The 72,089-nt window shown below is 35.7% G+C and overlaps 1 protein-coding gene, 1 long non-coding RNA gene and 1 other non-coding gene across 4 annotated transcripts in view; 1 reads left to right on the forward strand and 2 right to left on the reverse strand.

Annotated features, from left to right (window-relative positions):
• LOC130940516 (uncharacterized) overlaps window positions 1-1,402 on the reverse strand; it is a 3,996-nt gene extending 2,594 nt beyond the window's left edge. Inside the window, exons 1-3 of one of the 2 annotated variants that reach the window (XR_009070313.1) lie at window positions 877-1,402; window positions 595-743; window positions 471-513 (exon numbers count right to left, since the gene is read on the reverse strand). This is a non-coding gene — a long non-coding RNA (uncharacterized LOC130940516). Of the gene's footprint in view, window positions 1-470; window positions 514-594 lie in introns of both variants that reach the window. The other variant, XR_009070312.1, reaches the window with a different exon arrangement.
• A 14,185-nt stretch (window positions 1,403-15,587) lies between these two features.
• LOC130942921 (small nucleolar RNA R71) lies at window positions 15,588-15,695 on the forward strand. The gene has a single exon (XR_009071466.1). It is a non-coding gene; the product is annotated as a small nucleolar RNA R71 (small nucleolar RNA).
• A 17,947-nt stretch (window positions 15,696-33,642) lies between these two features.
• LOC130941482 (uncharacterized) lies at window positions 33,643-34,996 on the reverse strand. Its single transcript, XM_057870007.1, has 2 exons — window positions 34,671-34,996; window positions 33,643-34,324 (listed from the first exon to the last, which is right to left on the reverse strand). Exons 1-2 carry the CDS (start codon window positions 34,808-34,810, stop codon window positions 33,892-33,894), a joined length of 573 nt encoding a protein of 190 aa, XP_057725990.1. The 5' UTR covers window positions 34,811-34,996; the 3' UTR covers window positions 33,643-33,891.
• Window positions 34,997-72,089: the final 37,093 nt, after the last annotated feature.

Raw genomic sequence — 72,089 nt, forward strand, 5'->3', positions numbered from 1 at the left:
AGCATTCAACTAGATATTCCAATAAACTAAAAATTCAACCAAGAAGCACATCAAAACCATACATAGCACATTCCATCTTCCTGATTCAGTATTTCAAGTTTTCAATCACATTCACTCCCTTAACCCCCTTCCAACCACACCATAAGATTATGTTACAAGAGAAAAGTGCATCAATAATATGTTCAAAGAATTTTCACTTATCAAGATTTTTTATTGATTATGCAGACTCTTCAGTTATGGATCCCTTGTAAAGAGATTATAATATATACATTACCCTAAATGATTACCAAGCCAAATTCATATATAACACTCCAATTGAAAATAAAACTTCAGCATAGTAATCATTGCCTTCAACACACATAACTAATTGCAAATCACAACTTCTTAATGAAGCCCTTCTACTAAAAATGCAAAACAGAATTAATAAAAAAATAAATAAAAACTTTGATAATAAGAGATACGAAGCTAACCATTTTTAAAAGTAATTTCCTATGCCTTGCCATGTCTTTCATCCTGCCAAAAAAAGTGATTTAAGTTTGATCACGAATTTCAAATAATACGATGAAATGATTAAGATTGAGAAAATGGAGGAACCTTGTAGAGATTGATTTTGGTGATTTCATAAGAAACTTCTTTCCAGCGAGTCTTGGTCATGTGGTATCCGATTCCCCAGTTAGGTAGGAACTGAGCGAGCTCGAACAAGTTCTTCTTTCTTCACTTTGATTTCGTAGGGCTCTGAGAAGCTGCAGAGAAAGAGATAGAAGCAGAATTCGAAGCAGAAGTGCTTAGGGTTAAGGCTCACTTTTCTCTTAGTCCGAAAGCAGACAACCTTTGGAACGTGAAGATCGTCAATTATCGCTCGAAACCAATACTCACAATTTGCGAAGAACTACGATGCTTCATTATGAGGAGGATGACCAAGTATAAGATGGTTTTATCAACACACACGAGCACTGACTTAGCACCTGTGCAACAGAAGAGACTTGACGATTTTGCGAAGGCTGTTAGGTATTGGTTTTCAATTTGGGTTGGTGATGATGAGCGCAAAATTTTTGAGGATCAACAGAGATCTAAGAAGCTATCCGTACACTTAGGCCAAAATAAGTGCACATACAACAATTGGCAACTCACAGGTCTTTCTTGTGTTCATGCCCTTGCTACCATTATCAAGAGAGGAGACCGCTCTGAAAAATATGTTCACTCCTTGCTGAAGATGGGAGCAATTAGAGCCGCATATCAGTAAGTGAGACGATAACAAGTGAGATGACGATAGTGACACATGAAGACAGAGGGCACAACGACGGGGAGATTGGAGAAGCAGCTAGGGTTTTATTATTTGGTGCTTTGGTATGAGAGAAGGAATGAGGGAGCCAAGGACATCGATGAAGAAAAAGAAACAAAAAAAATTTTCACTAAGTCCTATATAAGTGTATTTGGGGTTTTTACATTAGGCAACGCTATTAAAGCACACCCAAAACATAACAAATAAGGTACTCTTTAAAAGCGCTTTTTTTGGTTAAAAAAGTGAACCCATAGCTCTTAAGATAAGGCTACGCTTTATAAGTGATATCTATAACATTTAAAGAGACGTTTTTCAAGTGATGCCACAAATGTGTTTCCTATTCTCCTACAAAAAAAACACACAGAGAAAAACGTATCCTATTATAAGAATAGGCTACGCTTTTCAAATGTAGTCTAAAAAAAGTGTGGTTGAATGGGTATTTTTCTTGTAGTGATATTAAAATTGGACTATAAATCTTTTAATTTTTTATTTTATTTATTTTAAACTTATGAATAAAATACTTTAGTATTTAGAGTTTAGTATTGTTTGATTTAGGATTTGGTGTAGGATGTTTTAGGGTTTAAAGTTTAAAATTAGATTGATTAGAGTTTAGGATGGGATGGTTTAAGATTTATGATTAAGAAATTAGGGTTTGTGATTTTTTGTTTAGAATTTAGAGTTGGATGGTTTAAGATTTTGATTTTGATGAAATTTTATTTTTCATCATAATATATATTTTACATTATAACATTAATTTAGTTATTAATTCATTTAATAAATATTAATGAGGTAATTCATTAACGAAATTTTTCATAATTTTTTTCGGTTAATTATTAATTTATATACATAAATTTAAGGGAAAAAGACAGATACGTCTCTGACTTTTTAAACTTTTGACAAATACATCCCTGCCAAAATTTAAATACAAAAAAGTCCCTGACTTTAACAAACGAAGGACAATTTAGTCCTTCCGTCTATTTGCCTCTCATACACCTAACGGAACTGGCTGACGTGGCTGAAACGGTGTACAGGTGTCCGTTACGGTGCCACGTTGGAAGGGGAAAAAAGTTCGAAGGACAAATAAGTCCTTGACGTCATTTTACAAATAAAATTCGAAGGACAAATAGGTCCTTGAGAATTTTTTTTTCATTATACTTCTATTATGAGAATTTAGTTTATAAAATTAGGCTAATTTTTTTTGTATGGAAAAAATATTGGTATTTTTGTTGAAAATGGGAGAATGTGGTGTAATTATAGATAGGTGAATTTTTTTGTGGGAAGTCAACACATGGGGGCGTGGTGCAATACGTGGGGGGCGTGGTGAACACGTGGCATCATTCTGGCCAACATGTGGGGGGTGTGTTGAACACGTGGCAGCATCTTAGCCAACACATGGGGCGTGTTGAATAATTTTCATAATACTGTAATACACTTCAAATGTCAATATTCAACCAAAACACCAATTTTCTTTCGATATTAAAAATAATTTCTGATAAAATTATGCTTGTATTTTGAAATCTAGTTAACTTGTTTTATTCTACAATTTAAATTATTTGTATTAAAATTGTAGAAATTGGGCTTGTTATGTTTCTACTCTTTTTCTTAAATTGCATTAGTTTAGTTTTAGTGCATTTGTGTATTATATTAGAATTTGTTAAATTGCATTAGTTCAATTTTCATCATACCAGTGGCATTAGTTAGCATTAGTTCATTTATGCATCAAGTTAGCATTAGTTCATTTGTGCATCATTCATGTATTAAGTTAGCATTAGTGCATTTGTGTATTATATTAGAACTAGTATTTTTATGCATAATAACATTACGAGAATATTTTTTTTTAAATTATAGTTCACTTTGTTCTAACAGTATAAATTATGCATGACACAAAAGATTTATAAAATCAAACTACTTTTACAAAAAAGTCGTAAGTTGACAAAAGTTTTTGGTTAAGAAGACCAAGATATCTGCAGATAAAAAATTAAATAATAAGATTTTTAGTTATTATTTTTATATGAAAAAGTCTAATTTTTATTAGTAATTAATTTTAACATTCGTTATCTAACATTTAAAATAATTTAATGTGTATAATTTTATATTTAAAATATTTTAATTGTAAAAAAATATCGAATGACATATTTTGATTTGTCAAATTACTAATATAAAATATAATTATATATAGAGTAAAAATAGCAGAGAAAAATATAAAAATGGAGAGAGGTAGATGAGAGAATTTAGGAAATGAGTTTATTAATTTTGAAAAAAAAATTCTCAAGGACCTATTTGTCCATCGAACTTTATTTGTAAAATGATGTCAAGGACTTATTTGTCCTTCGAACTTTTTTCCCCTTCCAACGTGGCACCGTAACGGACACCTGTACATCGTTTTAGCCACGTCAGCCAGTTCCGTTAAGTGTATGAGAGGCAAATAGACGGAAGAACTAAATTGTCCTCCATTTGTTAAAGTCAGAGACTTTTTTGTATTTAAATTTTGTCAAGAATGTATTTGTCAAAAGTTTGAAAAGTCAGGACCTATTTGTCTTTTTCCCTAAATTTAATTATGATATAGTTAGTTATGCTAATGTAATTTACGAATTTATGTGTAGATTAGTTGTTAATGTGAAGGAAAACATTTAATTATTTATTATTTAATTTGTTATTATTTAGTTTGCTAGTAAATAATTGAAATTTTAAAAATTATTATCTTTTGGATTAGAATGATTATTATTTAAATTTTAATTTTAATTTTATGCATGTCACTTAAATTTAAAATAGTTAATGGCGCATTAGAATAAATATAAATTTAATAATGGATGATACTCACCCTTAATCAACATTCCATGATTTCATTAGTGTTATTAGGGGCATTAATTAATTAACTAATTAGTATATTAAAGTCGCTGATCTAGTACTATCACTTCCATTATATGGCGCATATAGTCCCATCATACCATAATAATCAATCACAATTCTTTCTCGTAATCTCGTATTAACATTATTAATTCTAAATTAAATATTGTCCAAATCAATTTATAACAGAACCATATTTAATTCTTGCCTCACATTATAGTTATCAGAACTGAATCGGTAATCAATCTGATCAGATTATTGATTCAACCTGTGAATAACTGATACACCTAATTAACCCGATCATAATTAAAAAATATAAAATTATATAAATAAAATTAAAATAATATCTTAACATTTAAAATATAAGTCTTTACAAATATTAATAATCTAATATCAAGTCTTAAACATAATTAATAATCTAAAGAAAACGATAATAAACTAGTTTTTAATACAAGGAGACCAATACAACTTAGAAAATTTAGCTTCCAACAACTTTTTAGTAGCAACATAATTTGCAGCATTGTCTGTCACTATGACTTTATTTGGTTATTGTCTTCAGAACATATAGACACAGACACAACTATACCAAAAGATATAGACACAGATAGACATAAATTTTTTAATGTGTTTAGCATCAGTGTACAAGACACACCAATTTAATTCAAATGTCCATTTTATCCTTATTAGTTATCTACCATCATCTTCTACCAACATTAACGCTGCCGCCACCATAGCTTTCTACCACCACCACCACTGCCACCTGCAACTTTTTAACTTCATCGCAAAATACTATCTTCAACTTTCGTTTTTTTATCAGTTCAGCAATTCAATTTTCTCATTAAAAAAAAAACTGAAATAGGTTGAAATAAATAAAAAAAAACAAAAATGAGAAGACAGATCTCAAGAATGATCCACTACTATTTTGGGCTTTCTTGATTTTTTTCGCCTTTCTTAATTAGAGAAAAAGGGGAATTAAGGTTAGATTAATTAGAGACATAGTTGGAATTTCAAAAAAAAAGAAGGGATAAAAATGTAAAATTTTGTGTCTTATAAGTTGCGTCTCAATGTCTCAGCTCAATGGAGAGACACTAAAAACATGTATTTTGTGTATACTTTTGTACCACCGTGTCCATCATAAATTTGTGTCTCAACAAACAAACGGTGGACATGTGCCACCATGTCCAGGGCTTTAGTGTCCAGAGACACCAACCAAACGCACGCTATATAAACAACATTTTCAAGACCGACAAAGTTGACAACATCCTTAAAAGGCTTAAACAATAAATCAGTAGTCTTGGAGGCATAAGAAGCATCAACAGACTTTAGGAAGATAGTTCCTTTAGGACAATAAACCAAGAAGTTAATTAAAGTGCGCCTAACACGATCAGTCCATCCATCAGCTATGATAGTACATCCAGTTTGCTTCCAAATTTTACAATATCGTTCAATCATCTTTTTCACATCCTCCACCAACTTACTCAACAAATACCCACAAACTCTACCAAAATTTGGACCTTTATATCCTGCATCCATGTTGGCAATAGCATCAATAATTGGTTGGTAATATGCTTAATTAACTGCATTAAATGGCACAGAAGCATCAACCATCCACTTTGCAATGTCCTCCTTTTCTAGCCAAGTGAAACTTAAATCGATTAATCCCACCTCCCCTAACAGGTTTGTCACAATATATACACATCATAGTAATTTTTTCTATTTTTTCCACAATTTATTTACAGTAATCCAAGCAGGATCAGTCTTTCCTCTATTATTATAAACTCTTTTAGTGGTAACATCAGGGGTAGGAGTTGCTGATGATGCTTGTTTTTGAGATGGTGGTGTTTTTGATGGTATTTTTGATGAAGAGACATTTTTAAAATTCTAGCTAAAGAAACCAAAAATACTTTCAGCAACAAAAGTTTTTAAGCAACATAGTAACTACCACCATTCCACCAAAGTTTACTGATTCAACAAACAGCAACTCTAAACAAACCAGCAACAAACAACAACAGCTCCAAAAAACACAGTAAATACAACAGCAACAACCAGCAACAACTCTACCAACACAGCAACCAGCAACAAACAACACTAAAAAACTAAATAATACAACACAACAACCACCAAATTCAAGAACAATTATAACTAAAATTTGCCAGATTCAACAACTACTCTAAAAAATCAAATGCAACAGTAATATCCACCATATTCTATAACAGTACCAACTAAAATATACTCAGGTTCAAAAACCTCTAAAAATCAAATACTAAAATATAATAGCAACTGACTCGAGGGAGCAGAGGAGCAGAGGAGCAGAGGCAGAGATGCTTCGTTGATGAACGCTTTCTACCATTTTTCATGACCACCACTACCACCCACTGAGAGTGACGATGAGGTGAGGCCGAGACTGAGAGTGACGACGAGGTGAGGCCGTGAAGGATTGCCAATTGTAGAGGTCGAACGATAGAGCGACAAGGTTGGCTGGGGGCTTTCGGCAATGACGCTGGAACTCAGACTCTTAAGAGTCTCAAATAATCAGATACCATTAGGGACAATGAGGGAAGGGGGCAATTAGCCATTAGGGTTTCACTCAACGAAGGGAGGGGGGACGAGTAACGACGCCGTTTCGACCATTTAAGAAAAAAACATTGCACCACCTGGACTGGATCAAATCAACCAGCCGGGTCACCGATTTTTTCCAAAATCCATCGGGTCGAATCGGATTCTACTGAGTTCAGTGCATGGCTGGTTCAACGAGTGGCTCAGCCTGGACAGGTGACCAGGTGACCAGATTTTCGGTCGAACTGGCCGGATCGAGCCGACTTTTATAACTATGCCTCACATGTTAGATTTATCGAATAATTTTTTTACGCACATTATTATTATTATTATTATTATTATTATTATTATTATTATTATTATTATTATTATTATTATTATTATTGGAAATATAAAATGTGAAAAAGTTATTTTGGTCCCGATGTATGGCACATGGGATTTAATTTGTAGATGAACTATTGGGTTATTACTAAAACATTTCAACCAGCCCGGTATCATTTCTATAAATTAGTCATAATGAACAAAATTAATTAGTTAAAATATTTAGCCATCACGTGTTGTGGGACTCAATATAACTTGCACAAAAGTTTCAAATTGCAGAAAATGTCTTCAATCATACTTTCTCTTTGGACACTTGTCTCACAATAATGTTGACAATAAAAATATACAGGTGTTGAAAGAAGTAGGCCTCGCCTATTTTCAAATATTAAAGGGGATGACAAATATTTTGTATAGACCTTGTGTATTAGTATTTAATAGATTCATATTCTAAAATTCAAAAAAATTAAATTAAAAAATTGATTAATTAAACCCGCATTTAATGGGATTTTAACACCTGAAATATGTAAACATATTAGAATCTACAATTTAGAAATTTAACAATAAAATTTGAATTAAAAAAGTTGAATTGAGCACAAAAATATATATAATTATTTTAGAAAAAATGTGTACCGGCATTAAAATTATTTGTACCGGCTTAAATCTGTCTGATAGTGCAAATAAAAAATTGAAAATATAGAAATAATGAGAAAAATATTCAGAATAGAAAATTAGACACTTATTTTAAAGATTTTGGCGCAAAATTGGGTCAAACGAGCCAAATATCATCAAACGGGTCCATGTTGGGTCCAAAGCCCAAGCCCACACTCATAAAACTTCTCAGACATACCAATTTCAGCTCATTTCACTTAGAGAGTGAGAAAGCAACGTTGATTGAAAAGAGAGAAAAGAGAAGAAGAAAACACTAGCTCCATACAATTTTAATCTATCATAACGTTTGCTTCGAAACTCCAATTGAAGAGCCGTTTATGGCCACGCGAAGATTATCTTCTCCTCTTTAATTCTATCTGATTAGTTTGGTGAGTAACTCGAAATCCTAGCTCCAACTTTTCATTCACATCTGGTTTCGTATTTTGAGCTTGGTGGGTATTGAGGATTTTCAGTGATTTTGATGTTATAGGAGTTCTCTAGTTTATGTTCTTGGTGGTTTTCATTATTAAATTCAATGGGTAAAGGCAAATATCCCTTTTTTTTCTCTTGGTTCATCAATTTATATGAGCCCTAGTTTTGACATTGTGCCAAATTGTATGGTATAGTGTTAGATTGAGTAATTGGAAGCTTGATTTGGTGGACTTGTGGAATCTGAGCTTGGACATTGGTGTGAGTCAATTTGAGGCTTGAAAGTTGGAAGGAAAAGCTTGACGTTTGCGACATTAAGGTATGGGTTCAAGTTTTGGATAAATACCATGTAATGTGACATGAAATCCTAGGCTAGTGGCCTTAGGATTATTGTTGAATTATTGTGGTTGATTGTTTGGTTTAGTAAAAATTATAATATGTTAGATAATTGTATGATTCAATTGGTTGTGATATTTTGAAAGTGATGGTGTTATTGATTATGATGATATTTTGATGAGAAAATTGGACCGGACGCCGTGAAAGGGTGAGAAATTTTCTATTTGGTAAGTGGAGGTAAGTGGTGTGAATTGTTATATGCTAATGAGATGATTGATTTTCGGTTGATGGTGAATTTGGATATATGAGTGTTGTGTGTGGTTGATATAAAATGGATATAGTTGATGAATGTGTTAAATAAGTTGGAAGTAGGTTCGATTTAGGCTTGGATTGGTTGAAGATTGATAAATGAGTGTTTGAAATGTGTAGAAATGATTTTGAAATGGTTTAGGCTTGAATCGAATTGAGAATTGATGAAATTGAAAGATTGTGTGAATTTGGTAAAAACATATTTTTTGCCAATTTTGACGGGCCAGAACTTGGCGCTCAAAGTTTTGATTTGGATAAAATTTATCTTAAATTAAAGCTAGTGAAAAGATCTTGAAAACCATCTAAGAATAAAGAAAAATAGATAACTGTACATAATGTTATAGAGGTTTAAATCTTGGGTTTAAAATTAAATTCTGCAAATATTGCAGAAAACTGGGGTCATGTGTACACACAACCCATGTATATGCATAAGGGGTGATGGGCAAAATTGTGATTCATACTTTTCACAACTCGAACAATTCCTAGCAATGGCTCCAAAAACTTGGTGCACAATACTATGGTTCACACACATTCTTCACAACTTCGTACAACTAACCAGCAAGTGCACTAGGTCGTCCAAGTAATAAACCTTACGTGAGTAAGGGTCGATCTCACAGAGATTGTTGGTATGAATCATGCTATGGTCATCTTATAAATCTCAGTCAGGCGGATTCTAATGATTATAATGGTTTTCAAATATAAAGATAAATAAAGCATAAATAGAGATAGAGATACTTATGTAATTCATTGGTGGGAATTCAGATAAGCGCATGAAGATACTGTGTTCCTTCTGAATCTCTGCTTTCCTACTGCTTTCATCCAATCATTCTTACTCCTTTCCATGGCAAGCTGTATGTTGGGGGATCACCATTGTCAATGGCTACCGTCCGTCCTCTCAGTGAAAATGGTCCAGGTGCGCTGTCATCGCACGGCTAATCATCTGTCGGTTCTCGATCATGCAGGAATAGGATTTACTATCCTTTTGCGTCTGTCACCACGCCCTACAGTCGCGAGTTTGAAGTTCGTCACAGTCATTCAATCCCTAAATCCTACTTGGAATACCACAGACATGGTTTAGACTTTCCGGATTCTCAAGAATGCTGCCAATGGATTCTAGCTTATACCATGAAGATTCTGATTAAGGAATCCAAGAGATATTCATTCAAGCTTACTTGCATGTAGAACGAAAGTGGTTGTCAAGCACACGTTCATCAGTGAGAATGGTGATGAGCGTCACATAATCATCACATTCATCAGGTTCTTGGGTGCGAATGGATATATTAGAATAAGAATAAGCGTGAATTGAATAGAAAACAGTAGTAATTGCATTAATACTCGAGGAACAGCAGAGCTCCACACCCTTAATCTATGGTGTGTAGAAACTCCACCGTTGAAAATACATAAGAACAAGGTCTAGGCATGGCCGAGAGGCCAGCCTCCAAAACGTGATCAAAGGATCAAAAGATAATCCAAAGATGTCTAATACAATAGTAAAAAGTTCTATTTATACTAGACTAGTTACTAGGGTTTACCGAAATAAGTCTAAGTGCAGAAATCCACTTCCGGGGCCCACTTTGGTGTGTACTTGGGCTGAGCTTGAGCTTTACACGTGCAAAAGCTTCTCTTGAGGTTAAACGCCAAGTTGTAACATATTTTTGGCGTTTAACTCTGGTTTGTGACGTGTTTCTGGCGTTTTACTCCAGAATGCAGCATGGAGCTGGCGTTGAACGCCAGTTTGCGTCATCTAAACTTGACTAAAGTATGGACTATTATATATTTCTGGAAAGCCTTGGATGTCTACTTATCAATGCAATTGAGAGCGCGCCATTTGGAGTTCTGTAGCACAAGAAAATCCATTTCGAGTGCAGAGAGATAAGAATCCAACAGCATCTGTAGTCCTTTTTCAGCCTCCTATCAGATTTTTGCTCAGGTCCCTCAATTTCAGCAAGAAAATACCTGAAATCATAGAAAAATACACAAACTCATAGTAAAGTCCAAAAATGTGAATTTTGCATAAAAACTAATAAAAACATCCCTAAAAGTAGCTAGATCCTACTGAAAACTACCTAAAAACAATGCCAAAAAGCGTATAAATTATCCTTAGATGAGCAGGACTTGTAGCTTTTTGCTTCTGAACAGTTTTGGCATCTCACTTTTTTCTTAGAAGTTTAGAATGATTGGCATCCATAGGAACTTAGAGTTCAGATAGTGTTATTGATTCTCCTAGTTAAGTATGTTGATTCTTGAACACAGCTACTTTTATGAGTCTTGGCCGTGGCCCTAAGCACTTTGTTTTCCAGTATTACCATCGGATACATAAATGCCACAGACACATGACTGGGTGAACCTTTTCAGATTGTGACTCAGCTTTGCTAAAGTCCCCAGTTAAAGGTGTCCAGAGCTCTTAAGCACACTCTTTTTGCTTTGGATCACGACTTTAACCACTCAGTCTCAAGCTTTTCACTTGAACCTTCATGACACAAGCACATGGTTAGGGACAACTTGATTTAGCCGCTTAGGCTTGGATTTTATTTCCTTGGGCCCTCCTATCCATTGATGCTCAAAGCCTTGGATGCTTTTTACCCTTGCCTTTTGGTTTTAAGGGCTATTGGCTTTTTCTGCTTGCTTTTTCTTTCTCTTTCTCTCTTTTTTTCACAAGCTTCTTCTTTTTCACTACTTTTTCTTGCTTCAAGAATCAATTTCATGATTTTTCAGATTATCAATAACATTTCTCTTTGTTCATCATTCTTTCAAGAGCCAACAATTTTAACATTCATAAACAACAAGATAAAAAATATGCACTATTTAAGCATTCATTCAGAAAACAAAAAGTATTGTCACCACATCAATCTAATTAAACTAATTTCAAGGATGAATTCGAAACTCATGTACTTCTTGTTCTTTTGTATTAAAAATATTTTTCATTTAAGAAAGGTGAAAGATTCATGGAATTATTCATAGCCTTAAGACATAGTTACTAAATACTAATGATCATGTAGTAAAGATTCAAAACATAGACAAATATATAGCATAAAACTGAAAAACAGAGAGATAAGAACAAGGAAGTTAAGGAATGAGTCTACCTTAGTGATGGTGGCGCCTTCTTCTTGAAGGACCAATGGTGTTCTTGAGCTCCTCTATGTCTCTTTCTTGCCTTTGTTGCTTCTCCCTCATAGCTCTTTGATCTTCTCTAATCTCATTGAGAATGATGGAGTGCTCTTGGTGTTCCACCCTTAATTGGTTCATGTTATGACTCAATCCTTCTAGAGAAGTGTTGAGTTGTTCCCAATAGTTGTTTGGAGGAAAATGCATCCATTGAGGCATCTCAAGAATTTCTTGATGATGAGCTTCCTCATGCGTCTCTTGAGATCCATGAATGGGCTCTCTTGTTTGCTCCATCCTCTTCTTAGTGATGGGCTTGTCCTCTTCAATGAGGATGTCTCCTTCTATGACAACTCCAGCTAAGTTGGATAGATGGCAAATGAGATGAGGAAAAGCTAGCCTTGCCAAGGTGGAGGGCTTTTCGGCTACTTTGTAGAGTTCTAGAGAGATGACTTCATGAACTTCTACTTCCTCTCCAATCATGATGCTATGGATCATGATGGCCCGATCCACAGTTACTTCGGATCGGTTGCTAGTGGGGATGATGGAGCGTTGGATGAACTCCAACCATCCTCTAGCCACAGGCTTAAGGTCTAGTCTTTTCAATTGAACCGGCTTGTCTTTTGAGTCTCTTTTCCATTGAGCTCCTTCCACACATATGTCCATGAGGATTTGGTCCAACCTTTGATCAAAGTTGACCCTTCTAGTGTAGGGGCGTACGTCTTCTTGCATCATAGGCAAGTTGAACGCCAACCTTACATTCTCCGGACTGAAATCTAAGCATTTCCCCCGAACCATTGTAAGCCAATTCTTTGGGTTTGGGTTCATGCTTTGATCATGGTTCCTAGTGATCCATGTGTTTGCATAGAACTCTTGAACCGTTAAGATTCCGACTTGTTGAATGGGATTGGAGAGAACTTCCCATCCTCTTCTTCTAATCTCTTGTCGGATCTCTGAATATTCGCCCTTTTTTGAGCTAAAAAGGGACCTCAGGGATCACCTTTTTCTTGGCCACAACTTCATAGAAGTGGTCTTGATGGGCTTTTGAGATGAATCTCTCCATCTCCCATGACTCAGAGGTGGAAGCAATTGCCTTCCCTTTCCTCTTTCTTGAGGTTTCTCTGGCCTTAGGTGCCATCAATGATTATGAAAAAATAAAAAAGCTATGCTTTTACCATACCAAACTTAGAATGTTGCTCGCCCTCGAGCAAAAGAAGAAAGAATAGAAGAAGAAGAAGAAGATATGGAGGAGAGGGAGAGAGGAGTGGGTTTCGGCCAAGGGGGAAAAGAGAGGGTAGTGTTGTGTGAAAATGAAGAAGGATGGATGGGTTTATATAGTGAAGGGAGAGGAGTTTGGGTTCGGTCATTTAGGGTGGGTTTGAGTGGGAAAGAGATTTTGAATTTGAAGGTAGGTGGGGTTTATGGGGAAGAGTGGATGGATGTGATTGGTGAAGGGGTAATGGAGAAGAGAGATTGAGGTGATTGGTGAAGGGTATAGTGTTATTGGATTATGTGAAGAAGAAAGAAGTGGGGTAGGTGGGGATCCTGTGAGGTCCACAGATCCTGAGGTGATCCTATGGGGTCCACAGATCTTGAGGTGTCAAGGATTTCTCATCCCTACCTCTTTTAGGCGTGTAAAACACCCTCTGTATGCAATTCTGGCATTTAACGCCAGACTGATGCTTGTTTCTGGCGTTAAACGCCCAAATGTATCCTGTTTCTGGCGTTTAACGCCAGCCTGATGCTTGTTTCTGGCGTTAAACGCCCAAATGTAGCCTGTTTCTGGCGTTTAACGCCAGCCTGATGCTTGTTTCTGGCGTTAAACGCCAGACAGAAACTTGTTTCTGGCGTTTAAATGCCAGACAGCTCTTCCTCCAGGGTGTGCTTTTTCTTCTACTGTTTTTTATTCTATTTTTAATTTTTGCAATTGTTTTGTGACTCCATATGATCATAAACCTAATAAAACATAAAAGAATAATAGAAATATAGATAAATAAAAATTGGGTTGCCTCCCAATAAGCGCTTCTTTAATGTCAATAGCTTGATAGTGAGCTCTCATGGAGCTTCACAGATGTTCAGAGAATTGTTGGGACCTCCCAACACCAAACTTAGAGTTTGAATGTGGGGGTTCAACACCAAACTTAGAGTTTGGTTATGGCCTCCCAACACCAAACTTAGAGTTTGATTGTGGGGGTTTTGTTTGATTCTGTATTGAGAGAAGCTTTTCATGCTTCCTCTCCATGGTTGTAGAGGAAGATCCTTGAGCTTTAAACACAAGGTAGTCCCCATTCAATTGAAGGACTAGCTCTCCTCTGTCAACATCAATCACAGCTCCTACTGTGGCTAGGAAGGGTCTTCTGAGGATGATGCATTCATCCTCATCCTTCCCAGTGTCTGGGATTATGAAATCAGCAGGGATGTAAAGGCCTTTAACCTTCACTAACACGTTCTCTACCAATCCATAAGCTTGTTTTATTGACTTGTCTGCCATCTCTAATGAGATTCTTACAGCTTGTACCTCAAAGATCCCCAGTTTCTCCATTACAGAGAGTGGCATAAGATTTATACCTGACCCCAGGTCACACAGAGTCTTCTCAAAGGTCATGGTGTCTATGGTACATGGTATTAAGAATTTACCAGGATCTTATTTCTTTTGAGGTAAAGTTTGCTGAACCCATATTTTTAGTTCACTAATGAGCAAGGGAGGTTCATCTTCCCAAGTCTCATTACCAAACAACTTGGTATTCAGCTTCATGATGGCTCCTAGATATTGAGAAACTTGCTCTTCAGTTATATCTTCATCCTCTTCAGAGGAAGAATAGTTCTCAGAGCTCATGAATGGCAGAAAGAAGTTTAATGGAATTTCTATGATCTTTATATGAGCCTCAGATTCCTTTAGGTCCTCAATAGGGAACTCCTTTCTGTCTGGAGGGCGTCCCATGAGGTCTTCCTCATTGGGATTCACGTCCTCCCCTTCCTCTTTGGATTCGACCATTTTGATTATATCAATGGCCTTGCACTCTCTTTTTGGATTCTCTTCTGTATTGCTTGGGAGAGTACTAGGAGGAGTTTCAGTGATTTTCTTACTCAGCTGACCCACTTGTGCCTCCAAGTTTCTAATGGAGGACCTTGTTTCATTCATGAAACTTAAAGTGGCCTTAGATAGATCAGAGACTATGTTTGCTAAGATAGAGGGGCTCTACTCAGAATTCTCTGTATGTTGCTGAGAAGATGATGGAAAAGGCTTGCTATTGCTAAACCTGTTTCTTCCACCATTATTAAAGCCTTGTTGGGACTTTTGTTGATCCTTCCATGAGAAATTTGGATGATTTCTCCATGAGAAATTATAGGTGTTTCTATAGGGTTCACCCATGTAATTCACCTTTGCCATTGCAGGGTTCTCAGAATCATAAGCTTCTTCTTCAGAAGATGCTTCTTTAGTACTGTTGGATGCATTTTGCAATCCATTCAGACTCTGAGATATCATATTGACTTGTTGGATCAATATTTTGTTCTGGGCCAGTATGGCATTCAGAGCATCAATTTCAAGAGCTCCTTTCTTCTGAGGCATCCCATTACTCACAGGATTCCTCTCAGAGGTGTACATGAATTGGTTATTTGCAACCATGTCAATGAATTCTTGAGCTTCTGTAGGCGTTTTCTTTAGGTGAATGGATCCACCTGCAGAATGGTCCAGTGACATCTTAGAGAACTCAGATAGACCATCATAGAATATATCCAAAATGGTCCACTCTGAAAGCATGTCAGAAGGACACTTTTTGGTCAACTGCTTGTATCTTTTCCAAGCTTCATAGAAGAATTCACCATCTTTTTGCCTGAAGGTCTAAACATCCACTCTAAGCTTGCTCAGCTTTTGAGGAGGAAAGAACTTGGCCAAGAAGGCCGTGACCAGCTTATCCCAAGAGTCCAGGCTATCTTTAGGTTGTGAGTCCAACCATGTTCTAGCTCTGTCTCTTACAGCAAAAGGAAAAAGCATAAGCATGTAGACCTCGGGATCAACCCCATTAGTCTTAACAGTATCACATATCTGCAAGAATTCAGTTAAGAATTGAAAAGGATCTTCTGACGAAAGTCCATGAAACTTGCAATTCTATTGCATCAGAGAAACTAATTGAGGCTTTAACTCAAAATTATTTGCTCTAATGGCAGGGATTGAGATGCTTCTTCCATGGAAGTTATAATTTGGTGCAGTAAAGTCACCAAGCATCTTCCTTGCATTATTATTGGGTTCGGCCATGTCTCCTTCGTTTTCGAGATTCTCTGTAAGGTTTTTTCTGAATTGTTGTGCTTTAGCTTTTCTTAGCTTCTTCTTCAGAGTCCTTTAAGGTTCAGGATCTGTTTCAACAAGAATGTCTTTGTCCTTGCTCCTGCTCATATGAAAAAGAAGATAACAGAAAAGAAGAGGAATCCTCTATGTCATAGTATAGAGATTCCTTTATGTGAGTAGAAGAAGAAAAGAATAGAAGAAGGAGAAGAGAAAAATTCGAACACAGAGGAGAAGAGACGGTTCGAATTTTAAGATGAAGAGAAGTGTTAGTAATTAAATAAATAAATAGAAGAAGATGAGAGGGAGAGAATTTCAAAAATTATTTTTGAAAAATGGTTAGTGATTTTCGAAAATTAAGAGAAGAAATAAAATTAAAATTAAAATTTGAAACAATTAGTTAATTAAAAAGAATTTTGAAAAAGAGGAAGGTGATTTTCGAAAATTAGATAGAGAAAAGTAGTTAGGTGGTTTTGAAAAAGATAAGAAATAGTAAAACAAACAAATCAATTAGTTAGTTGAAAAAGATTTGAAAATCTATTTTGAAAAGATAAGAAGTTAGAAAAGATTTTGAAATTGGTTTTGAAAAAGATATGATTTAAAAAAGATATGTTTGAAAAGATATGATTGAAATTTATTTTGAAAAAGAAATTTAGAAAGATTTGATTTTTAAAAGTAAAATTGATTACTTGACTAACAAGAAACTAAAAGATATGATTCTAGAATTTAAAGATTGAACCTTTCTTAACAAGAAAGTAACAAACTTCAAATTTTTGAATCAATCACATTAATTGCTAGTAAAGTTTTCGAAATTTTGAAATGAAATTAAGAAAAAGATTTTGAAAATTAATTTTTTAAAATTTTCCAAAAATAATAAGAAAAATGAACAAGATTTGATTTTTGAAAAAGATTTTGAAAAGATAGGATTTTTAAAATTGAAATCTTGACTTGACTAACAAGAAACAACTTATTTTAAAAAATTTTGACTAAGTCAACCCAAAGATTTCGAAATTTATGAGAAAAATAAGGGAAAGATATTTTTTGATTTTTTTTTGAATTTTTAATGATGAGAGAGAAAAACACAAAAATGACTCACAACATGAAAATTATGAATCAAAACACATGATGCATGCAAGAACACTATGAATGTCAAGATGAACACCAAGAACACTTTGAAGATCAAGATGAACATCAAGACTTATTTTTGAAAAATTTTCAAGACAAGAAAAATATGCAAGACACCAAACTTAGAAATTTTTCATGATTAGACACTATGAATGCAAAAATACATATGAAAAACAACAAAAGACACAAAACAAGAAAATATGAAGATCAAACAAGAAGACTTACCAAGAACAACTTGAAGATCATGAAGAATGCAATGTATGAATTTTTCGAAAAATGCATAAATTTTAAAAACATGCAATTGACACCAAACTTAAAAATTGACTCAAAACTCAAACAAGAAACACAAAATTTTTTTTATTTATGATTTTATAAAAAATTTTTTTTTTTTTGAAAACAATTTTTAGAAAAAAAATGAAAAAGGAAGAAAAAATTTTTTTTTTTGAAAACTTTTTGAAAATAAAATAAAAATTACCTAATCTGAGCAACAAGATGAACCGTCAGTTGTCCAAACTCAAACAATCCCCGACAACAGCGCCAAAAACTTGATGGGCAAAATTGTGATTCATACTTTTCACAACTCGAACAATTCCTAGCAATGGCTCCAAAAACTTGGTGCACAATACTATGGTTCACACACATTCTTCACAACTTCGCACAACTAACCAGCAAGTGCACTAGGTCGTCCAAGTAATAAACCTTACGTGAGTAAGGGTGATCTTACGGAGATTGTTGGTATGAAGCATGCTGTGGTTATCTTATAAATCTCAATCAGGCGGATTCTAATGATTATAATGGTTTTCGAATATAAAGATAAATAAAGCATAAAATAGAGATAGAGATACTTATGTAATTCATTGGTGGGAATTTCAGATAAGCGCATGAAGATACTGTGTTCCTTCTGAATCTCTGCTTTCCTACTGCTTTCATCCAATCATTCTTACTTCTTTCCATGGTAAGCTGTATGTTGGGGGATCACCGTTGTCAATGGCTACCGTTCGTCCTCTCAGTGAAAATGTTCCAGGTGCGCTGTCACCGCACGGCTAATCATCTGTCGGTTCTCGATCATGCAGGAATAGGATTTACTATCCTTTTGCGTCTGTCACCACGCCCTACAGTCACGAGTTTGAAGCTCGTTACAGTCATTCAATCCTTGAATCCTACTCGGAATACCACAGACAAGGTTTAGACTTTCTGGATTCTCAAGAATTCTGCCAATGGATTCTAGCTTATACCACGAAGATTCTGATTAAGGAATCCAAGAGATATTCATTCAAGCTTACTTGCATGTAGAACAAAAGTTGTTGTCAGGCACACGTTCATAAGGGAGAATGGTGATGAGCGTCACATAATCATCACATTCATCAGGTTCTTAAGTGCGAATGGATATCTTAGAATAAGAATAAGCATGTATTGAATAGAAAATAGTAGTAATTGCATTAACACTCCAGGAACAGCAGAGCTCCACACCCTTAATCTATGGTGTGTAGAAACTCCACCGTTGAAAATACATAAGAACAAGGTCTAGGCATGGCCGAGAGGCTAGCCTCCAAAATGTGATCAAAGGATCAAAAGATAATCCAAAGATGTCTAATACAATAGTAAAAAGTTCTATTTATACTAGACTAGTTACTAGGATTTACAGAAATAAGTCTAAGTGCAGAAATCCACTTCCAGGGCCCACTTTGGTATGTGCTTGGGCTGAGCTTGAGCTTTACACGTACAGAGGCTTCTCTTGAGGTTAAACGCCAAGTTGTATCATGTTTTTGGCGTTTAACTCTGGTTTGTGACGTGTTTCTGGCGTTTTACTCCAGAATGCAGCATGGAGCTGGCGTTGAATGCCAGTTTGCGTTGTCTAAACTCGAATAAAGTATAAACTATTATATATTGCTGGAAAGCCCTGGATGTATACTTTCCAACGCAATTGAGAGCGCACCATTTGAAGTTCTGTAGCCCCAGAAAATTCATTTCGAGTGCAGGGAGGTCAGAATCCAACAGCATCTGTAGTCCTTTTTCAGCCTCTTATCAGATTTTTGCTTAGGTCCCTTAATTTCAGCCAGAAAATGCCTGAAATCACAGAAAAATACCCAAACTCATAGTAAATTTCAGAAATGTGAATTTTACATAAAAACTAATAAAAACATCCCTAAAAGTAGCTAGATCCTACTGAAAACTACCTAAAAATATTACCAAAAAGCGTATAAATTATCCGCTAATCAAGGGGCATTACAGAATTGAAAGAGCTTCATGTGCATACCATACGTACGCACAAAAGCCAAGTCACGCATACGAATAACTTGCATTCCAGAATTGAATTGTTTTTGTGCGCATTGGGCTCGTGCGTACGCACGAGACATGTATACGCATGACTGTCCTGTTTTCAGGAAAATATTGATTTTGACTGTTTTAGCCTATCCAACCATCTCTTTTACTTTTGTAACCCCTATAATGAGTATAAAGACAGTGGATTAGAGGGTAGAAAGTGTTGGACAGAAAATTATTAAGTCGAAATAGGATTGGAAGAAATTAAAGGGATAAGTTGATATGATTGGGTGATGGAGATAAGTTTGATTGATATGATACCTCCCTGGGTAGATGCAGTGGTTCACCCCACTGGCTCCGGGATGAGATTGGAACTTTCTGGGTAGATGCAGTGGTTCACCCCACTTGCTACGGGTTGAGTTTTGAGACTTTGTTGACCTCTGTCGCAAGATGTGGCCGGACACTTGGACCTTCCCAAATAATTCTTCCAAGAGAAGTGAATACCTCTTTGGGATACGCGCATCGAGGAACTATCCAGGGTTCGCTATCAGACATGTCAGGTTTGACTGTATAACCGACAGATGAGTTCATTAGACATAGGGCATACATGCATCATTTGCATTTGTGTGTATTGATTGGGTGTGTATCTTGTATTTAGTTTGTCTTGTTGAATAATTGTTTCTATATGCTATTTGAGCTAATTGCTTTATCTATTCTCTCTATTTGTGTATTCTTTGTATTATTTTGTATGTGTTTGAACAACTAAGAGATCCCTTATATTGATGGTAATGACACTGAAAGTTGTTCCTGATGTGGTGATTGGAGGTTTGAGATAGTTTAGAATCCCTTAGGTAAGTTGTCATTTTCTGGTTTAGTGAGAACTCTAGCCTTAGATCAATGATACGTGTAAAGGAACTCTCTAAGCAATCTTAATCTTACACATCTCATTGATCCAAAACCCTAAGACCCTAGACCTTCATCCTCGGTTTCCTCCTTTGAGTTCCTGTTTCTCTGTCGGGGTACATTGTGCATCTTGATGGACGGATGGTGTAAAAGGTTGCAGTGACACCAACGACAAACATGGAAAAGAAGAAAGGATTTCTTTGGTTACTCAAAACGCCAGTGCATGTCGAGCAGAATCGAGAGCTGGTCCAGATGAAGCGCTGGGGCTGGCGACAGAATAAAATAGGTGAAGGTGTCCGACTTTCATTGACATTTTCTATTCCGAACAATCCATCAGAACCATATTGGTATCATCATCGTGTTTTCTATGATTTGTTTTTGTTTTAAATAAATGATAATTTACTCATTTTTATACCGTGATATATTAGTAGACGAAGATGTATAAGAAATCAATTGAGTATGTTAAATTGTGATCGATTTTTTAATTTTTTTCACCAACTGGGTGATTTTATTTCTTTGTGAGTATGTTCAGATAATAAAAGAGACATGGGATTCAAGTGGGAAGCATCCAAGAGATTATACCCTTTACACAGGGGCTCCCGAGACAGCATACTTGATGGTGCAAAAGTAGAAAAATGATGCATTTACTTTTAGCTTTGATTTTAATAAGTAAGAGAGAAGTCTTTTAGTCTCAATATCATTTTCTTGATTAGTCGCCATTATTGTACATGTATATACTTTTAAAAACCTTCTATTGTTCAATTCCTATCTCTATTTGTAGATGTTATATATTCTCATCACCCAATAACTAAATGATATAGATAGTTCTTAGCAAGAATTAGTATACCTCCTAATAAAAAATACATGTTATATATATATATATATATATATATATATATATATATATATATATATATATATATATATATATATATATATATATATATATATATATATATATATAAAAGTTCATGAGTAAGTTTGTACACAATACAATAGTCCTTTAATGCATAACAGCATTATCATTAGGTTCATGTACGGTAGTGTGAGTATTTATTATATTTACGTGTCTTTTATTGGTATAGATTGGATAACTTCAATCTAAATCCAAGCTTCACAAAAAGAGATGCTTCCAACAAAAATTTTGGAAAAAAAAGTAGTTGTATCAAAAGAAAGTGAATAAAAAATCATGTTGATGAAAGGCGAAGAATTCTAAAGTAAAGAGTCAAATATAATAAGCAAAGCCAGAGGATAATAGACAATGGTAATGTTGTTTTTTGTTTTAATTACTATTTAAAAAAATTAAATTAAATGTTGTGGTATTTTTTTTCTTTTTCTTTCATTGTTTTTAAGGTGTTCATTTTATTTGGCCTAACAAATATAGTTTCCATATTAACTAACTAATTCAAATTTCATGCTCAAAGTTCTTTTTATATAGATGTTGTGATTTACTACTTTTATTGTTTCCATTAGTTCCATTAATATCAATAATGAAATTTTGTTTTTTTTTTATGCTTTATTTATAGGGTTGTTTTGTGCAAGTGTTTGTTTTTTACTATCAACATGCCATTTTATTATTTGAAGGTGCTCTTCTAAATTGCATTTATTTTTTATTTGAAAATTTTTGCCCTTCTTCTTGAGATACTCTTTTATTTTACATTTTTTATTAGTTACTTTTTGTAAATTGTGTATTATTTTTTTTCTTATTATTTGTTTTAATAGAATTTGCAGCTTACGAGTCCTCTTTCAATGCTCTCATTATCCTTCAACACAAATCTCGTATAGTTAAGATATCACTTTATTAGCTCAAGACACTATTTGCTTTGTTTTTTTTTCTTTTATTTGACATTGCATATCTGAGTTTAATGTGCTGATCTTGAGTTGTTGTCAAGTTATGTTCTTTACTTTTCATGTGAGTTGTTGCTCTTTCAAAAGTTTTCTTTTTTTTTTTTTTTTTTGCAACCAATATGCGTATATAAAGTTTGATTAATAATTATGTGCACACTATTAAATTATTTCACTCTCTAAATGCCCATAACAAGATTCTACACCAATCCTAATTCATATAATTAATAATTAGCAATTAATACTTAATATTAGTTTATTTGGGCCAGCTTATAACTTTTATGCATGAACCTTGCAATTCTAATCCCTGCATTGAATAGGTCTGATGTTGATGAAGAGCTTTGAATGTGCTCGCTAAAGGTAATTTTAAAGCTACTTTATTGATAAGTTATTGTGTTTTAGTTCCAATTTGATGGTGTTAAATATTAGTTCTTTGTATATGCCTAATTTGATACTTGGATATTAAGAATACGGTGTTTCTAATCATAAGTTTTAATTTTAGGAAGAATTTCAACTTGCACTCTCCAGGAATAAAAAGCAAGCAAAATCTGTCTGCGGATGAGATTTGTAACGTTGATCTAATCATCTATCTATAGTTTGAAAGTGTTTAATGTTAGCATTGTTTCATGTTTAAATCTCCTGCTAATGCATGATCACTTTTGTTTCTCCTTTGAAAATTTTTTTATCTATTTGATCTTAAAAAAATGATATTATTGAGTTTGGAAATTTTTGACAGTTGGGTGTATTTCACTCAGATGCGTCCATTGAAAACAAGATAAAATATAAGATAGAACCCTTATGTAATAAGGATTCATATTCAAATCTCATATCTTCTTTTTTTTTCCCTTAAGAATCTTATGCATGATTTATTATATCGAACTAGATAAATGGGTTATATTCAATTATTTATCATTGTATTAAGTTACATATAGTAAGGGTAGTAGAATGGGCGTTAAACGCTCAGTCTAGCACCATTCTGGGCGTTTAACGCCAGAAAAGGGCACCAGACTGGCGTTTAACGTCAAAAAAGGGCAACAAGTGGCATTCAACGCCAGAAAGGGAAGAAAAGCTGGCGTTAAACGCCAGAAATGGGCAGTAATCTGACATTTAACGCCAGGATTAGCACTCAGGGGGCGTTTATTCACCAGAATGGTGCAGGGATGAGAAATTCTTGACACCTCAGGATCTGTGGACCCCACAGGAACCCCACCTACCTCACCATCTAAATTCAAATATTTTCCCTCCCAAACCCAACCCCTAATACACGAACCCTACCCTCTCTTTCCACTCCTATATAAACCCCTCATCCATCCTTCAAATTCACAAATCAAACACACCTCTTCTCCCCCTTGGCCGAACCTCTCACACCTCTCCATCTCCTCCACTTCTTCTTCTTCTCCGTCCTTCTTACTTCTCTTGCTCGAGGACGAGCAAACATTTTAAGTTTGGTGTTGGAAAAAGCGTTGCTTTTTCTTTTCAATAACCATTAATGGCACCTAAGGCCAGAAAAACCTCTAGAAAGAGGAAAGAGAAGGCAATTGCTTCCACTTTCGAGTCATGGGAGATGGAAAGATTCATCTCAAAATCCCATCACTAGAAAAAGGATAGAGCAAATAAGAGAGTCCATTCATGGACCTCAACAAGAGCATGAGGAAGTCCCTCATCAAGAAATTCCTGAGATGCCTCAAGGTTTCCTCCACAAAACTATTGGGAGCAACTCAACACCTCTTTGGGAGATTTGAGTTTCAATATGGAGCAACTAAGGATGGAGCACCAAGAGCACTCCGTTATTCTCCATGAAATTAGAGAGGATCAAATAGCCATGAGGGAAGAGCAACAAAGGTAAGGAAGAGATATAAAGGAGCTCAAGCACTCCATAGGATCTTCAAGAAGGAGAACTAGCCGCCATCACTAAGGTGGACCAGTTCTTTAATTTCCTTGTTATTATTCTTCTGTTTTTCAATTTTTATGCTTTATGTGTTATCTATGTTTGTGTCTTCATTACATGATCATTAGTGTCTAATATCTATGCCTTAAAGCTATGAACAATCCCATGAATCCTTCACCTTTCTTAAATGAAAAATGTTCCTAATTACAAAAGAACAAGAAGTACATGAATTTCAAATTTTATCTTGAAATTAGTTTAATTATTTTGATGTGGTGGCAATACTTTTTGTTTTCTGAATGAATACTTGAATAGTGCATATTTTTTATAGTGAAGTTTATTGAATGTTAAAATTGTTGACTCTTGAAAGAATGATGAACAAAGAGAAATGTTATTGATAATCTAAAAATTCATGAAATTGATTCTTGAAGCAAGAAAAAGCAGTGAAAAACACAAGCTTGCGAAAAAAATAGGCAAAAAAAATAAAGAAGAAGAAAAAGCAAGAAGAAAAAGCCAATAGCCCTTTAAACCAAAAGGCAAGGGTAAAGAGGATCCAAGGCTTTGAGCATTAATGGATAGGAGGGCCCAAAGGAATAAAATAATGGCCTAAGCGGCTAAATCAAGCTGTCCTTAACCATGTGCTTGTGTCATGAAGGTCCAAGTGAAAAGCTTGAGACTGAGTGGTTAAAGTCATGATCCAAAGCAAAAAGAGTGTACTTAAGAACTCTGGGCACCTCTAACTGGGAACTTTAGCAAAGCTGAGTCACAATTTGAAAAGGTTCACTCAGTTATGTGTCTGTGGCATTTATGTATCCGGTGGTAACACTGAAAAACAAAGAGCTTAGGGTCACGGCCAAGACTCAAAAAGTAGCTGTGTTCAAGAATTAACATACTGGACTAGGAGAATCAATAACACTATCTAAAATTCTGAGTTCCTATAGATGCCAATCATTCTGAATTTCAAAGGATAAAGTTAGATGCCAAAACTATTCAGAAGCAAAAAGCTACTAGCCCCGCTCATCTACTTGGGACTAAGTTTCATTGATATTGTGAGATTCAATGTATATTACCTTCTTTTTATTCTATTTTGTTTTCCGTTGCTTGGGGACAAGCAACAATTTAAGTTTGGTGTTGTGATGAGCGAATAATTTATACGCTTTTGGCATTGTTTTTAGGATGTTTTTAGTATGATTTAGTTAGTTTTTAGTATATAATTATTAGTTTTTATGCAAAAATCACATTTCTGGACTTTACTATGAGTTTGTGTGTTTTTCTGTGATTTCAGGTATTTTCTGGCTGAAATTGAGGGACCTAAGCGAAAATCTAATTCAGAGGCTGAAAAAGGACTGAAGATGCTGTTAGATTCTGACCTCCCTGCACTCGAAGTAGATTTTCTGGAGCTACAGAAGCCCAATTGACGCACTCTCAATTGCGTTGGAAAGTAGACATCTTGGGTTTTCCATCAATGTATAATAGTTCATATTTTGCCTGAGATTTGATGGCCTAAATTGGCGTCAAAACGCCGGTCAGAGACCCTTTTCTGGCGTTAAACGCCAGAACTGGCGTAAAAGCTAGAGTTAAACGCCCAAACTGGCACCAGAGCAGGCGTTTAACTCCAAGAGAAGCCTATGCACATGAAAGCTTCAATGCTCAGCCCAAGCACACACCAAGTGGGCCCCGGAAGTGGATTTCTGCATCATTTACTTATTTTTGTAAACCCTAGGTTACTAGTTCACTATAAATAGGACCTTTTACTATTGTATTTTCATCTTTTGATCATCTTTGATCTTGGGATCAGGTCTTTGAACCCTTTTTCGATTGTTTCATGTTATTTGGGAGGCATGGCCATTCGGACATGTCTAGACCTTGTTCTTATGTATTTTCAACGGTGGAGTTTCTACACATCATAGATTAAGATGTGGAGCTCTACTGTTCGCCATGAATTAATGTAAAGTACTATTGTTCTTCTATTCAATTCACGCTTATTCTTGTTCTGAGATATTCACTCGTACTTCAACCTGATGGATGTGATGATCCGTGACACTCATCATCATCATCCCTTATGAACGCGTGCCTGACAACCACTTCCGTTCTATCTACGAGAGCTTGGGTGTGTATCTCGTGGCCCCCTGGTTCACGACGCATGGTTGCCTCTCCTGACGATAGAATCTTCCATTTTGTGAGATCAGAGTCTTCGTGGTATAAGCTAGAATCAATTGGCAGCATTCTTGAGATCCGAAAAGTCTAAACCTTGTCTATGGTATTCCGAGTAGGATTTGGGATGGGATGACTGTGACGAACTTCAAACTCGCGAGTGTTGGGCGCAGTAACAGTGTGCAAAAGGATCAACGTATCTTATTCCGACATGATCGAGAACCGACAGATGATTAGCCATGCGGGAAATCGTAGAGGACCATTTTCACTGAGAGGATGGATGGTAGCCATTGACAACGGTGATCCACCTACATATAGCTTGCCATGGAAAGGAGTATGAATGATTGGATGAAGCCAGTAGAAAAGCAGAGATTCAGGAGGAACAAAGCATCTCCATACGCTTATCTGAAATTCCCACCAATGAATTACATAAGTATCTCTATCTTATTTTACGTCTTATTCATCTTTTAATTATTAAAACCCCATAACCATTTGAATCTGCCTAACTGAGATTTACAAGGTGACCATAGCTTGCTTCAAGCCGATAATCTCCGTGGGATCGACCCTTACTCATGTAAGGTATTACTTGGACGACCCAATGCACTTGCTGGTCAGCTGCGCAGAGTTGTGAGAAAAGTGTGAGCTCACGATTTCCTGTACCAGAATCCATGAGACACTTCTCATTCACATAATTTTAGGTTTTAGATGTAGTTTTCTAGAGAGAGAGGCTCCTCTCTCTAGGTTTTAGGATTCCTAGTTTTATGCTTTTGAATTAGATATTGACAGAGTTACTACCTCCATTAAAGTCTTTATCATTCTAGTTTGTTTCCTATTCCTTTACTCTTCTTATTTTCCTGTTTACTTTATTTAGAGTTATATGGATACCTTCGATTTTGGAATTAATTAATGCAAAGATACTTTTCTATTTAATTTCATTATTTCTTGATTATTTTCAATTGAGTCCAATTATCATGTCTTCTTTCTACTCCCTTTACATGTATGCAAAATTGGCATCCATGTCAATGGAGTAGGCCTCCAACTTGACTTTGGAGTTAGATTAATATTTGGAGACCCTTGAGTTGGAAGACTCAAGAGTTAAATTGTAATTGGGAATTGTTGGCTGGCTCTCTAGTCATTAACGCTAATCCTTCCTAAGGGAGAGGATTAGGACTTGTGAATTGGAGTTAGCTCAACTACTTGACTTTCCTTCATTCGTTGAGGGTTAACTAAGTAGAAACAACAACCTATTATTATTAATCTTGGAAAATCCAACAAGGATAGAACTTTTGATTAATCTTCTCCTAGCCAAGGCCTTTTATTTCAATTGCATAAAACCTCTTGTTAATTTTCCTTACTTTAAATTATAATTAATTATTTTATCATTCCTCACTCTAAAAATTCTCAGAAAAACCCATAACCAATAGTAACACACTTTCCTGTGATTCCTTGAGAGACGAGCCGAGGTTTGAATACTTCAGTTATTATTTTTATTGGGTTTGTTACTTGTGACAACCAAATTTTTGTATGAAAGGATTTTAGTTGGTTTAGAAGCTATACTTGCATAATTTCATAATTCCTCTCATCCTCCCAACTCAAACACAACCTATGGTGTCTATTGAAGGCTTCGGCATATTCGTTACCAATAACAGAGACAAGAATAAGAACGGATAAATCTACCCAAGTCAAATCGGATGGGACCTTAGAAGACAAGCTATGAACTACGGAAAGAGACATAAAAAAGCTATACCTACAATACAACAAAACAAAAATTCATCACCACAAGTCAAGACAAATGATCAGGAGGTTGGGCCATCTCTTCCCGACGCAACAAATAAGCAATACAAATATTTATAAATTCACAAGAGGTCAGATCAGTTCCAACCAAGAACGTCATAAAATCTTCCAACACAAAACAGCTATACTATTTCTCTAATATATTGAAATGATGCCATCTTCCATAAAGAAATGGCACCGTTTGGGGGCTAACACGGGATAGAGCCCCAGAATTCCAGCAACAAACAGAGGCGAACAAAAATTCAAAAGAAAAGAAGCGAATTTCATAATGCAAATCAAAAATCAAAGTGGCAAAACAAAAACAAAAGTAGCAGCACATCACCCAGGATATATAGAAGGGTTCAAAGGATTAAAAGAACCAACCTTGAAGGAGCGTAAAGTTAAAAGGGTGCACAACAGCAAGACATGTACAATCCAAAGTCCCCAATACACGAACGAAAATTCAAGATAAAGAAACCTTGAATAAAGAACAATGGTCACAAAGAAAGCTTGAAAGAAAGAGCAACTACTGAAGATGGAAAGAGAGATAGTAAATGAAGCGGTTTAGAGAAACAAAAAAATAATAAAAAGGAAGAAAAAAAAAGAATATTTATAAGAAAACATGGGAAAAAAAGTAAAACTATGCCCCTTGTTAATGACGTGCACGGATCCCTAGGAAATGGCAATGTAACTGGTAGGCAAAATTGTGATCTCTTATAATGGCATTCAACTTGGTGTGCACATTTACTAACTCAGCACTTTCTTCACAACCTCGCACAACTAACCAGCAAGTGCACTGGGTCGTCCAAGTAATAAACCTTACGTCAGTAAGGGTCGATCCCACGGAGATTGTTGGTATGAAGCAAGCTATGGTCATCTTTATAAATCTCAGTCAGGCGGATAATAATTGGTTATGGAGTTTTCGAATAATAATAATAAATAAATAGAAAATAAAGATAGAAATACTTATGTAGATCATCGATGGGAATTTCAGATAGGCGTATGAAGATGCTGTGCTCCTTCTGAATCTCTACTTTCCTACTGCCTTCATCCAATCCTTCTTACTCCTTTCCATGGCAAGCTGTATGTAGGGCATCACCGTTGTCAATGGCTACATCACATCCTCTCAGTGAAAAAGGTCCAAATGCTCTGTCACGGCACGGCTAATCATCTGTCGGTTCTCGATCATGTTGGAATAGAATCCCTTGATTCTTTTGCGTTTGTCATCACGCCCAACAATCGCGAGTTTAAAGCTCGTCACAGTTATTCAATATCGGAATCCTACTCGGAATACCACAGACAAGGTTTAGACTTTCCGGATTCTCATGAATGCCGCCATCAATTCTAGCTTATACCACGAAGACTATGATCTCACGGAATGGAAGGCTCGGTTGTCAGGCGAGGGCAACCATGCGTCGTGCATCAGGAATCCAAGAGATACACGCTCTAGCTTTCGCTTGTAGAACGAAAGTGGTTGTCAGGCACGCGTTCATAGGGACGGATGATGATGAGTGTCACGGATCATCACATCCATCAGATTGAAGTACGAGTAGTATCTTAGAACAGAAATAAGATTGAATTTTTGAATAAAAGATAGTAGTAATTGCATTAAAACTCGAGGTACATCAGAACTCCACACTCTTAATCTATGATGTGTAGAAACTCCACCGTTGAAAATACATAAGTGATGAAGGTTCAGGCATGGCCGAATGGCCAGCCTCCAAAACGTGATCACAGGATCAAAAATACATTCCAGGATCCAGGATCGGTCAAAAGACACTAAATACAATAGTAAAATGTCCTATTTATACTCAACTAGCTACTAGGGTTTACAGAAGTAAGTAATTGATGCAGAAATCCACTTCCGGGGCCCACTTGGTGTGTGCTTGGGCTGAGCTTGAGCTTTACACGTGCAGAGGCTTCTTTTGGAATTGAACGCCAAGTTGTAACGTGTTTTTGGCGTTCAACTCTGGTTCGTGACGTGTTTCTGGCGTTTGACTCCAGAATGCAGCATGGAACTGGCATTGAGCGCCAGTTTACGTCATCTAATCACGAATAAAGTATAGACTATTATATATTGCTGGAAAGTTCTGGATGTCTACTTTCCAACGCCGTTGAGAGCGCGCCATTTGAAGTTTTGTAGCTCCAGAAAATCCATTTCGAATGCAGGGAGGTTAGAATCCAACAGCATCAGTAGTCCTTTGTCAGCCTCCTTATCAGAGTTTTGCTCAGGTCCCTCAATTTCAGCCAAAAATTACCTGAAATTACAGAAAAACACACAAACTCATAGTAAAGTCCAGAAATGTGAATTTAGCATAAAAACTAATGAAAACATCCCTAAAAGTAGCTAGATTATACTAAAAACTATCTAAAAATAATGCCAAAAAGCGTATAAATTATCCGCTCATCAATAACGCACACCCTGCCATCAAGTGGCACAATGTCTCAACAAATTTTGAAAACATGTTGAGTATCTGACTCTCGAAGGCGGTATACCCGACGTGGAAAATTGAAGCCACAGATGCTCGAGCCCGACCTCAAATAGAGGCACTGTTCATACTCTAGCCCAGAATAAAGCCAGACCCAGAAAGAATAAGAGTCCACCCAGTAAAGGTAGCCTCTTCTACTCCTGCTTGACCTCATAGAGGTTGGGCACGAAAAAGATAGTTCAACCATATTTATCTGAATAAGTAACTACCTCCTAAGATATCTTCAGCTTATTTAGAAGAAAAATCTCAACAACTTTCCTATTAAGAGGGAATGACCATCCACCATCAAGGATGAAACTACTCTAAAAAGATAGTTATCTTTTCTACTATAAGTACACTGATACCCTAATGCATGAGCATCTTGGTAGCTACTTTAGTGCTTTTTCATTAAATAAATCATGAATCTTACTTATTAATCAAATATTTTTGTGGATAATTCTCAAATTAGAATTTCATGCAAAGAATCATTAAACATTAGTAATTTTTGTGTTAATTCATGATTATTAGAATCAAGCTGTGATGCACTTGTGTTTAATGATTTTTGTAGGAGAAAGAAATTGATAAAGAATAGGGTGTCACATTTAAGATTTTTTCAAGGAAAATGAGATAATAAATTAGCACAAAAAGAATAAGCAAAGGAAGGGTGGCATTTAGGAAGGAATTTAAAAATTGTATGGAAGAGGCGTGTGAACTCAAGTGTGGATGGTGAGTGTGTGGCGTGTGTGTGCGCTGAAGTGTGGGAGAAGTGGCACGCCAAGCCACAACTCCAGGGAATCTCCAAAATGGGCATGGGAGTGGCGTGTCTCTAGCCACATGCCTTCGTGCTCAATTTTCTTCAAAGTTGACATGTGAGTTGGCGTGTCTAGGAAGTGGCACGCTGGGCCATTTCTGCCAGGCTGACCTTTCCTCACTCGAACAAAGATAATTGGAGCTATAAATGTCCAAATGTAGTGCTTCTAATGGCATTAGAAAGCTGACTTCTAGAGCTTTTCAACGATATATAATAGTTTATAGTGGACACTGACTTAGATACCCTTAGATACACACCTTGGAGGGGAGTCTTCGGACTCTCTTCTCACTTTCTCCCTCTCTTCCATTTCCTCTCATACCCATTTTGTAATTCTTTAGTTATGAGTTTCTAATTCTTTTCATTGAGAGAAAAAGCTCTATTATATTTCAATGGATCAAATGTAATTTACTCTTCATCTTCGATTCATCTTTCAATTGCTTCTTTAGAAAGAATCTTCGTTCTTTACCTTAAGGATTCAAATGTCTTGGGAAAGAATTTGAATCCAACTTGATTTTATGAGAACTTAGAAAAGGGATCGTAGAATTGAGCTTGAAGATATTTCTCCTAATTCTTGTGAATTTGGGTTTGGTATTGATATGCGACATATAATCAATCTATAGCTTGATTCATGAAATTGTGTGGCTCTAAATCAGATACTAATCTTCATCTCTTCTCATAAGCAATTAGATCAAGGAATTGGCAATGATCACATTAAGAGAGATTGAATTACCAAGATATTGGAGTTCAATTACTTATTATTTGTCAAGAGATCAATAATTGCATGATTGAAGAGGAGATGAAAGCTATTGATCCTGAGAATACAACATCTCTTGATCCCAATGTTCTTTCCATTCTTAATTCTTGTCATTTACTTACCAGTCATTTAATTCATGCAATTTAATTTTTAGTTATTTACATTTTCGTCATTTACTTTCTTGTCATTTTATAGCTTTCATTTACTTCTTTATTAAGTCATTTAAATTACTTATTGCTCATCATCCCAATATGAATTGTCTACCTAAAATATTCAATTAATCATTGATTGCTTAATCTATTAATACTCGTGGGAATGATAACCCACTCACAGTGATATTATTTGATGCGATTCGGTGCACTTGCCGGTAGTTATGCGGGAATTTCCTATCACGCCCTCAAGTATATTCAGACCCAATCTACTAAAAAACCCGCTAAAACTCTTCCCAACTTTGATATCGGAGTCTCTTCCAGGTACACCTCTCACCTTCTCACCTCCTCACGAGAAATTTAGACAGCAGCACCTTAACATTAAAGAAAGTTGGTAAAAGAAATCTAGACTCCACATCTTGATCCAATAAATAACTTAATTTCAGGTAACCATCAGAATAATAAATAACTTCAATGTGGGTTGTCTAGCACTCAAATAAAAAATTTGATTCCTCTAATTTTTTTTAATTTAATTGGTTGTTTCATGTTTGTTTTTTGTGTTAAAAAAAAGGTAAATTAGTTAAAAGATCCTTGTGTATGAAGGGCCAACTAAGGCCCACCACCTCAAAGCGTGTGTGATATTGCGTAGAAACTTCTAGCAAACTTGAGAAACGCTCTCCTTTTAGACTTTTTTGCTTTACAACAATGACGTGTCTCTATCATTCATGACTTACTCAAGACTTTATAACAATCTAGTATCACTTGCTTCATCACCGATATCATTCACATTATAATGCAGGATAAATGAATAAAAGACAGTTTCCAACCATTTTTCGGGATGACACATGACTCTTTTATTGATATTGATTATTGACTTAACTAAATATTTATTTTTGTAAAATACTTGATTTCAATTGTAATTCCTATATTTTTTTAATTTTAATCTATTAAAATTTTTAAAATTTCTATTTTAATATTTACCATTATTTTATTCTATTGAATATTAACATAACATCTTAGATGATAGTACGACACGTCTTAGCATGTCAATATTTCAAGTAAATGTGTTTACTTCATTTTTGGCAACTTTGGATAGAGACTTCTTTCTTGAAAATCAAATTCTCCAAATATGTAAAACAATTCGCTCCATCTATTGGATGCGGCACTTCACCAGATTGATTACATAAAACTCTAAATCTGAGAGTCAGTTAAATGAAAAAATAGATTGAATATATGTAAAACTGAAATTTGAAATCTATAAAGTTCTTGAAAAAATTATTAATGAAAACAAAACAAATCTATAGAGTATTGTCCAAACTGCATTATTCAGTATTCAATTGGCATACTAAATCCTGAATTTCATCCCAGTTCCCAGGTTCTAATCTTTTGAGGAGAAAGTGGGGCTGCAATGGCTCATTCATTATTTCACTTTTGATTTATATACATTGTTTGGGAAATTTTGGAAAATAAAAATAAAAACCTATAATCGACATCATTTTTTTTATGTACTCCTCCTTTTCAAAAGTATCTATTCTTTCGACTTTTACTACATGGATACTCAATGTATTAAAGTTCGAAAATGGAACGATATTTTCTAAATAAAAAATATAAAAACTTTTTATTTTGATTAAGTTTTGTTTGCTTAACTCAACTTGAAACCTCATCCAAAAGCTTGTACCTTCTGACCTTATTCCTAAAGACCTGTTTGGTGGCGCCACCATTTCTAACCGCCGCTATTACCCCTTCTGACTTGGTCCTCCTCAGCCTTTCCTCCAAGGCACGGTTGGTCACGATTCTCTTCCGTGTCGGTGTCATAACCGACGGTGAAGGCGATGGTGGTGGTGGTGATCTTGATGACTGATGATCTGACGGAGACTTTGGTTTCTTAATCATTGGTTTCTGAATTTGGAGCTTCTTGATGAGCTTCTTGTTCTTGTTTCCCTCGTCGTTGTTCCTGTGATGAGAAGATGAAGAGTTTGACGAATTCGGTGACTTCTCTTTTGTGCTCTCCTCTTTCTGACTCAAACACCAATTGCACGTTTCACACGCCTCATCTTTCGGGTACAAATTGCTGCAATATCTGAACAATTTCAAGAAGCAAAAAAAAAAAAAATTAGAATGGGATCCTCCTTCAAAATGAATATCACGTTTTGATTCAAAATATTACGGTATTAAATTTACCCAATTGTTTTAAAGAAATCTCAACAATCCCAGAAATACTAGAGTTTCAGTTATTTTCAGGTAATTCAATAATACCAATATTCCAGTGATTTTAGTCAATAATTTTAATTATAAAATCTATATATAATTAAAATCAACGTCTAAAATTACTAAAACACTCGTATTAGTGGAATACCTAACAGTCTAACACTCTTCCTAAATCACAACACAAAATTGAAAGTGGAAGAATTGTGTATGTTGGGTACCTGTGTTGAGATCTGAATTGGCAGACTTTGCAGTGAAAAAGCTGGTCAGAGAAGCCAAGATCCCCGCACATGCAACACTCTGTATTGTTGTTGAGTTGTTCTGAAGCAGCAGTTTCATTACTTGCTTTGCTTGTTGTCATGCTTGTTATGCTGTTATGATATTTTAGACATAGAAGGAAGAGAGATTTAATTGAATTGATACATGCCACGCGAAGGCACAAGATAAGAAGAAGAGAAGAAAGGGGGGCGAAGAGACCTACAACTACAAATTGTATTTGTAACAAAACCAGGTTCAGAAAACTGGCAGCTTATAAGAATGGTGCCTTTTTAATTGCGTCCATTCATTTCATATAAATAAATATTCAATTAAATAAACAGATGGATTTTTTTATTTTTTTATTTTTTTGGAGTTTCCGTGTCGCCGTGTGGGTGACGTTTGCTGTGTATATATAAGTACAGAAAATTTCGTGTTGATGTGGGAAAGGGATATTACCAATAATAATTGAGCAGGCTTGTGAAGGGAATGGCAAGGCAGAGAGGGACATTCTTTTCAACTTAGTTAATTTTTTCAAAAAGGAAAAAGAAAATTGTAATTAGTTATTAATTTAACAAATATACGAAAATAAAAAATATTGAGCTTTCTCGGATTTTACAGAGGAAAAAGTGAAATCGCTAAGTGCAATTCTTTTTTTTAAATTAAAAGAAAATTAAAATTGCTAGTAGAAAACTTTTTTTTCTTAAAAAGTAAAAGTGAAATTGTTACGGGAGATTTTTGTTTTTTATTTAAATTAAAAAATAAAACCGTTAAGTAAGATTTTTGTTTTTTTAAGTGAAATTACAAAAGTGAAATTGTTAGGTGCAATTACTTTAATTTTTAAATAATAAAATAAAATTGTTAAAAGTATTTCTGTATTGCACCACACTCTTATAAAATTCTAAAATGCACCGTTTTTTAGTAAAATACTATATCTACTATCATAAAAAAAATAATTTGAGTATTAATTTATCAATTGGTCTAATTTGCCACCCATGATATTTTAAACAAGAAAAAAAATTGCAATGGATTATTAATACATGTGGATAACTTTTTACAGGTACTACATACATGTGGATAACTAGAATAGATATCTGGGCCTTTTCGTAGTTATTCACAAATTAAGAAAGGCTACATTTCATTATGTTAAAGATAAAGTTGCTAAGAAGTTACAGCAGTGAAAAATATCACTATTGTCGGCCAGCACAAGAAAAGTTCTCATAAAAGTAGTGGCGACTGCTATACCTATATACACTCTCGCCTGTTTTAAACTTCCAGATAATTTAATTGAAGAAATTCATATAATGATTATGCAGTTTTGGTGGGAACAACAAAGATTAGAAAAGAAGATGTAATGGGTGAGCTGGAATATCATATGCAGACCTAAGAATCAAGGCGATTTGAATTTTAGGGATCTTAGAGCTTTCAACATAGCTATGCTAGGTAAGGAGGGTTAGAGGTTACTGACCAAACACAATTCTCTAATACACAGAGTTTATAAGCGTAAATATTTCAGATACTCAAATTTTCTAAGAGCTAAAATTGGAGTAGATCCTTCTTGGGGATGGAGAAGTCTTTTGGAGGGCGGAAAAGGGGTGAAAAAAGGTTTATTTTGGAAGATAGGGATGGAAAATAAGGTTTAGTTGTTGGAAGACAGATGGATAAAGAATTTTTTTCCGCTGAGCACACTCATTCAGGATTCCAACAACATACAAGCACAGTGGGTAGAGCAACTTATGATAGATCATAGAGCATGGAATCAACAAACAATCACAGAACAGTTCAACCAGAAATAGCACATGCAATCTTACATATAGAGATATAGGAAGAAGAAGACATACCGACCTGGATTCTGGAGAAAAGAGGTAATTATTCAGTGGCATCTGGATATAGGGTTGCAGATCAATTTTATCATCCGCTGCTTGAACATCTACGGAAACAGTGTCGCATGAAAACATTGTGGAATTCAATTTGGGACTTAAAAATCCAGCCAAAAATTAAAGTTTTTTCGTGACAAATTATGTACCACAACCAGTGAACCAAAGACTCCATGGAAGAATACCTAGAGTTTTCCCAACCTGCCTAAGATGCGGCCAACATGAAGAATCAACAAAACACTACCTCTTGCTTTGTGTGCAGTCAACAGCAGTATGGCAGAGCTCCGGAATTCAAATTTCGTGTATACCTGACGACGTCGAGATGTGAAAGTGCTGGATTAAGCTCATGGAGGAGTTGAAGAAGAGAAGAGATGGAAAAAAAGCAAATATGGTTAGCTTAATTCCCACCTCATGTGGCAACTTTGGAAGGCACGGAATTCATTAATATTCAAAGGAGAGTCCTCAAACCATTAGCAGCTTCTGCATGCTGCTCGAAAACAAGAGGAGGAGTGCTCGACAATTTTGAGAAGATAAACTAAAGATTTCTTTTAGTGTTTCTCATTTTCCTTTTCTTACAAGTGGTATCCTGATGTCTTATTTGTGGAATCCCATCTTTAATCATGTATGGTGATCCATAGTGGTCTTCAAGAATCAGGAAGCTTCTGGGGTCTAGCATCTTCTTGAGTAGCTTCTTATGAATCAGGGCACTGCATTCTTTAGTCAAGACCATAGTTTCATCTCCTTTCCGGGACTTCTTCTCAGAGAGTATTTTTTTCATAAAGGCCATATAGGGAGGCATCTTCTCCAACACCTCAGCAAAAGGAATATTGATGTGCATCTTTTTGAAGATTTCCAAGAATTGAGTTAGTTGCTCATCCTTGGTCTCCTTTTGAGGTTTCTGAGGGGGTTGTACTTCAGGATCTTGTGCCACCACTAGAGCGTGTAACAATATGCTTCCAGCCTCTTTTTGAGCCTTTCCTTCCTTCAAATCCTCAGCAGCATCCACCTCCTTAGGATTGGCCTCTTTGGCCATGATAAGGGCCTTGCACTCTTCTCTTAGATTCACTTCTGTGTTGCTGGGAAGAGTGTTAAGAGGCCTCTAAGGTATCCTCTTACTCAACTGACCCATTTGTACTTTCAAGTTCGAATTAAAGCTCATGTCTCTTGTATGAAGCTGTGAGTGGTCTTGGAAAGTTCTGAGACTATTGTGGCTAAGTCAGAAGTGTCTTGGCTCTGAGGGTGTCTTTATTGCTACTGAGAGGGTTGGAACTGCCGGTTGTAAAACCTATTCTGATTGGTTCGACCTGGCTATTATTGAAGCTCTGTTGAGACCTATGTGGCTGCTCTTTCCACCCAAAGTTAGGGTGATTCCTCCATGCCTGATTGAATGTATTCGAATATGGGTCATTGTTGGGATTTCTGGAGGAGTTACCAATGTAATTTACTTGCTCAGTGGTGGGTTGAGCATAACCATAAGCGTCCCCTTGGTTGTAGCTCCCAGTCATGTCATAAGATACCTCTTGAGTGTTGATAGCTGAGACTTGCATCCCTGTTAAATATTGAGAGATCATGCTAATCTGCTGGGACATGATCTTGTTCTGAGCCAAAATAGCATCCAGTGTGTCTACCTCCATGACTCCTTTCTTCAGAGTAGTCCTAGTGTTCACAAGGTTCCTCTCAAAAGTGTAAAGATATTGGTTGCTGGCAACCATCTCAATAAGCTCATTCGCCTCTTCAGGCATCTTCTTCATGTGTAATGACCACCTGCAGAGTTGTCCATTGACATCTTGGTCTTTTCAGAGAGGCCATCATAAAATATTTGCAGCCTGGTCCATTCAGAAAATATGTCAGGAGGGCACCTCCTTATCATCAGCTTGTATCTCTCCTATGCCTCATAGAGGGACTCTCTATCTTTCTGCCTAAAGCTTTGGACATCCACCCTAAGCTTAGTAAGCTTCTGAGGTAGAAAACATTTGATCAGAAATTCAGTGACCACCTTGTCCAACATGTCCAGGCTCTCTTTGGGCTGAGAGTCAAGCCACTGCTTCACTCTATCCCTCACAGCAAACGGGAAGAGCATGAGCTTGTAGATCTCAGAGTTCACTCTATTCGTCTTTACAGTGTCACAAATCTGTAGAAAGTTAGAGATGAATAAATTGGGGCACTCCTGCGATAGTCCATGAAACTAGCAATTCTGTTGCACCAGAGTGATCAACTGCGGCTTCAGCTCAAAATTATTTGCACCATTGGTAGGTACAACTATACTACGCCCATAAAAGTCAGGAGTGGGTGCAGTATATGAGCTAAGCATCCTCCTTGCTTGCTCATCAATTTTCCTATTTCCACCATTAGCATCCATGGTGGGCTCTTCAGCTTCCTTCTCAAAAGTTTCCTTAAGATTCTCTCCAGTTTTGTAAGCTTTAACTTGTTGCAAACGCCGCCTTAAGGTCCTCTCAGGTTTAGAATCAAAGTTGAGAAGGGGTTCTTTATCCCTCTTCCTGCTCATAAACAAAAAAGAAACAAAGAAAAGTGAGAGTCTTTATGTCAGAGTATAGAGAGCTTTCGATGAGATATCCTATAAAGATATAAGAAATAAAATAAATTAAAGCAATCAAATAAACTAAAAGAAATCCAAAAAAATAGGAAACAAAAATTAAAGTAAGGTAAAGATATCTAAAAAATTTCAAAACTATAAAGGAGAAAAACTAAAGGGACACCAAACTTAAAATCAGAAATTAAAGGAAAATAAATAAAATAAAATTCAAAAATAAGGAGAAAATAAACAAAATTCAAATTCAAAAATTAAAAGAAAAAGTAAATAAACAAAACTAATGAAAATACCTAATCTAAACAACTAGACAACTAGTAGTTGTCAATCACAAACAATCCCTGGTAACGGCGCCAAAACTTTGGTGCGCAAACTGAAAATTTCGCACAGCTGATGAGCGGATAATTTATACGCTTTTTGGCATTATTTTTAGGTAGTTTTTAGTAGGATCTAGCTAATTTTTAGTATATTTTTATTAGTTTTTAAGAAAAATTCACATTTCTGGACTTTACTATGAGTTTGTGTGTTTTTTCTGTGATTTCAGGTATTTTCTGGCTGAAATTGAGGGACCTGAGCAAAAATCTGATTCAGAGGCTGAAAAAGGACTACAGATGCTGTTGGATTCTGACATCTCTGCACTCGAAATGGATTTTCTGGAGCTACAGAAGCCCAATTGGCACGCTCTCAATTGAGTTGGAAAGTAGATATCCTGAGATTTCCAGCAACATATAATAGTTCATACCTTTCTTGAGTTTTGACGACGCAAACTGGCGTTCAAACGCTAACTTCCTGCCCTATTCTGGCGTTAAACGCCAGAAACAGGATAAAAGCTGGAGTTAAATGCCCAAACTGGCATAAAAGCTGGCGTTTAACTCCAAAAAAAGTCTCTACACATGAAAGTTTCAATGCTCAGCCCAAGCACACACCAAGTGGGCCCGGAAGGGGATTTCTGCATCATTTACTTATTTTTGTAATCCTAGTAACTAGTTTAGTATAAATAGGACTTTTTACTATTGTACTGTCATCTTTGGATCATCTTTTGATCTTTTGATCACTTTTGGGAGGCTGGCTATTCGGCCATGCATAGACCTTGTTCTTATGTATTTTCAACGGTGGAGTTTCTACACACCATAGATTAAGGTGTGGAGCTCTGTTGTTCCTCGAGTATTAATGCAAAGTACTATTATTCTTCTATTCAATTCAAGCTTGTTCTTATTCCAAGATATTCATTCACACACAAGAACATGATGAATGTGATGATCAAGTGACACTCATCACCATTCTCACTTATGAATGCGTGCCTGACAAACACTTCCGTTCTACATGAAAACAAGCTTGAATGCATATCTCTTGGGTCCCTAATCAACGATTCACATTGTTTTCCCTCTGACAATGGGGCATATGAATCTGAGATTGGAATCTTCGTGGTATAGGCTAGAATCAATTGGCAGCATTCCTGATATCCGGAAAGTCTAAACCTTGTCTGTGGTATTCGGAGTATGATCTGGGAAGGGATGACTGTGACGCGCTTCAAACTCGCGACTGTGGGGCGCAATGACAGTGCGCAAAAGGATCATTGGATCTTATTCCGACACGATCGAGAACCGACAGCTGATTAGCCATGCGGTAGCTGTGCCTAGTATTTTTCATCCGAGACAAGAAATCGGACAGTTGATTAGCTGTACAGAAACCGTAGAGGACCATTTTTACTGAGAAGACGGGAGGTAGCCATTGACAACGGTGATCCCCAACATACAGCTTATCATGGAAAGGAGTATGAATGATTGAATAAAGATAGTGGGAAAATAGAGATTCAGAAGGAATAACGCATCTCCATACGCTTATCTGAAGTTCTCACCAATGAATTGTATAAGTGTCTTTATCTTTATTTTATGTTTATTTATCTTTTAATTATCAAAGCTTCATAACCATTTGAATCTGCCTAACTGGGATTTACAAGATGACCATAGCTTACTTCAAGCTGACAATCTCCGTGGGATCTACCCTTACTCACGTAAGGTATTACTTGGACGACCCAGTGCACTTGCTGGTCAGCTGCACGGAGTTGTGAAAAGTGTGAATCACGATTTTGTGTACCAAGTTTTTGGTGCCGTTGTCGGGGATTGTTCGAGTTTGGACAACTGACGATTCATCTTGTTGCTCAGATTAGGTAACTTTCTTTTCGTTTTATTTTCAAAAAAAAAAATCTTTCAAAACTTTCCTTCTGTTTTCGAAAAATTCTTCAAAATTTTTAAGAATGAATTCTATACTTTCAGATGATACTTTCATCATCACAAGAGCCTTTTTTATTCCCATCAATTTGGCTGTTGTATGTGATGTCTTGTTGAAGCTTGGCTAGCAATATCTAATCTTTTTAGACTGAAGCTTTAGACTAACATTGCATGTTTCCTGAAATTCCTATTAATTTTTTTTTTGAATTTCTTATTTTCTTTTTCCTAAATAATTCTCGAAAAAAAATAAAATAAAAATTTTAATAAAATCATAAAAACCAAAAAAATACTTTGTGTTTCTTGTTTGAGTCTAGTGTCAATTTTTAAGTTTGGTGTCAATTGCATGTTTTAATTTTTCTAAAAAATAATTTCGAAAATTCATGCATTGCACTCTTCATGATCTTGAAGTTGTTCTTAATGAGTCTCCTTGTTTGATCTTCATATTTTCTAGTTTTATGTCTTTTTTTTTTCATATGCATTTTTGAATTCATAGTGTCTAAATATGAAAAATCTCTAAGTTTGGTGTCTTGCATGTTTTTCTTTTCTTGAAAATTTTTCAAAAATAAGTTCTTGATGTTCATCATGATCTTCAAAGTGTTCTTGGTGTTCATCTTGACATTCATAATGTTCTTGCATGCATCATTTGTTTTAATCCAAAATTTTTATGTGTTGAGTCATTTTGTGGTTTTTAACTTTCCTCATTAAATTCAAAAAAATCAAAAAATATATTTTCCTTATTTCACTCACAAATTTTGAAATTTTGGGTTGACTTAGTCAAAAAATTTTAAAACTTAGTTGTTTCTTGTTAGTCAAGTCAAAATTTCAATTTAAAAATTCTATCTTTTCAAATCTTTTTCAAAAATCAAATCTTTTTCATTTTTCTTCTTAAATATTTTCGAAAATTTTAAAAATTAATTTTCAAAATCTTTTTCTGATTTTTATTTCATATTTTCGAAAACCTTGCTAACAATTAAGGATTTGATTCAAAAAAATTTTAAGTTTGTTACTTTCTTGTTAAGAAAGGTTCAATCTTTAAATTCTAGAATCATATCTTTTGGTTTCTTGTTAGTCAAATCATCAATTTTAATTTTAAAAATCAAATCTTTTTAATCTCTTTTTCAATCATATCTTTTCAAACATATCTTTTTCAATCAAATCTTTTTCAAATCATATCTTTTTCAAATTTTAATTTCAAAATCTTTTTCTAACTTCTTATCTTTTCAAAACATACTATTTCTTATCTTTTTCAAAATTACCTAACTACTTTTTCACTTCTCAATTTTCAAAAACCACTAACAACTTTTTCAAAAAAAATTTTAATTAACTAATTGTTTTAAATTCTAATTTTATTTTATTTCTTTTTTATTTAATTTTCGAATTTCTCTTCTCTCTCATTTCTTTCTATTTATTTATTTATTTATTTACTAACACTTCTCTCCTTCTTAAAATTTAAACCCTCTCTTCCTCTCTGTGTTCGAATTCTCTTTATTTTCTCTCTACCACATTCATCTCTTCTTCTCTTCTTCTACTCACATAAAAAAAATCTCTATACTGTGACATAGAGGATTCTTCTTCTTTTCTGTTCTCTTCTTTTTCATATGAGCAGGAGCAAGGACAAGAACATTCTTGTTGAAGCTGACCCTAAACCTGAAAGGACTCTGAGGAAGAAGCTAAGAGAAGCTAAAGCACAACAATCCAGAGAAAACCTTACAATAACAATGCAAGGAAGGTGCTTGGTGATTTTACTACACCAACTTCCAACTTCCATGGAAGAAGCATCTCAATCCCTGCCATTGGAGCAAACAATATTGAGCTGAAGCCTCAATTAGTTTCTCTGATGCAATAGAATTGCAAATTCTATGGACTTTCATCAGAAGATCCTTTTCAGTTCTTAACTGAATTCTTGCTGATTTGTGATACTGTTAAGACTAATGGAGTTGATCCCGAGGCATACAAGCTTATGCTTTTTCCTTTTGCTGTAAGAGACAGAGCTAGAATATGGTTGGACTCTCAACCTAGAGATAGCTTGAACTCTTGGGATAAGCTGGTCACGGCTTTCTTAGCCAAATTCTTTCCTCCTCAAAAGCTGAGCAAGCTTAGAGTGGATGTTCAAATCTTCAGGCAGAAAGAAGGTGAATCCCTCTATGAAGCTTGGGAAAGATACAAGCAACTGACCAAAAAGTGTCCTTTTGACATGCTCTCAGAATGGACCATCCTGGATATATTCTATGATGGTCTGTCTGAGTTGTCTAAGATGTCATTGGACCATTCTGCAGGTAGATCTATTCACCTGAAGAAAATGCCTGCAGAAGCTCAGGAACTTATTGAAATGGTTACAAATAACCAGTTCATGTACACCTCTGAAAGGAATCCTGTGAATAATTAGACGCCTCAGAAGAAAGGAGTTCTTGAAATTGATGCTCTGAATGCCATATTGGCTCAGAATAAAATGTTGACTTAGCAAGTCAATATGATTTTTCAGAGTCTGAATGGATTGCAAGTTGCATCCAACAGTACTAAAGAAGCATCTTCTGAAGAAGAAGCTTATCCTGAGAAACCTGCAATGGCAGAGGTGAATTACATGGGTGAAGCCTATGGAAACACCTATAATCTGTCACGGAGAAATCATCCAAATTTCTCATGGAAGGATCAACAAAAGCCTCAACAAGGCTTTAACAATAATAATGGTAGAAGAAACAGGTTTAGCAATGGCAAGCCTTTTCCATTATCCTCTCAGTAACAAACAGAGAATTCTGAACAGAATCCATCTAGCTTAGCAAATATAGTCTCTGATCTATCTAAGGCCATTCTCAGTTTCATGAATGAAACAAGGTCCTCCATCAGAAATTTGGAGGCACAAGTGGGTCAGCTGAGTAAAAGGGTTACTGAAACTCCTTATAGCACTCTCCCAAGTAATACAGAAGAGAATCCCAAAAGAGAGTGCAAGGCCATAACTGTGACCAACATGGCCAAACCTGGAGAGAATGAAAAGGAAGTGATTCCCAGTGAGGAAGACCTCAGGGAACGTCCACTGGCCATTAAGAAGTATCCAAATGAGGAACCAAAGGAATCTGAGGCTCATACAAAGACCATAGAGATTCCATTGAACTTTCTATTACCATTCATGAGCTCTGATGACTATTCATCTTCTGAAGAAGATGAAGACATTGCTGAAGGGCAAGTTGCTTAGTATTTAGGAGCAATCATGAAACTGAATGCCAAGTTATTTGGTAATGAGACTTGGGAGGATGAACCTCCATTACTCATTAATGAATTGAATACCTAGATTCAGCAAACTTTACCTCAAAAGAAACAGGATCCTGGTAAATTCTTAATACCCTGTACCATAGGCACCATGACCTTTGAGAAGGCTTTGTGTGACCTAGGGTCAGGTATTAACCTCATGCCACTCTCTGTAATGGAGAAACTAGGAATCTTTGAGGTACAAGCTTCAAGAATTTCACTAGAGATGGTAGACAAATCAATGAAACAGGCTTATGGACTAGTAGATGACGTGCTAGTGAAGGTTGAAGGCCTTTACATCCCTGCTGATTTCATAATCCTAGACACTGGGAAGGATAAGGATGAATCCATCATCCTTGCCAGACCTTTCCTAGCCACAGCAAAAGTTGTGATTGATATTGACAGAGGAGAGTTGGTCCTTCAATTGAATGAAGACTACCTTGTATTCAAGACTCAAGGTTCTCCTTCTGTACACATGGAGAAGAAGCATGAAAAGCTTCTCCCAATACAGAGTCAAACAGAGCCCCCACATTCAAACTCTAAGTTTGGTGTTGGGAGGCCACAACCAAACTCTAAGTTTGGTGTTGAGAGGCTACAAACAAACTCTAAGTTTGGTGTTGAGAGGCCACAACCATGCCCTGATTATCTGTGAGGCTCCATGAGAGCCCACTGTCAAGCTATTGACATTAAAGAAGCGCTTATTGGGAGGCAACCCAATTTTTATTTATCTATGTTAAATTTCCATTTTCCACTATTATTTTATGTTTTCTTTACGTTGATGATCATGTGGAGTCACAAAAACAACTGCAATAATCAAAGCAAATTCAAAAGCAGCATTAAAAATAGCACACCCTAAAGGAAGAATTTACTGGCGTTTAAACGCCAGTAAGGGTAGCTGGATGGGCGTTAAACGCCCAGTCTGGCACCATTCTGGGCGTTTAACGCCAGAAATGGGTACCAGACTGGAGTTTAACGCCAGAAATGGGCACCAGACTGGCGTTTAACACCAGAACAGGGCACCAAGTTGGCGTTAAATGCCAGGAAAGGTATAAAAGCTGGCGTTTAACGCCAGAAACAGGCAGCAGTCTGGCGTTAAACGCCAGAATTGCATTCTAAGGACATTTTGCATGCCTAAATGGTGCAAGAATGAAAAATCCTTGACACTTCAGGATCTGTATACCCCACAGGATCCCCACCTACCTCACCTCTCTCTCTCCCCCTTACACATCTCTATAACACTCTACCCAAAACACAACTCACCTATCAAATCTTATACACTTCCCTATATTCTTTTTACCAATTACCTCCATCCCTCTTCCCCAAAAACCCCACATACCTCACTTTTCAAATTCAAACACTTTTTCCTCCCAAACCCAACCCCAAATACACGAACCTACCTCTTCCCCCCACTCCTATATAAACCCATCATCCCTCCTTCAATTTCATACATCACAAACACTAGTTCTACCCATTGGCCGAACCACATTCCACCCTCCATCTCCTCTATTTTCTTCTTCTTCCCCTTCTTTCCCTTCTTTTCTTCTTCTTTTGCTCGAGGACGAGCAAACCTTTTTAAGTTTGGTGTGGTAAAAGCATTATTTTTTGTTTTTTTATAACCATTTATGGCACCTAAGGCCGGAGAAACCTCTAGAAAGAGGAAAAGAAAGGCAAAAGCTTCCACCTCTTAGTCATGGGAGATGGAGAGATTCATCTCAAAGGTCTATCAAGACCACTTCTATGAAGTTGTGGCCAAGAAAAAGGTGATCCCTGAGGTCCCTTTCATGCTCAAAAGGAATGAGTATCTGGAGATCTGACATGAGATCCGAAGAAGAGGTTGGAAAGTTCTCACCAACCCCATTCAACAAGTCAGAATCTTAATGGTTCAATAATTTTATGCCAATGCATGGATCACTAGGAACCATGATCAAAGTATGAACCCGAATACAAAGAATTGGCTTACAATGGTTCGGGGAATATACTTAGATTTCAGTCCGAAAAATGTAAGGTTGGCATTCAACTTGCCAATGATGCAAGAAAACGCACGCTCCTACACTAGAAAGGTCAACTTTGATCAAAGGTTGGACCAAGTCCTCATGGACATATGTGTGGAAGGAGCTCAATGAAAAAGAGACTCAAGAGGCAAGCCGGTTCAATTGAGAAGACCGGACCTTAAGCCTGTGGCTAGAGGATGGTTGGAGTACATCCAACACTCTATCATTCCTACTAGCAACTGATCCAAAGTAACTGTGGATCAGGCCATCATGATCCATAGTATCATGATTTGGGAGGAAGTGGAATTTCATAAGATCATACCTCTAGAAATCTACAAGGTGGCTGACAAGTCCTCCACTTTGGCAAGGTTAGCCTTTCCTCATCTCCTTTGTCACCTATGCAATTTAGCTGGAATTGTCATAGAGGAAGACATCCTCATTGAAGAGGACAAGCCCATCACTAAAAAGAGGATGGAGAAAATAAGAGAGCCCACTCATGGACCTCAACAAGAGCATGAGGAAATTCCTCATGAAATCCCTGGGATGCCTCAAGGGATGCACTTTCCTCCACACAACTATTGGGAGCAACTCAACACCTCTTTGGAAGGCTTAAGTTACAACATGGACCAACTAAGGGTGGAGCACCAAGAGCACTCTATCATTTTCCATGAAATTAGAGAGGATCAAATAGCCATGAGGGAAGAGCAACAAAGGCAAGAAAGAGACATAGAGTAGCTCAGACATTCCATTGGATCTTCAAGAGGAAGAACTAGCCGCCATCACTAAGGTGGACCCATTCTTTGATTTTCTTGTTCTTATCTTTCTATTTTTCGAATTTCATGCTTTATGTGTTATCCATGTTTGTGTCTTCATTACATGATCATTAGTGTCTAGTGTCTATGTCTTAAAGCTATGAATAATTCTATGAATCATTCACCTCTCTTAAATGAAAAATGTGCCTAATTACAAAAGAACAAGAAGTACTTGAATTTCAAATTCTATCTTACAATTAGTTTAATTATTTTGATGTGGTGGCAATACTTTTTGTTTTCTGAATGAATGCTTGAACCATGCATATTTTTTATAGTGAAGTTTATGAATGTTAAAATTTTTGGCTCTTGAAAGAATGATGAACAAAGAGAAATGTTATTGGTAATTTGAAAAATAATGAAATTGATTCTTGAAGCAAGAAAAAGCAGTGAAAAAAATGGCGAAAAAAAAGAAAAAGAAAGAAAAAGAAAAAGCAAGCAGAAAAAGCCAATAGCCCTTTAAACCAAGGCAAAAGGCAAGGGTAAGAGGGATCCAAGGCTTTGAGCATTAATGGATAGGAGGGCCTAAAGGAATAAAATCATAGCCTAAGCGGCTAAATCAAGCTGTCCCTAACCATGTGCTTGTGGCATGAAGGTCCAAGTGAAGAGCTTGAGACTGAGTAGTTAAAGTCGTGATCCAAAGCAAAAAGAGTGTGCTTAAGAACTCTGGACACCTCTAATTGGGGACTTTAGCAAAGCTAAGTCACAATCTGAAAAGGTTCACCCAGTTATATGTCTGTGGTATTTATGTATCCGGTGGTAATACTGGAAAACAAAGTGCTTAGGGCCACGGCCAAGACTCATAAAGTAGCTGTGTTCAAGAATTAACATACTGAACTAGGAGAATCAATAACACTATCTAAATTCTGAGTTCCTATAGATGCTAATCATTCTGAATTTCAAAAGATAAAGTGAGATGCCAAAACTGTTCAGAAGCAAAAAGCTACTAGCCCCGCTCATCTAATTGGGACTAAGTTTCATTGATATTGTGGAATTCATTGTATATTCTCTTCTTTTTATTCTATTTTGTTTTCAGTTGCTTGGGGACAAGCAACAATTTAAGTTTGGTGTTGTGATGAGTGGATAATTTATACGCTTTTTGGCATTATTTTTAGGTAGTTTTTAGTAAGATCTAGCTACTTTTTAGTATATTTTTATTAGTTTTTAAGCAAAATTTACATTTCTGGACTTTACTATGAGTTTGTGTATTTTTTTGTGATTTCAAGTATTTTCTGGCTGAAATTGAGGGATCTGGGCAAAAATCTGATTCAGAGGCTGAAAAAGGACTACAGATGCTGTTGGATTCTGACCTCCCTGCACTTGAATGGATTTTCTGGAGCTACAGAAGCCCAATTGGCACATTCTCAATTGCGTTGGAAAGTAGACATCTTGTGATTTCCAGCAATATATAATAGTCCATACTTTGCCCGAGTTTTGACAACGTAAACTGGCGTTCAAATGCCAATTTCCTGCCCTATTCTGGCGTTAAACGCCAGAAACAAGATAAAAGTTGGAGTTAAACACCCAAACTGGCATAAAAACTGGCGTTTAACTCCAAGAAAAGTCTCTACACATGAAAGCTTAAATGCTCAGTCCAAGCACACACCAAGTGGGCCTGGAAGTGGATTTCTGCATTATTTACTTATTTTTGTAATCCTAGTAACTAATTTAGTATAAATAGGACTTTTTACTATTGTACTGACATCTTTGGATCATCTTTTGATCTTTTGATCACTTTTGGGAGGCTGGCCATTCGGCCATGCCTAGACATTGTTCTTATTTATTTTCAACGGTGGAGTTTCTACACACCATAGATTAAGGTGTGGAGCTCTGCTGTTCCTCGAGTATTAATGCAAAGTTCTATTGTTCTTCTATTCAATTCAAGCTTGTTCTTATTTCAAGATATTCATTCGCACACAAGAACATGATGAATGTGATGATCAAGTGACACTCATCACCATTCTCACTTATGAACGCGTACCAGACAAACACTTCTGTTCTACATGAAAACAAGCTTGAATGCATATCTCTTGGGTCCCTAATCAACGATTCACATTGTTTTCCCTCTGACAATGGGGCATATGAATCTGAGATTGGAATCTTCGTGGTATAGGCTAGAATCAATTGGCAGCATTCCTGATATCCGGAAAGTCTAAACCTTGTCTGTGGTATTCGGAGTATGATCTGGGAAGGGATGACTGTGACGCGCTTCAAACTCGCGACTGTGGGGCGCAATGACAGTGCGCAAAAGGATCATTGGATCTTATTCCGACACGATCGAGAATCGACAGCTGATTAGCCATGCGGTAGCTGTGCCTAGTATTTTTCATCCGAGACAAGAAATCTGACAGTTGATTAGCTGTACAGAAACCGTAGAGGACCATTTTTACTGAGAAGACGGGAGGTAGCCATTGACAACGGTGATCCCCAACATACAGCTTGCTATGGAAAGGAGTATGAATGATTGAATGAAGACAGTAGGAAAGCAGAGATTCAGAAGGAATAATGCATCTCCAAACGCTTATCTGAAATTCCCACCAATGAATTCCATAAGTATCTCTATCTTTATTTTATGTTTATTTATCTTTTAATTATCAAAGCTTCATAACCATTTGAATCTGTCTGACTGAGATTTACAAGATGACTATAGCTTGCTTCAAGCCGACAATCTCTGTGGGATCGACCCTTACTCACGTAAGGTATTACTTGGACGACCCAGTGCACTTGCTGGTCAGCTGCACCGAGTTGTGAAAAGTCAAAAGTGTGAATCACGATTTCGTGTACCAATAGCTTAACCGGCAAGTACACCGGGTCATCCAAGTAATACCTCAGGTGAGTGAGGGTCGACCCCATGAGGATTGTCAGATTGAGCAAGCAATGGTTATCAAGTTGGACTTAGTTAGGCGAATAGCAAATGTAATACCCGGTCTAACCGAAATTAATTAAATAATAAGTTAAATAGGAGCGAATATGGTTGAAAGATTTGGCAATTGGAATTTGATGATTTAAATATAATATTTGGATTCAGTGAATTTTTTCGAGTCGGAAAACATAGTTTTTTGCGTAAAAGCGCGCAGTGGAATTTTGACCGGCAGTACCGGCTAAGACCTGTCTGGTACTGCAGCTAAGAAAATTGATTATGAGTAAATAGGATTAAGAAATGAGGAATTATAATTAGGAGAGGTAGAAATATTTGAAGTGCGATTTAGAGCGCTAATCTTAAAGGTTTTGGTCCAAAATTGGGCCAACGGACAAAAATAAGTGAAACGGGTCTAAGTGGGCCCAAGACCCAACATATATAAATATTAGTTATGAGCATTTCAGCTCATTTTACTCTAAAAGGAAGGGTTGGGGCGCTGAAATTGAGAAGAGATAAGAGAAGAGAGAAAACCTAACTCTCTTTGATCTTCAAACCACCATAACTTGAGCTACGGAGCTCCGATTGACAAGCCGTTTGCAATCACGCGTCGCTCTTCTCATCCTCTACAATTCTAAGTTTTGTGGTGAGTATTTCATTCATCTCTGCCCAGTGTTCGAAATTCCCCACTGTTACATGTTTTTGGGTAGTTAGTGTTGAAATCTTGTGATTTTGGGTGTTTAGGGATACTCCAACATGGATTCCAAGTGGGTTCTATCCCTACTTCATATGGGCTGAGGTAAGAAGTGCTCAAACCCTTGTAATTTTTCATTTTTATGAGCCCTAGGTTGATGTATGTATGTGATATTGGTTATGTTAGTGTATTTGATGATCTTGGTGCACAATTGGGAGATTGGTGTTGCTTGAGGAGCTTTAGTGAGGCTTGGGGCTAAGGTTGGTGGAGACTTCTAAAGAAGAAGCTCAATTGATTTGGCTACAAGAGGTACGGTTTAAGTTTCATTTAAGTACCGTGTGATGTGATGAGAATTCCTAGGCTAGATGCCCCTAGGATTAAGTTTGGATTGTGTAAATGGTTGGTGCTAATATGCATAGTTGGTATGTAATATGAATTAATGATTGGGTTGAGAATTGTGTGGCCTTGTATGCTTGGTGTATTGAAAATTTGATGTATTGGGTAATGAGTATTGATTTGTGGTTTATGCATTTAAATTATGAAATTGGGCCGGAGGCCATAAATTTTGGGCCGGAGGCCGGAAAGAGGTAAGGAAGGTAAGTTGATGTGTGCATTGTATGATGACACAAGTGATTGGATGAATTTCAGATAATGAATGTGTGAATGATTGGGTTGGTTATTGAATATTAAGGTTTGAGGAGTTGAAGTGTGGAATTTGGTAATTTTGGATGAAATTATGTAGATGAGGTATGTTTGGTTTTGGTTGAGAAATATTATGTGGTCATATATGTGATTATGATTATTGATGTCTTGATGGCTGACGCGTACGCATCGTCTAGCTGTGTTTTAATCCGCGCGTCCACGTGTAGGACGCATACGCGTCGATGAGCTTTGTGGCCATCCACGCGTGCGCGTGGAGTACGCGTACGCGTGGACCTGTTTTCATCCCAAAGTTGATTTTTGAGTTTTAAAAACTAAATCTCATACTTCTAAGCCTCCGATCTCACCCCTTATGTATTAAATCATTATGGTATGCCTAGTAAAGAGGAAGGAGCTAGGGGATGTGGTAACTTGCGAATGAAGCAAGGGGAAAAGTTGTGATCAATGATGATCAAAGATGATTATATGAGATATGGAGGATGACGGTAGAAGTACCGTGTATGCCATGAGCCGAAGGGCTATATTTATTGATAAATAGCTGGTTCTTGATTGAACCATGAGTCGGATGGCTGAGTTATTGCCGGGTTACGGCAAAGCCATTATTGATTATGGCTGAGTATAAATGCATATATGATTAATGAATGAATGTGTTAAATGGATAATAATGGAAAATGTTGAAATGTGATGTGTGAACCCGGGTAGTAGGCAGTGGCGTTGTCCACTTGCTCCGGGTATGAGAATGTTTATGATAAATGAGTTTAATTTTGGAGTTTTGAATGAACGTATTTGTGATACCTGGGTAGTAGTAAGGGGTGGTGGTTCATCCCGCTTGCTCCAGGTTAATGTTTGAGATTTGATAACAATGATGATTGCTTTTAAACTGAACGAATGTATGTTTTGAGATCCTGGACAGTAGCAAGGGTTGTGGTTCGTCCCACTTGCTTCAGGTCAGAGATTGTGATGCCTGGGTAGTAGCGGCAGTAGTGGTGAATCCACTCGCTCCAGGTTGACCTTTTAAACACCCGCCTGGGTAGTAGCCGCAGTAGTGGTTATTCCACTGGGTCTGAGTTGAGCGGGTAGTAGCAAGGGGGTTGTAGCTCAAGCATACTTGCTTCGCAAGGGGTGTTTCTGTCCAATGGTTAGCTACCAGGACATGTCGGGTTGGCTATATAACCGACAGATGATATCATCAGCCATAGGGCAGGCATACATTATTTGCATATGTTTGAATTATTTGGGTTTGCCTATTTGTTTTGGATTTCTACATCATATATGCTATGTTACCTGATTATGTGCTACTTGTTCTACTTGTACCTTATTTGTGTATTACTTGCCTGTATTGCTTGTGTTTGTACAACTGAGAGGCCTCTCATGCTGGTGTCGGTGGATGTTGGGGGCTGTTCTTGATGAGATGATTTGATGATACGATTGCATGATGATGATGATCATTGAATAAGATAATTTGAGCTCCCTGGAAAGACGCAGTGATATGGTTTCACTAGCTCCAGGTGAGGGTATGATGTATTGATACAAAATTACTGAGGTAGAACAACTGGTGATGGTTTTGCTTATGATTCTGAGTCTGATTCGTGGAAGAGTCAGCGAGTTGGGAAACATGTGTAACATGAACTAGATTTAGTATCCCCTTATGACAGTTGCCTATTCATGGATTAGTGAGAATCTAGGCTGGATATTTGGTGAAGAAGTTTAGGATGCTTAGTGAGTTTTTATTGCAGTGCATTGTATTTATTTGGCACTTTTACCGTACTGGGAATCCATGGGCCCGGGGTTCTCATTCCGTATATATCTCTTGTTTTTCAGATACAGGTCCAGGTGCTCAGAAGTGAGCTGTGGTTCGTCTGAGAGACGGCGAAGATCTTTATTTTCTCTACTTTGTGTTTTGCTTAGAATCTCTCCACCTTTGTTTTGAAAGAATTATATTATGTATTGAACTCTTTTGAACTTGCCTATAGAGGCTCTTACGTTTCCTTTGGGAGAAATTAGGATATACTATTGTCAACTACTTTCATACTGTACCCTAGCCGGCCTAAACTTCGCGGGTCGCGACTAGTGGCTGTTTACTTATGTTATATATATCTATCTGTTATCTATCTCTTAATCTCCTTTATGCCTTGTCCGTATATCGCTTTCGGCTTCACGGTTTATCTTTTTATTTTCAAAACGTGAGTGATACGTCTTCGCGATTTTATTTCTACTCTTTTCAGGCTTCTCGATTAATACTCCTTTTGAGATTACCTATATCTATATATTAAAAAAAATCCACCTGAGAGTCGTACCACCATAGTATCATTGACTTATGACTCGAGCATAATGATTTGTATATTAGGGTGTTACAGCAAAGGGTTTTGAAGGTTGCAATTCACATAGAACAATAAATAAGCAAATAAGAAGTTGGTGTGAAAACAGTGTGAGAAAATAGTTAAGACTTCGGAGATGATTATCTTTCCAGATTAAAATTTCTTACCAACTATTTTAACAATGCATGATTCATTCCATGGCAAACTGTAATTAACTAAACCCTAATCCCTTAGTGATTTAGTTTCCTCTAACATTCATTGACTGCCACTACTGTGGTCACTCAATTCCAATAATTAGAGAGTTAAGTACAAAACTAGTTTATGGCCACGAAAACCTTAATTACCCAAAGCTAACAGGATTATATGTCACATATTCCAATTAGTTAGTGTAATTAGCATTTTAGGAGGTATTTGGTGTCAAGTTGTAGTTCAAGTGAGATAACTTTCCCGAGAATCACAAGAACTCATGTCGAATAAGGGCCATACTCCCGTTCCACCCAAATTCATAACATTTAGAATGAAGACAATCCTTATAATTGAATCAAAATATTAGTTAAAATAGAAGAATAATAATCTCAATCCATAGAAATAAACAGAGCTCCTAACCTTAACCAAGAGGTTTAATTGCTCATGACTTACAGAGAAAATAGGGTTCTGGAAACGTGCAAAAGGGAAGATATCCAAATCCTAACTGATCTTTTCTCTTTTATACTACCCTAATTTGATACAGATATAAAATAAAATAATATCCTAAGACTAAAAGATATTGTTTGTAAATAAAAATTACAAAAGAAAATAAAATATAACTAATAAATGCTAAATCCACTTGAGAAGCCCAAAGAGTGAAAATTCGGACTGCTACTGGTGTTAAATGCCACTTTAGGCGTTTAACGCCCTAAGTGGCGTAGCCTTATGCACGCTGATGTCCCTTGCTGGTGCTAAACGATAGTTGGGCATTTAGCGCCCAGGGGGTGCTGCTAGTTTTGTTCTTTTCTGCTCCAAATTCCACTAAATTGCTCCAAATTTCACCTAAAATCATAAAAACACTAAAACAACTCAAAGTAGCGTTCAAAGGAAATTTTTGCACTAAAATTAAGTAAAACTAAATAAAATCTAACTAAAAACAACTAGAAAATGATAAGAAAAATGGTACAAGTTACTCACGCATCAGTTTGACTCTCAACTAATCATATGATATTTGGTTTAGGTTATTTCTTTCAGAGATGATAGTAGCTTTGGTTTCCCACTCTTGGTAAGGTTTCTCAGTATTTTTCTCACTAGCACTTGTTTAAAGTGAGTCATTTCTATAGCATCCAAGCTATTGATGATGACTGAGAATCTTTCGAACATTTCATTGATAGTTTCTCCTTCCTTCATTGTCAACATCTCATATTCTTTTCTTAGCATATTGATCCTTGTTTTCTTCACTTATTCAGTGCCTTCATAAGTGACTTCGAGTTTATCCCAAATCTCTTTTGCTGTTTTGCACCTTGATACCTTCCAGTACTTCTCAAAATAATTGAGAAGTGCATCATATTAGTTGTCTTCACGTTCAGCTCTACCTTTTTCTTGTCTTCATCGTTCCATTTAGCTTCTTCTTTAGTAGTCACAACTCCTTTAGCACTTGTTTTAGCTAAAACTTGTGGACCATTCATGATAATCTTCTAGATACTATAATCAACAAATTGTACAAATATCCACATTCTTTCTTTTCAGTAGTTGTAGTTCTTGACATTGAAAAAGGGAGGTCTGTTGTTGGGCTGATCCTCAGTGAGTGTGTAAGCCAAGACGTTCAAACCCATGTTGTTGGCCAGTATCTTTGCTTCAAGCTGTAGCTTGATTTCTTAAGACCAAACTTTGATACCAATTGAAGGTTTATCAATGGTCTAGAGAAGGGTGTTGAATCTATAGCCTCTTTTTTAAACTTGGTCACTTTAGTTTCAAACTGGATTTGGAACTGATTTGCTGTTGAGTCTGTTAAGTTGATATTTCAATAGATAATTTTATTTTATCTCTTCTCTAATGATCAGGAACAAAAAAAACTCTTTATTTTTTGTTGCTGTGACTTCTGTGGAACAGATAAAGTAAGAGATAATTTTATTTTGTCTCATTTCGTTAGAAAACAGAAGAAGAGTAGAGAAGAGAAGAGAGAATGACACAGCTATGTATCCTAGTTCAGCCACCATGTACAATGTGACCTACATCTAGTCTTCACGACATCAGTGGTAGATATTCACTATCTTTCACAAATGTTACAATCACCAATTTCCTAGGATTCTACCTAATCCTATCTGGGATAAACCAAGCTTCTACCAAGCTTAATTTGGCTTGGTTCACCCCTAGAATTTCAACCACTAAGTGCTTACCCAACTTAGTAAGGAAATCCTCTCAAGATCATGAATACAAAACAGAAATACATACAAAAGAGTTTGACATAATTTTTTGACTTTTTAGGATAACTCTCTTTGTCTTTTCTCTCAATGGCTTTTACTTATACCTCATTTAATGCCTTTTTCCATTGAAAAGAAACAAAAAAAAAAGATGAATATTGAAGAACAGAAAATTTAATGTGAAACCATAAAGGAGAAGAGGATTAAGCTTGAAAATTATGAGAATCCAAATAGTATGCACTCTCCTTGCTTCAATTTCTGGTCGGTTACCCTTTTTAAAGAAGAGTAAAGCTTCCAAAACTTGAACTATGTTGAACACCTTTAACTTATTCTTTTTCCCTAAATATCAAAGCAGTAACGCAAAGAAGAGATGGGACAGCAGCCGCAGTAACTAGAGTTGGCATGCATCCTTACCCAACTACTTCTCTTTCTTCTTTTTTCATTTGGCTTCAAGGATCTGAGCCATTTATCAATTCTTTGGTTTCAATTTTTGTTCTTGACCATTGATTTGTAGCAATGATTCACAACCTCTATTTTTTTTTTATCTTACCCAATGATGCATGCAAGAGGAAGACATCTCCAACAAGCTATAATGAAAGCACAAAAATAGAAATGTTGTTCTAATTTTACCTTTGATTTGATTTTTATTTTTGTGTTCTAGTTTCTGACTTCTTTTCTTCTTTCTTTTTTATTGCTTAATTTTGTTAAATACCTTTTTTTTTGCTTCAGCACCAAGCTGAACATTCCTTTTTTGCTTTGAGTAATTTATTTCTTCCTTAATTTAGAGATTAATCACGTGGATTGCAAATTTAAGAGAGTAGGGAGTTCGGTTGCTTGACTTTGGGACAAAAGAGAAAGTGTTGCTTTGATTTGTGATTATAGACAATATTTTTGGACAACCAAAGAGAAAGTGTTGCTTTGATTTGTGATTATAGACAATATTTTTGGACAACCAAAGAATGAAATGAATGCTTTTGATTTTGGGCCTGTTTTATTTTTAGACTTGTTTTGAGCAATATTTTTTTGCAAAATAAACTCACACATCACAAATAATTTTGGACTTTTAACTCAAGACTATAATCTAGTCATCATCAAATTATTATTTTTTTTTTCAAATTCAACAATTATATTTTTTATTTTTTAATAAAAATTACTTTTTTAAAATATATTTTTTATTATGACTTTTTTTAATAACAATAAAATCGTAATTATAATAATTATAGTATTAGTTGTAGTGATTTGAGAATAAAAATGTTAAAATAATAATAATAAAAAATATTTAAAAAATTAATTATAACCAAAAAATAAAATAAAATAAAATAAAATATTTAAAATATTTAAAATATATTTTAAATGTCAGAAATAGAGTTATACCTTGATTAAAATATTAGACAAATAATACTTCACCTTATACTATGTAAAGTTGTCTTATAATTTTAGATTAAATTAATAAAAGGTGTGAATTAAGAAAATATATGAAACAATTGTGTTAGTGAAATAATATTTCTCTTTTTTATAATAGAAGATGGTACAAAATGAAAGAAATACACATTAAGCAACACAGTGCATTAAAGCAGTAATAGATATTATTTTTTTTATTGGTAACTAATCTTGAGTGCAAGTCTTGGATATTAAATAAAAAAAATTCTATCGTGTTGATTCATTTTTTCAGCACATTATACTGATTTTGAGTGTCAATAAGGGAGAACGACACGTGAGCGTAATTGTGGTATTGAAACGGAGCAGGGAAAGAATTCCATTTCGCGTGTAAAAATTATTAATTTATTACGTGGTAATTTTTTTGGCAATTATTTATTATGTAGTAATTAATTGTGTAATTAGGTGTTGGGTTTAATGGGCCATTGAATTATAGGTTGGTAGGAACTCTTTTTGAAATTCAAGATTTATTCAAAAATAGAACTCGTTGGAATTTTTTTTCACTGAACATTAGATTTTCAATAATGAATGTTGTATGATGAAGAAAATTATTGATGTTGTATTGACTCATTATTAAAATGAAGTTATACTATACCAAAAAAACAAAAAGATAGAATTATAAAAATTAGTAAAAAAAATTGATGGAAATTATGAGGGAGTAAAAATTATTATTTTAATAAAAAATTTTAAGAAATTATAAATTTATATTTTAATTTGTAAAAGGCATACATTAATTTGATATTTAGTAAAATTAAATTAATTTGATAAAATTATTAAAATAATTTAATGAATAAATTTATTGAATATTCTGTATAATTTTTTACACAAATAATAAATTAATTTATGTTTTTATGATTAAAATTTTTTATTTCGAACAAGTTGATAGGAGCTCTCTCTTTTTTTTCGCCCATGTCATCATACGGGGCGAAAAAAAAGAAAGAGAGGGATGGGAGTAAAAAAATTTTAATAATAAAAACATAAATTAATTTATTATTTGTGTAAAAAATTATACAGAATATTCAATAAATTTATTCATTAAATTATTTTAATAATTTTATCAAATTAATTTAATTTTACTAAATATCAAATTAATGTATACCTTTTACAAATTAAAATATAAATTTATAATTTCTTAAAATTTTTTATTAAAATAATAATTTTTACTCCCTCATAATTTCCATCAATTTTTTTTACTAATTTTTATAATTCTATTTTTTTTTTGGTCTAGTATAACTTCATTTTAATAATGGGTCAATACAATACTAATGATTCCCTTCATACAACATTCATTATTAAAAACCCAATGTTCAGTGAAAAAAAAAATCCCAACGAGTTCTATTTTTGGACAAATCTTGAATTTTTAAAAAAAGCTTTTACCAACCTAAAGTTCAATGCTCATTAACCTAACACCTAATTACATAATTAATTATCATATAATAAATTAATAATTTTTATACGCGGAACGGGACTGTTTTCTTGTTACGTTTCAATGCCACAATCACATTCACGTTTCGTTCTCTCTTATTGACACTCAAAATCAGCATAATATGCTGAAAAGGTGAATTAGCACGATAGAATTTTCATTAAATAATTAGTAATATTCTCTATATAATTGTTTGTGATACCAAACAGAAAAAAAAAATAAAATGACAAATAAATTTTTAAAGATTTATATTTTAAATTAATAATTTTTTTTAAAATATTAATTAAATTTTTTATAATAGCAGTTAATTAGATATAATCAAATTAGTTTAAATTAAGATTTTTTACTCTAATTATAAGAGTTAATTTAAAAATAATTTATCTATATTTATTATTTTAAAAACTTTATTAGTATTTTGTTGAAAAATTAATATATCCAAAATGTAGATTTTTAAAAATTTATTTATTATTTTATTCAAAATTAAAAAAAAAACTAACTCTATGCGGAGCGAATCTCATAAATTAATAACCATCAAATTTCCAGGATGATAGCTCCTTTTCACTGTTCAGTTTCTGGGTATGAAGTCAAAGATTTGTGATATTGATTTCACCAAATAGATGGCAGTTGGGAACAGATTCTTGTACATGTGACTCTGAAGTTCATCAATGCAAGGACGGACGCGTGGCTTATGATCAATTCATTTTTTATTTTGGCCACAACCACCATAACTAGTGGGTAGGCACTACGCAATCTACGTATAGCAGTTGTACTGGTTAGTTTTTAAACTTTTTATTATGGTTTGGGAAGAACCGGTCCGTCGAACCAAGAACCAGCAGTGTATGCAATTCAAGCTACACCGGAAAGAGATGGTTTAAAAAGTTGGTATTGAACTGAAAAATCATTCGCGAATCGTTGTTTGAATCGAACCGACAACCAGGTGATTTTTGACAAACCATGAAACTCAAAGAAACAAAGAAGGAAAGAAATCCTGAAATCTCAACTAGTTAATTAGTTTTTTTGTCTCCCACTCCGAGCCATCGTCTTCCACTACTCCAGCTGCCATCATCCTCCTCTACTCCAGTCGTACATTTAAAGCTTGGGTAAATTCTTAGTTGCAATTGTCCCCTTTTAAAGTTTGGGTAAATTCTTCACATTAGTTGTGGATGTGATTTCAAAATATTTCATCCTTTTAGTGAGTATTGGTTGGTTGAAACATTCAACCACGCACGCACTGATCAAGGTGTCATTCTCTTTCCATATGTTATCTTGCTTATGGTTTTTTAATTTTATCATCCCTGAAGTTAATAACATCTAATTCATGAAGGTAGCTTATAAAAGCTTTTTTTTTTTAAAAGTCAGCTTTTTAAAAAAGCTGCCGTACATATATTTGATAAAATCAAATTAAAAATAACTTTTTGATAAATACAAATATTATATAATTTTTAAAAATTGTATTTTTATAAGATTATTTATAAAGTTCTTGTTCATAGAATGTAATTTATTATGAACCAAATCATTAGTAATAAGCCAATAATCAAAGCATTTTTATTAAAGGTCGTTTAATTAGTGATAATGTTCTTATTACACATGAATATATGTATTTTTTGAAAAATAAGAGGTTTGGTAAGTGGGATATGGCTTTGAAACTCAACATGAGTAAAACGTATGATAAGATGGAATAGAGTTTTTGTGGAAAATTATGAAGCAACTAGATTTTTGTCACAAGTGAATTAATTGGATACAGAAATGTGTTACTACTATCTCATATTCTGTTACTATAAATAAACAACCTACAAGTTTTTTCAAACTTACAAGAGGACTCCGACAAAAAGATCCTCTTTAACCCTATCTATTTATTGTTTAGGGTTTAGGGTTTAGGGTTTAACCCTATCTATTTATTGTTTATGCAGAGTGTCTCCCATCTGCTCCACAGAGAAGAATAGAATAACGATATTATTGAACTCAGATTGAATAGTAACTGTCCTAAAATTAACCACTTTGAGGCATGTCATAATATTATGCAGATTTTACAATAGTACAAGTGTTGGTAGGCAAGAAGTAAACTTAAATAAATTGGCAATTTTTTATAGCCAAAATATCCCTCCAACCGAAAGAGAAAATTTGGTTCATATTCTGTAGGTTCTAAATGTTGACATGTAAGATAGATATCTGGGCGTACTACAGTCCAGAAATTAAAAAAAAATCAACATTTGCCTATGTTAAAGATAAAGTTATGTAAAAGTTACAGCATTGGATCTCTTAGTGAGTGGCTAGAAAGTGCTTATCAAGTCAGTGGAAGCTACAATTTTAATTTATACTTAGGGTGTTTTAAGATACCTGAAACATTTCTAGACAATGAAATTAAAAAATTATTAATGAATTTTTAGTGGAGTGAAAAGCAAGGAAAAAAGAAGCAACATTGGATCAAATAGAATACTTTATGTAAAGCTAAAAATTATAGAAGACTGAGATATAAAGATCTCAAGACATTTAACTTAGCTATATTGAAAAAACAAGGGTGTCATTTAACCTAACTATCTTTTCTTACAGGCAGGCAGTGGTTACAATCACTCATGGGGATGGAGGAGTTTGTTGAAAGGAAGAAAAATAACAGAAAGGGATGTGATGATAAATTGGAAGAGCATCTATGGTTAAAATTTAGGAATGATCATGGGTTGATTCACATGGGTGGTGGACGAAATTGTGATCACCAAAAAGTTAGTCTCTTTGTATTTGTATGAAATCAAAAATACCCCAAAGAGATCATGGTGTAATGAATTGGGATCTTAATAATCCTTGGTAATGGCACGTGTGATCACAACTCCATTCAACTAACCAGCAAGTGCACTGGGTCGTCCAAGTAATACCTTACGTGAGTAAGGGTCGATCCCACGGAGATTGTTGGTATGAAGCAAGCTATGGTCATCTTGTAGATCTCAGTTAAGTGGAATCATAGGGTCAAATGTAATAAAATTGGATAAAAACAGAAAATAAAGTAGGATAGAAATACTTATGTAAATCAATAGTGAAAATTTCAGATAGGCGTATGGAGATGTTGTGCTCCTCTTGAATCTCTACTTTCTTATTACATTCATCCAATCCTTCTTACTCCTTTCCATGGCAAGCTGTATGTAGGGCATCACCGTTGTCAATGGCTGCATCCCATCCTCTCAGTGAAAACGTTCCTATGCTCTGTCACAGCACGGCTAATCATCTGTCGGTTCTCAATCAGGTTGGAATAGAATCCCTTGATTCTTTTGCGTTTGTCATCACGCCCAGCCTTCAGGAGTTTGAAGCTCGTCACAGTCATTCAATCCCAGAATCCTACTCGGAATACCATAGACAAGGTTTAGACTTTCCGGATCCTCATGAATGCCGCCATCTATCTAGCTTATACCACGAAGATTCTGTTAGGGAATCTAAGAGATATGCGCCCGGCCTAAGGTAGAACGGAAGTGGTTGTCAGTCACGCGCGTTCATAGGTGAGAATGATGATGAGTGTCACGGATCATCACATTCATCAAAGTGTTGTGCAACGTATATCTTGGAATAAGAATAAAAGAGAATTGAATAGAAAGTAATAATAATTGTATTGAAACTTGAGGTACAGCAGAGCTCCACGCCCTTAATCTATGGTGTGCGGAAACTCCACCGTTGAAAATACATAAGTGAAAGGTTCAGGCATGGCCGAATGGCCAGCCCCCAAAACGTGATCACAGGATTCAAAATACAATCCAGGATGAGATTATGATAGTAAAAAGTTCTATTTATAATAAACTAGCTCCTAGGGTTTACATGAGTAAGTAATTGATGCATAAATCCACTTCCGGGGCCCACTTGGTGTATGCTTGGGCTGAGCTTGATCTATCCACGAGCTGAGGCTTTTATTGGAGTTGAACTCCAAGTTATAACGTGTTTTGGGCGTTCAACTCCGGATCATGACGTGTTTCTGGCGTTTAACTCCAGACAGCAACATGTACTTGGCGTTCAACGCCAAGTTACGTCGTCAATTTCCGAATAAAGTATGGACTATTATATATTGCTGGAAAGCCCTGGATGTCTACTTTCCAACGCCGTTGAGAGCGCGCCAATTGGATTTCTGTAGCTCCAGAAAATCCATTTTGAGTGCAGGGAGGTCAGATTCCAACAGCATCAGCAGTCCTTTTGTCAGCCTCTTTCAGAGTTTTGCTCAAATCCCTCAATTTCAGCCAGAATTTACCTGAAATCACAGAAAAACACACAAACTCATAGTAAAGTCCAGAAAAAAAATTCGAAAATTATAAAAAAAAATGAAAAGATGTGATTTTTGAAAAAGATTTTGAAAAGATAAGATTTTTAAAATTGAAAATTTGACTTAACTCATAAGAAACAACTAATTTTAAAAATTTTTGACTTGGTCAACTCAAATTTTCGAAAATTTGGAGAAAAATAAGGAAAAAATATTTTTTTATTTTTTATTTTTTTGAATTTTTAATGATGAGAGAGAAAAACACAAAAATGACCCAAAACATGAAAATTTTGGATCAAAATACAAGATGCATGCAAGAACACTATGAATGTCAAGATGAACACCAAGAACACTTTGAAGATCATGATGAACATCAAGAACACAATTTTGAAAAAATTTTTGATGCAAAGAAAACATGCAAGACACCAAACTTAGAAATCTTTAATGTATGGACTCTAACAAACGAAAAATGCATATGAAAAACAACAAACAACACAAAACAAAAAAAACATCAAGATCAAACAAGAGGACTTATCAAGAACAACTTGAAGATCATGAAGAACACTATGAATGCATGGGATTTTCGAAAAAATGCAAGAAAAATTTTTTAAAGCATGTAATTGACACCAAACTTAAAAATTGACTCAAGACTCAAACAAGAAACACAAAATAATTTTTTATTTTTATGATTTTATGAAATTTTTTTTGAATTTTTATTAATTTTTTCGAAAATAAAGTTTAGAAAAACGAAAAATAAAAGAAAAATTTTGAAAAAGATTTTTGAAAAGAAAATTACCTAATCTGAGCAACAAGATGAACCGTCAGTTGTCCATACTCGAACAATCCCCGGCAACGGCGCCAAAAACTTGGTGGACGAAATTGTGATCCATGTTCTAACTATTTTGAGATGAAGTCTTTATTATGGCACTGGTTGAATCCACAACTCCGTTCAACTAACCAGCAAGTGTACTGGGTCGTCCAAGTAATAAACCTTATGTGAGTAAGGGTCGATCCCAAAGAGATTGTTGGTATGAAGCAAGCTATGGTCACCTTGTAAATCTCAGTTAGGCAGATTAAAATTGGTTTATAGATTTTCGAATATTAATAATAAGAAAATAGATGATATATAATAAAAGGGATAGAACACTTATGCAGATTCATTGGTGGGAATTTCAGATAAGCATATGGAGGTACTGTATGGCTCAAGGACGCCTGCTTTCCCATTGCTTCAACTCAATTCTTCTTACTCCTCTCCATGGCAAGCTGTATGTAGGGCATCACCGTTGTCAGTGGCTACATCCCATCCTCTCAGTGAAAATGGTCCTCTGCGGCTGTCACTCGCATGGCTAATCATCTGTCGGTTCTCAATCAGGTTGGAATAGAATCCATTGATTCTTTTGCGCTTGTCATCACGCCCAGCCTTCAGGAGTTTGAAGCTCGTCACAGTCATTCAATCCCAGAATCCTACTCGGAATACCATAGACAAGGTTTAGACTTTCCGGATCCTCATGAATGCCGCCATCTATCTAACTTATACCACGAAGATTCTGTTGGGGAATCTAAGAGATACGCATTCAAGCTCTGTTGCATGTAGAACGGAAGTGGTTGTCAATCACGCGCGTTCATAAGTGAGAATGATGATGAGGGTTATTTAATCATCACATTCATCATGTTCTTGGGTGCGAATGAATATCTTGGAATAAGAATAAGAGAGAATTGAATAAAAAAAAATAGAACTGCATTAGTACTTGAGGTACAGCAGAGCTCCACACCCTTAATCTATGGTGTGCAGAAACTCCACCGTTGAAAATACATAAGTGAAAGGTTCAGGCATGGCCGAATGGCCAGCCCCCATGATCTGAGAACTATGCGTCCCAAGATGTCAAATACATTAGTTAAATGTTCTATTTATAATAAACTAGCTCCTAGGGTTTACATGAGTAAGTAATTGATGCATAAATCCACTTCCGGGGCCCACTTGGTGTATGTTTGGGCTGAGCTTGATCAATCCACGAGCTGAGGCTTCTCTTGGAGTTGAACTCCGAGTTATGACGTGTTTTGGGCGTTCAACTCCGGATCATGACGTTTTTCTGGCGTTTAACTCCAGACAGCAGCATGAACTTGGCGTTCAACGCCAAGTTACGTCGTCAATTTCCGAATAAAGTATGGACTATTATATATTGCTGGAAAGCCTTGGATGTCTACTTTCCAACGCCGTTGAGAGCGCGCCATTTGGAGTTCTGTAGCTCCAGAAAATCCATTTCGAGTGCAGGGAGGTCAGATTCCAACAGCATCAGCAGTCCTTTTGTCAGCCTTTTTCAGAGTTTTGCTCAAGTCCCTCAATTTCAGCCAGAAATTACCTGAAATCACAGAAAAACACACAAACTCATAGTAAAGTCCAGAAATGTGAATTTAACATAAAAACTAATGAAAACATCCCTAAAAGTAGCTTGAACTTACTAAAAACTACCTAAAAACAATGCCAAAAAGCGTATAAATTATCCGCTCATCAATGGGTCACTTACTCTCAGAAAAAACTAGATGATTAATCTTAATCTAAGTCGGATTTCACAACTCATTATAGAAATTAGAATCTAGAATGAAGAGTTCATTTCAAATAATCTTTTACCAAATATTACACAAAAAATCCTCCAAATAAGAATTAAAGATATAGACCAACATATGAAGTAGAGAAAACAAGGGGCATACATTGTTCATTTGGGCTACGAGATAGGTTTCTCCTTCTTTCATCCACTTATTGAAACACTACCAAATTTCTTTCAAGACGAATTGGTGTGAAGATCAATTTGGAGACTCAAATTTCCAGCCAAAGTAAAGATCTTCATGGAAAGCTATACATGCTGATCTCCCGATGCGTTAAAGCTTGAACAGACAAATTTCATCAATACCTAGTATTTTTGTTCTATGTGGAGTGATGAAAGAAACAGTGGCGCACTGCTTGCTTGGTTGCACACATTCAAGAGAAATCTAAAGCCAAGCAGGTTTGAAGGTGACAGCTTCGATTATGACCGAAGAAGAAGAAAACATATTTAAAAATTAGTAGAAAGATATAAGGGAGAAGATGAATAATCAAAGCACAAAAGAAAAAAGCTTATCTGTCATGCTGATATGGAGAATCTAGAATGCTCGTAATCGGTAGATCTTTGACAATAATAGAACTCATCCGAGGAAATTGTTCAAAGAGGTTTTCACCATGAATGAAGAGTTCCATCTTAAGACATCTGCAACCTAATCTCTCTACTTTCCTAATTCAATCTCTACTAGTTTTCGATACCTTTCTTTAATTTTGATGATATTTCTTTTGGGTGTTGATAGAAGGTAATTTGCGTGTCGGTAAAGAATTTCACAAATAAAATCTCGTTGCAAGTATAGTTCTAAACCAACAAATAATTCCTCAATCAAAAATTTATTTGTCACAAGTACAAACCCCAATAAAAATAAATCGAAGTATTTAAACCTCGGGTCATCTCTCAAGGAATTGCAAGGAAGTGTGCTTAATTATTGGTTATGAGTTGTATGTTTTGGGGTTTGAATAAGGGACAAGAAATATAAATAACAAGAAAGTAAATGAAACTCAAATGATAAAAAGGTCTTGGCAAGGGTTGATGGTTAAGGATCTCTATCCTTATTACTAACCACAATATGATAATTGTAAGGATCAATCCCATTAAGTCATCCTCCTTCAAGTGAAGGAAAGTCAAATGAACTTTATCAATCCTAGTCCATAAGTCCTAACCATTTCACTAATTGACTTTGTGAGAGCTAGTGTCAATGGATCCCAATTATCAATCACTTGGACATTAGTAGCTCAAGGGTTCCCAAGTTTCCATCCCAAGCCAAGAACACAAAAATCTACTCTAACATCCTTCCAAGCATTTTGTCAAACACTTGGAAGGCATAAAGTAAAAGCAAGATAAAATTGCAAGAAAAGATAAAATCAAACAACTACCAATTGCAAGGAAATAACAATAACAAAGTAATTAAACAATAAAGGAACATAAAACATGAAATTGCATTAAAGGAATTTGAAATTGACAAGATTGTTCACAACATAAACATAACCAAAATGAGAAATTAACAAGAGGAAAGAGAGAAATCAAGACAATAGAACAAGAAATTGTAAAGGAAAAGTATATGAAAACATGAAATTAAACCTAGATCTAAGAAAGATTAACCTAATTATAACCTAATTCTAGAGAGAAGAGGGAGCTTCTCTCTCTAGAAAACTAACTAAAGGCTCAACATTACTACAATAAGTGCTTCCCCCTTGTCCAATCTTCAATTCTGCATGAAATAGTCCTTGGAATCAGTTGGATTTGGGCCTGGAAAGCTCAGAAATCGCCCCCAGTGTTTTCACTTTAATGAGGTCACATGCGAGCAGCGACGCGTACACATGGGTCACGCATATGCGTCGATTGGCATTTTGCTATCCACGCGTACGCATTTGTCACATGTGCGCGTCACCATGCGACTTCATCTTCCCACGCATGCGCGTATGTAACGTGTGCGCGTCGATGGATGCTCTCCAAATCCTTGATTTTCCATGTATTCTCCATTTTGCATGCTTTTCTGTTCACTCCTTTGATCCATTCCTAGCCTTTTCAACCTGAATTCACTAATAAACACATCAAGGCATCTAGTAGAATCAAAGGTGAATTAAAACTAGCAAATTAAAGGCCTAAAAAGCAAGTTTTTACACTTAAGCACAAATTAAGGGAGAATTACAAAACCATGCTATTTCATTGAATAAATGTGAGAAAAGTTGACAAAACCCTCTAAATTCAGCACAAGATAAACCCTGAAAATGGGGTTTATCAACCTCCCCACACTTAAACCAAGCATGTCCTCATGCTAGAATCAAGAAAGAAACAAAGGGTATCAACATTTATTCAATGTAAACTAATTAAATGCAATCTATCTAAATGAATGCAACTGCTTGGTCAAAATAAATCAATTTCCAAGAAAACACATATGAGCATAAGTGACAAAGTAATAGCAATCAAATCAAATCCACAATTGAATTGAGTTATTAAAGATTTTTACAAACTTGCAAGAAAAGTGATGATTCCAGGTGAAAACATGTAATTGAGCAATCGAACCCTCACCAGATGTGTATCCACTCTAATCGCTCAAGTGTATAGGGTTGATCATTCAATTCTCTTCTACTCATGCTTTCCAAGATTTGTTTTTCATCTAACAATCAACAATCATTCAATGCATGCATACATTTATCATGAGGGCTTATTCATAGGTTGTAATGGGGCTAGGGTCAAGGTAAGGATGCATATGGTCAAGTGAGCTTGAAATTTGAATCTTTGATTAACTTAAGCTTCTCGCCTAACCTATGACAACCTATACAATTTGAAAGCTAACCTAACTACTCATTCTTCACTTTTCCACACACTCATGCATTCTCTTTTTTATCACCACACATATGCATTGATTTTTTTATTGAACTTTACTTTGGGGGCAATTTGTCCCCTTTTATTGCTTTTCTTTCTTTTTCTATATTTAAATTTATTTATGTAATTATATACAAAGGTATCAATGCATATGGTTTACACATTTAATGCATGAACATGTACCAAATTGCCAATATTTTCAATAAAAATACAAAAATACTCTTTTACCTCAACCAATGTCCCAAGTTTTTCCATACTTGAATGATACACACACTCACTAGCCTAAGCTAATCAAAGATCCAAATTAAGGACATTTATTGTTTTTCGTTTCAAGGCTTGTAATGTGCTAAAATTAAGAACAAATGGGTTAAAATAAGCTCAAAATTGGCTAACAATGGTTGATGAAGGGTAGGCTATTTGGGTAAGTGAGCTAAATGAAATGATGACCTCAATCATATAAATGGATGTATACATGGAATAATAGACATAAAGAATCAAACAAATCAAACATTACAATCATAGAAAGAGAATAATGCACACAAGAATGAAAATAAGTGGTTATATGATGTAACCACGCAATTGGGTTCAAATCTCACATGCTTGTGTTCTTAGCTCAAAACATGTTCCACAATGTATAATTCAAGTAAGTTCTATGAATTTTTTTTACTCAAATCAATTGGGATGCCCTATAGATAAATTCTTGAAAAAATTCATTATTTTGACTAAGCTTATTATGCATGTATGCAAAATAAGAAAATGCAACAAAGAATCCTAAAATACTTAAAAAATGAAATGCAGAAGTGTTGGGATTAGAAATTTGTCACCCAAAAATGCCGACTGGTCGGATGACCTCCCCACATTTAAAAGTTTGCACCGTCCTCGGTGCATTCTAAGATGAGCAAAGGGGGTGCGGCGATTTCCTAGTTGCCACCTTCAGCTGGTGGATCAACCGGTTGCTGTGTGTTCTTTCTCCCGCTTCCTTTGTTGCTTATGATGCATCCTCAATGAAAAATAGAAAACCAGACAAGAAAATAAGTAAATGAAAAAGCAAGGAAGCAAATATTGTTGGAATGAGGTAATAATCACTAGAAAGAAGTGAGTGAATTAGTGTGACATTGAAGAAAAGAGTGTGTTTAAAATGCTTTAAAGGCAATTCTCATGTACTTGGTGCTCGCAAGTGTTCAACAAAGAAACTCAAAACCAAGTAGCAAAATATAACCTCAATAATGAAATCCAACAAGGAATATAACACAAAAATGATGTTCAAACATATCTCACCAGTAATTAGCAGCAATAAACAACAAACAATATTAATGATCCAACACTTATACTGAAGAACAGAAAATTAAATGAAAAACTAAACTAACTAAACAACTAACTAACTAAAAGAAATAGTTATAGATGGTGTTTGGTGGTGGAAGAAGGGAAAGAAAATAAGAGAAGAGAGAAGAAGGAAAGAAATGGGAAGAGGAGAAGAAAAGAAGGTGGGTGAAACAGGGCAGTCCACCGTACACGTCGGGTGACGCGTAAGCGTGGATGCGTGAAAGGGGACCGACGCATACGTGTGGGTCACGTGTACACATGGTGGGTTATTCAGATAGGCGACGCGTACACGTGGGATGACGCATATGCGTGGGCTGGTTTTGTGCTAGAGGCACAGTTCCAGCCCGGCCACTACTCACATAACTCTCGAGAAAATGTATGGAAGGTGAAATTTTTGGATCCACGCATACGCGTAGGCGACGCGTGCGCGTGGATGGTCAAAAAAACTTGGGTCACGCGTACACGTGGGTTGGTGTTCTGTTTTTCAAATTTTTTCTATCGGGAAGAAGAGAGTAGAAGAAGAAGAAAGAGGTAGAGATAAAGAGAAGGAAGGGAAAGGGGTGAATGATAGATGGGGTAGGTGTAGAATCTGTGGGACCTATTGATCCTGAGAGGCTAGGGAATTCGAATTCCTTGCCCCTTGTGGGCGTTGAACGCCCAGCTCCTACTCCTAGCTGGCGTTCAACTCCAGCTTCCTGCTCCATATAGGGCGTTGAACGACCTTGAGGGTCTCCCTTCCTAGCGTTCAACGCCAGGTCTTTGCTCCCTAGCTGGCATTGAACGCCAGCTTCTTACTCTATTATGGGCATTGAACATCCTCTAGGGACTCCTCCCTTGGCATTCAATGCCAGCTTCCTCACTTATTGGGGGCGTTCAACGCCCACTTTGCCTCCTTGTCTGGCATTCAACGCTAGCAAGGGATCTACTCCAGGGTGTTCTGTTTTTATCTTTGAACATCTCTGTCTCTTTTCTAACTATTGCACATGATCACAAACATTAAAAAGCAAGTGAAACTAAAGGAATTAAACTGAAATGAACTCAAATGAAAATAAACAAAAGAAAAAGTACTCTACTCATGGTTGGGTTGCCTTCCAACAAGCGCTTCCTTACCGTCATTAGCTTGACGGACAGCTCCTTTCAAGGAAGAAGGTAGTCGTAGAAGATTAAATTCTTACTCCTTACTGGGAGTGCCCTTCTTGTGCTCTCATGGATTAGCTTAATATGCTCAAGAGACAGGATCTTGTTCACTGCATGAGGCAGGGTTGGGCTTGCAGCAATATTTTGGTGTCCCTTTGTGCCATTTCCCTCTTCTATGGTGAATACTATGATGAGATAAGTGAATACTACCATCTTCTACGATAAGAAGCCTTCAGTAGGGATCTTTTTGGTCCTCCATCCCCTAGGCATCTTTCTCTTAGGACCCTCTTCCTTGGTTGACGGTGCACACCCGACACCCAACTTACGTTTGCTGGTAGGGGGTTGAATTAGTTCCATCCAAGGGAGGAGGCTTGAATGCTGAATCCTTTATGTAAGTTCCTCCCTTGTTAGTGAGTAATGGAGGGTTAAGAACCTAGAACACCATCCAGTCTTCATGTAACCTCAGTGCCTTCTCTCCTTGCTTAACATTTATCAGGGCTCTTTTAGTGGCCAAGAGTGAGGTTCCGAGAATGATGGAGTCATTCGCATCCTATCCCATGTCAAACCCTGCAGGGAAGAAGAGCTCTCAAATCTTTACCAATACATTCTCCACTGCCTCGTGTGCTTGCCTCAAAGCCTGGTCATTCATTTGTAGGGTAATCCTTGTTGCTTGTGCCTCTTGGATTCCCAACTTCTTCATCACAGATGAAGGTATCAGATTCAAACTTAAGCCAAGATCATACAGGGCTTTGTCAAGAGTGATCTTTTCAGTAGTGCATAGAATCTGAAAGCTCCT

Source organism: Arachis stenosperma, chromosome 7 (assembly GCF_014773155.1).
Source record: "Arachis stenosperma cultivar V10309 chromosome 7, arast.V10309.gnm1.PFL2, whole genome shotgun sequence".
NCBI classification, from domain to species: Eukaryota; Viridiplantae; Streptophyta; class Magnoliopsida; order Fabales; family Fabaceae; genus Arachis; species Arachis stenosperma.

Coding starts and splice junctions, on each gene's coding strand:
- LOC130941482 (XM_057870007.1), bottom strand. CDS start 34,810: ATGACAACAAGCAAAGCAAGTAATGAAACTGCTGCTTCAGAACAACTC. Junction 34,325..34,670: donor CAATTCAGATCTCAACACAG/GTACCCAACATA, acceptor GAAATTGTTCAG/ATATTGCAGCAATTTGTACC.